This window comes from Saccostrea echinata, unplaced genomic scaffold, assembly GCF_033153115.1.
Source record: "Saccostrea echinata isolate AGI-Se365-2 ecotype Australia unplaced genomic scaffold, CSIRO_AGI_Sech_v1 ptg000028l, whole genome shotgun sequence".
NCBI classification, from domain to species: Eukaryota; Metazoa; Mollusca; class Bivalvia; order Ostreida; family Ostreidae; genus Saccostrea; species Saccostrea echinata.
The window spans coordinates 12,686,053-12,758,141 of NW_026889777.1; the positions used below are offsets into that span (position 1 = coordinate 12,686,053).

Genomic DNA, 72,089 nt, shown 5'->3' on the forward strand with positions numbered 1-72,089 from the left:
TACAAACAAAGATACATAGCGGGTTCCAGTAAATGTTCAACCAATCCTCTATCTTTACTCCTCACTAAGATATTAACAGTGGTGAAGGAGAAACTTCAAGAGTACTGTGCAATGATATATTCGAGAAGTGGTGTAAATCAGATGTGGATACTTAAAAATTCCATGAAACTTTTGGAAAATTTGAAATCACAAGATTTTACCAAAATCAACAGCTTAAAAACTTACGACTTTTCAACTTTATACACAACCATTCCCCACGATAAATTAAAGTCCAGGCTTTTTGATATCATTGACAGCTGCTTTTTCAATAAAAATGGAACTCGTAAATATACTTACCTTGTCATTGGTCATTTGAAAAATTATTTTGTTAAAAAACATTCTGATTGTACACACAAGTACTCTGAAGTTGACATTAAAAAGATGCTTGAGTTTCTGATTGACAATATCAATGTGGTTTTTGGAGACCAGGTCTTCCAACAATCTATTGGAATTCCTATGCGTACCAATTGCGCCCCGTTGTTAGCAGACCTTTTTTTGTATTCATATGAAGCAGAATTTGTCCAAAATCTTGTACGTGAAAAGAAGAAAACACTTGCTGTGGCGTTCAACTCGACATTTAGATATATCGACAACGTATTGTCAATTAACAATCATAATGGCTATTTTCATTCTTATGTCGATACGATATATCCTGATGAACTTGAGATAAAAGATACCACAGAGTCTGACACATCTGTTTCATATTTGGATATTTTACTTGAAAAAGACGTTAATGGTAATCTAACAACCAAGCTTTATGATAAACGTGATGAATTCAACTTTTCAATCGTCAACTTCCCTTACTTATGCAGCAATATACCTTCATCACCTGCATACGGGGTATATATCTCTCAGTTGATTCAATACGCAAGAGCATGCTCTACGTATGTACAATTTCTAAAACGAGGTAAATTATTGACAAAGAAGTTGATGAAACAAGAATATCAGCTGTCTCGTTTAAAGTCATCATTTCGTAAGTTCTATGGTCGATACAATGACCTTGTCAGCAAATACAATTTATCATTGAGTCAAATGCTGACTGACGTTTTTCATACTAATTGTTAGGCCATTATTTACACACTGAATTGTCGACGGATTTTTCCGTTATTTCCCGATCATGACAAGGAGCACACGGCGGGTGTGACCGGTCGGCAAGGGATACTCACTCCTCCATGGCACCTGATCCCACCTCTGATGTTTGGAGGTCCGTGTTTGCTCTGCTCCTATTTTGTATTGTATAATGGACTTTTGAGCTTGAATACTGTTCGTTATGTCCATATATTTCATGTTGGAGTTTGCATTTTTTTTTTACACACCATGAATTAGGTACCCTTTGACTTAAATTTGCGTGTTTTGCTTGAGTTAACTGTCATAAGTTTACCAGTTCTATATATGTAGATTAATTTGCCAATCGTTGATTGTTAAAACTCCAGTTGTCAAACGATCGTTCGGCCACTCCTGACATCCATTGCTTGAGAGAGAAACAACGCGGTGCATATCGATTCAGAGTGAATAGGTAACTGGGGCACAAAAGCTATTTCGATTTCAATATTGATAGGCTAAAAACCTCACATTTCAGCGAAGTATGCAGTTACTATTTATGCAAAAAAATACATCAATCGCAGAATCAAACATTCATTGAATGTAATAAAAAAGTAGAAAACCATATGTCTAGCAAAGTATAGATGAGAAATATAAATCCACATTTGTAACACATGGATCTTTATACCATAATCTAGTGTCTACGGAATACAGTACAATGACTTTATTTAAACTTTTATGAAAATGTTCGTCCTCATTTAATGCAGTCATAGACCTGAATCATTTTAAAAGTCCCATACTACCTGCTAAAGTCAATATTATATTCTCAAACATTCATATATATGATATATTTGAATGCCAAAATTATTTTTCCTCCATCGTGTATAGTTCTAGTTCAAACGCATTATCCACTCTAAATGCATGCACAAATTCTTCCTTTTCCTAAGGTGTAGTGAGGTTGTACATTATATTTTGTTCCGCAGTATTACGTAAATTCGACAGGTTCTTTTTATTCATACATGTGTATGTCGAAATGCATAGTGAAAATCGTTATGGAACTCTTCATTTTCTTAAAGAAGATATATGCGTACTTGTTCATGAAAGTAATTAAATCTGCTTACCGTCATTAAAATGTGTTATTCCAGGAAGGACATTTCTCAACATTTTTTTAAAAATGGTTACTTTGTGTATAATTTATTAAGTTTATAAATTAGGGTCACAATTACAGAAAATTTAAATGAGACATGGTGCTTTCAATTCTATTCACAAAATGTAATTAGGACAACTGATCATTATATTACTTTTTACCATCAGAAAGTAAAAAAAAATATGGTATTTAGTTATGGTATAAGTTTAATTTCGTAGATTACAAATAACATCGGTACTATTTAATGCAGCACTGTTAATACGCAGTATGAAGAACTCAACGGAATGTAGATGTGCACAAATAGATACCTTTTGCAACTGAATTTATTTATGTAAAGCTGTCATATTATCACATGACTTTAATATTAAATGAAATAACATATAATACCCCACTTTGTACTGAATTTAGCTTACCTTATTTTGACAGTCACGTAATAAATGCAGATAATGTATACTGCATACAGGTCATAAACAAATTTCAACAGCTCATAAGGGCATACCCTAATTAAAATTTAAAATCTAAGCGATGAATTGTTTCTACATATTTTGTAGTTTCTGTAAAGTAATGCTGCTTCAGAATCCAAATTTGTTAGATTAAATTTTAAGGAGGCTGGGGGTCAACAAATTAACCACAAATTAACCACCAGATTTAACTTAATTTTTTTTAGATATGATATCTTCAGCTGTCAACTATCATTTGGCAAAGAAAAATTTCAAAAATTTTAGTTTTAAAATTTGATCATTTTCTATATCTTCATATGGAGCTCTTCTTCTAAAGGAGATCAATATAGTCTAAAAATGGCCACAACCCCCCAGCCCTCTTAAGTTATTATGCTTAAGTAAAAACATTTGAGGCCTTTACCAAGTATTTTATGTATTAAGTAATGCTCTGTTGCAACCATATTTGGAATAACGTTCACTGCTGAAATAATTATTTTTAATAGTGGTTGAAAGTGTATTTCAAGACCCAACACAGGTTGCAACCACTATTGAAATAACGTTCACTATTGAAATTATAGTTATTTCAATAGTGGATGAAAGTGCATTTCAAAACCCAAATCAGGTTGCAACCACTAACCGTTATTGAAATAACGATCACTAATGAAAGAATTATTTCAATAGCAGACATTATTTCAACAGCGGTTTTATATGTGAGACCATTATTGAAATAACACCTACTATAATTGTAATACACGTAACGCTTATACTAACTTCCCTTTAAATTTTGTTTTTTAATGGCTTGACGAGTAGACGTTGGATTTACTATGTTTGTACACATAGATATCAGTTTTCTAATTTTTACAACTACCTGTATTTATGATCCTTTCTTTTCCAAATCAATTGCAAAGATGAACATTTTATATATACATACAAAAATTACTTAAATCTTGCATATATTGATTGATTGTCTGTTGCTTTTCGCTGAGTCGGCCAGATTCAGGGGAAGCTTGCATATAATATTTGCATGCCTGTTTGAATTTAAGGTACGTCAGTGAAATGCACTTTCAACCACTATTGAAATACTATATAAATAGTGCACGTTTTTGAGGGTAACAGTTGAAATTGACACCCCAAGGAAAACCATTGTCAACCGACGCGTCAGCGGAGGTTGACAATGGTTTTCCTTGGGGTGTCAATTTCAACTGTTACCCTCAAAAACGTGCACTATTTATTTTATTATACTGAATGTCTTATTGATTTCGGGTGTCATAAAAAAATTCGGAGATCGTCGTTAAGTTCTTGTTTAGAAAGCTTTCAAACTGCCCGCTTCTATTTTTCTCAATAAGAAAGCTTCGGAAAAGATTTACCAACCTCTTTATTGTTTGTTTGCTACTCAAAAAGTCCTTTATCATCTAAAGTGTGCACTCGCAAGGATGTTTCGTCTGTCGTTTGTTGTTTTCAGGTAAGCTACATCGGACGGAAGCTTTTATTGACGTAGTTTATTCGGCTTCTTTCAAACGCACAACCGACGTTTTGAGAATTCTGCGGTGAACCGTACGCGCATGATTTGAACGCATGTAATATTTTCGTAATGTTACCCGTTGTCAAGTGTGTTGCTAACTCTGAGGGTAACATTACGGATTGTTAAATGCGTCTAAACCAATCAGATTTTAGTATTTAACATGAAAGTATAATAAATGTAATTATTTCAATAGTGAACGTTATTTTAATAGTACACTGTAGTTACATCCTGTGTTTGGTTTTGAAATGCACTTTCAACCACTATTGAAATAATTATATCGATAGTGGTTGCTCTCTATTTCAAGAAAGAAGCTGCACTTTTCAACAGGTAGGGGACTAATAATGAAGAAGTCTTCTACATTAACCTTGAAGTTCTACTAAAACAAATCAGATAATACCGGTAGTCAAATAACGTTCACCATAAAATTAGCACCATCTCTTGTAACAAATTAAATGTATGAAGCATACATTCGTTCAAAACACTGTTTGCCCTATTCACAAATAATTCTATAGTTTTGTATAACTAATTGAAGTATGTCCTGTCCAAACATTAGCTTCATTTTTCGATATTGCAGCTTTATGTTTTCATTGTTATTGTAAATTATATAGGGAAACCCCTTTCCGAAAATATATTATTCTGTCTTATTATTTGAAAATTCTTGATAAAAGCTTCTCCATTTAATAGTTCTTATTAGTCCCCTACCGGTGAAACCTGAGGGGACTATAGGTTTCCTCTGAGTCTGTCCGTCCGTCTGTCTGTCTGTCCCTCTGTCTGTCTGTCAGTCTGTCCCAGTTGGTTTTCCGCACTTTTTTTCTAAACGCTTGCAGATATTGAGCTGATTTTTGATATGTGACTTTGCCTTGATGAGTTATAGACCAAGTTTGCATTTCGTTCCACTGCATTGATTTTTGACGGAATTATAGCATTTTCAATTTTTATCGGGAAACAGATAACACTTGCAGGTAAGGGACTGCAGTATTGCTAATGCAATACTCTCAGAATGCTTGTTTTCATTGTATATAGTTTTCATAAGTTGTTACTGTTAAAAGAAGATCACTTTCATACAGTCGTGGGGAATTTGTAATGACAAAATCTGCAATAGGGAATTCACCAGTAAGATAGAAGAAAGTACACTGCATCAAATATCAACCAGACTCCTCTTCCTCTCTTTTTTAACATTTAACATAAAAGGTGGATATCAGTTAGTTGGAAAACAACCTTTTCGTGGTTGGAAATTTTGGTAAAGGAAGGGCTTATGCGATGGCAAGGTGTCCATCCGTCTGTCTGTAATAAAGACAGAGGTGAGAACGAACAGTGAAAGATGAAATATGGAGAAAGCGAGCAGTAATTAAGCTCAAAAGTCTATTGAAACAATCCAAATCGGAAGCAGAGCAAACACGGACCTCTAAAAACCATCAGAGGTGGGATTAGGTGCCATGAAGGAGTGAACATCCCCTGTCGACCGATCACACCCGCTGTCAAGGTCGGGTAGATGAAAGAATCAATAGATATTCAGTGTTTAATAATTGCTTAACAATAAGTATGAAAAGGTCAGTCAGCATTCGACTTAATGATAGATTGTATTTGTTGTCAAGGTCATTGTATCGGTCATAGAACTTGCAAAATGATGTCTTTTATCGAGGCTGTTGATATTCTTGTTTTATCAATTTGTTTATCATTAGCTTGTGTCGTTTTGAAAACTGTTTGTACGTGGAGCATGCTCTTGCGTATCAAATCATCTTGGAGATATAATCCCCATTTGCAGGTGATAAGGGTATATTGAATCCTTTAAGCAATGCAATTGCTTAAAAGGGGCCGAAGAGCGCTGAAACATGGGATGTGATTCCATTTTTATTTATTTTACTTGCATTATTTTTACTAAGATAGGACAAAGGCTACAAAACACATAGAATCAAAAATTATTTAAACAATACTTAAAGGATTACCGTAATATTTGTCTGGCGAATTTTTTTCTTTTTAAGGATTATTGACCTGGTGGAAGAACTGCATTCAAATATGAATAATCTTTTTATATATCATCTTTAAAACATTAAAATTGTTTTTGAAAAGAAATTAGCTTTGTACATGTTTATGAACGAAAGTTAACTAAAGAAATACAGTCTTTTGAATAAAAATCGTAACGTTAAACTCTGAAATACTGAAAAACTATAAATTTTAGCATTCCAAACAATTATCTAGGGAAAATAAATTTACTAGTCAGTTCTTCTCTATCGCAATAATCTAGCGAAAATGAAAGTGCTATCGAGTAATTCTCTATCGTAATAATCTAGGGAAGATAAATGTTTTAGTTAGTACTTCTATTTCCTCAATAACGTTACTTTCTAGCTTAAAAAGATAAAATTTCATTCGTGACTGTGTTTCAAATTAATTTTTAAAAATATTTTCATGTAACTAGAAAAAGGTATATAAAGCTTACGTATGAAAGACCTTTAAACTTTACTGGCTTCTGTTGAACTTTGAAGTGTTCCACCATGAAGGTAAAATTTATTATCTCATTCTTTTCCTGTTAACATACATCTTTTAATCATTAGAATTATCAATGAAAAGAAATTGACAGTCTACAAATTTATTAACTAAATTTAGCTAAAATAATGCAGCTTGTTAAATCGAAATTGTAACATTCAACTAGTACCCTGAAAGTAAAAAAACAGTTACAAACTTACTTTCATAATTTGTATGTTTATCATCTTAGGATGTATCAAATTCAAAAACGTCATTTTTTTTCTTTGAGAAATGATAAATAAAGGTTCTTTCTGTCATCGTAAGTGCGTTATATACATGTAGTCGATCGTTTCTGTTGTACAAAATCCCATTATGAGGTCCAATATGTATCCATACATTTAAGTTTTGTGTTTAAGTTTTCTGTCAAATCAGACACTCACTTCGGTTTAAGTATTTTTGTCTACGTTGTCTCTATTTTTTTTTCGTCAATTTGTTCTTGAATGTTATCTTGAAGTCTCAATTTCAGTGCGCTTGGTTATTTTTCGCAACATTCTTCCTTGGAGCCTGTCTCACTGACGCCTCTAAGAAGAAATGTGATGAAATAAGATTTGGATATGGGAAATATGACGCTAAGTATAAATGCTGGAAGACTGCGCCTACAAAGCCAAATTTGAAGGTCTATTCTTATGATCAATCTTTGTCAATAAGGTTAGAATTCACTTTATTTTCTACAATTTTTCACATCCAGAAAAAAATTGTGAGTACAAAATAACATGCGATCTGCATTAATGGTACTCAAATCTGAAGCACAGGTTTCAGATTAAATTTTGAATGAAATGTATCGAGATAACGAACAGTATTCAAGCTCAAAAGTCCATTTAACAATACAAATTTTGGAGCAGAGCGAACACGGACCTCTAAAACACCAGAGGTGGGATCAGGTGCCTTGGAGGAGTGAACATCCCCTGCCGACCGGTAACACCCGCGGTGTGCTTCTTGTCATGATCGGGAAATAACGGAAAATCCGTCGACAATTCAATGTGTAAATAATGGCCTAACAGTTAGTATGAAAAACGTCAGACAGCATTTGACTTAATAATAAATTGTATTTGCTGACAACTAAATCTGATGTGTAAGACAATGTTGTCAATTATTCTGATAAGAAGTATTTTATTATACCAAGTAATTTCATAAACATGTATATGTATAGTAAAAATTACGCTGAATGAACACAAATACATGTATTACGTATACAAGTTCACTAAAAAAAAATAAGTAGACTTTTGTCATAACCTTTTTTTTAATTTAACGTCCTATTAACCAAATTTGGTAAAAATATTTCAACAATAAATCAGAATTATTTGAATTTAAAAATTTAAATATATCATAATAAATTACAAAATAATCTGAAATATTTAACTGCAAACCAACAAAATTAATTGCAGAGGACAAGTAGTCCTCATTGAAAAGGGGGGGAGGTGACGTTGGATGACGCCAGAAAACAGCGAAAGATATAATTTAATGTTGCGCCATTACTAGCTCCAAATAAAAAAAGCTGGTGGAAGCAGAAATTATTTCAAAAGTTAGAGAAACATGTATAAAAATGTCATGGATTTTTTCAATATTTTAAAGGGGCCTGGACACAGATTTAAAGTTAATATTTTCTCCAATTTTCTGTATAATATAATGACATATGTTGCTATAGTAAAACAACATAGTATTTTACACGGAAATATAATAAAAACGTGTTCAGAAACTTCTTTTATCTGGAAATTATTGAAACTTCGAATTTTGGGATCCGTTTGATTGACACATCCTTGCACTTTCTCAAAGTAAATTTTATCCTAAATATTTAAGAAAAGTATAAATTTTGTTGTACAATAACGAAAAATATTAAAACTATCATCCAGAAAATTTAGAGTAGAAATATTAGAGAGCAATTCCAACTCACCAGTATTGTCAGTCTGTGCTCAATGATGTATTCAGAGTTTAACAAATTTTGCAAATCTGGTAAATATTAACAATAACAGAGATTGTGCCCTGTTTACAAAAAAAGATGTTTGACATGATATAAAGAATATACATGTAAATTCAATTCATATAACTTGTTTTATTTTAGAATAAGCATAGAAATTTGAAATGTAAACAATGCAAATGTGTCCAGGCCCCTTTAAGAGACTCTGAATTCGATGATAAACAACGTCCAATAAAATAAATTACCAGTATCAGTAAAAAAAAATCTTCACATGCGTTACTCATGAACAGGGGTTACGGAACTAGTGAAACCATAGATACACGTTTAAAAAAAGACGAATTATCTTGATATCCGAATAATTGTAGTAAATATAGTATATAGTAGTACATGTATAGAGACTTATTTAATAAATGGGCAAGGCGCTATTTTCTACGTTTATTTAATGACCTTCATATATACTTAATTTATATATTAAGCCTGAGACATTTTTTTTCTTGACTTTTTAAAAATTAAATGGTACTTCTTGTTTGGCGAAATTCTTGATCGTGAATATTTTCCTCTAAAATTTTTCGGCATTAGATTGTATGATTAATATGTTTATGATAATAGACATACGCAACGTAGTTTTTTTTAAACTTTATTTTCTTAATCCCTGTAAATGTAAAAAGTTTAGAATTTGAAAGACCTTTGTGTGACCTTTATAATTCTATTGATGCTGTACACCTCTTCTAAAACAATTTTTGAATTGACAATTTTGAATTTTTGAACAAATACTAGCTACTAGCTAAAAACTTATGTTTGGTATTTTTTCTTTGAATAGCAAAGGATTTGATATGTATTAAAACCTGATAATTTATGCTGATTATTTGTCTATAATAGTTCCTTTAAAGGACATTTTAAAGTTTGGATTTTATTGTATTTCAGGAGAAAAATTCTTCGTGCTTTAAAGTGCAGACCAGGAATAAAGAAGTTTCTTGATCAAACTTCGTGCGACTGCGAACCAAGGTTAATATGCAGACTAATTTCCTTGATGTTACTTTGTATTATAATACTTTACAATGCATTCAGTAACTGAAAGTGTATGAAAATCTTTCAGCACAGTTTCAAATATTGGACTGACAAATCTTTGCCCACACAAATTCAAGTACGTTACAAAGATTATTAAACACAGGAGATCATGTTATGTTGTATTTCCACACCGGCAATGTATAACATACGCTGACTGTGGCAGGAAACTGTAAGTACATGATGTAGTAATATTATTAATATTTCTGTACTTTTGTTTTCCATTTTTCTTATATTTTATGCACTTTTATTAACATCTCACAGGGGTTGCTCGAATGGTAGAGGCGTAACAAGTGCTTGTTTGCCTGATCGACACCGTTACTTCAATGTCTGGGTATTCTGTGATGACTATCATAGATTTGAACTGGAAACCCTGGAGTTACCTCAATGCTGTACCTGCAGAGAATACAAACTCTGTGGTATTGTATTGTAGATGCAGAAATATGATGTTTGTAGTGGAAATGACAACAGCGTAAGATGGAATACAATTTTTGTAACACCACTGAGAAAGTTCAACAGAGAATATCGTGTTAGATTGTGTTAGGAGGATCCATAATTGCACAATCTTTATTATTTTACTCAACGTCTTACGCTGTGTAGTTGTCAATAAAAGCATCTGAACATTTTGTTAGACAGTTTTTATTTTTATTTTGAATACTCGTAAAATCCCCATGTTTAAAGTGTAAAAGCTGAGAAAACCGAATATATGGTGATCAATCTCATAGATTCGAATCGTAAACAGGGTAGGGCAAAAACACGGATCCATATCCTTCGAAACACCAGAGGTGGGATCAGGTGCCTACGAGGAATATGCAACCCTCTGTCCACTAGCCACACCTGCCGTGAGCCTCATGTATTAATCAGGTTGACGAAGTACTCAATAGTCAAATTTAGTATAAATACAATAGCCTAATACGACCCAATAAAAGGTTGTATTCACAAAGGTGGTAATAACAACGGCCGCAGTATTCTCGAAAATCTTACTTTAAGTTGTTGAAATCATTGCAACATCAACTTATTCTCGGTTTAATAAATGATCGTATTTAGAGCATGACCTAGCGTATCGAATAAGTGGGGAGACATAAGAACTATATGCAGGTGATGTTGAAATTGACAATGGAAAAGCTGAAGTCATCTTGTTTGTCATAAATTATTTGTTTGCCTTTCTCGTCTATAACCAGTAAAACATCCAAATATGAAACAGATGAGGCAGACTCTGTTGTGTCTTTATTTCTAGTTCACTGGGATATATCTAATCGACATATGATTCAAAGTAATTAAAGAGCAGGCTTTTTGACATCATGAACAACAGCTTCCTCAATAAAAATTTTCATATCTTGTGATAGGTCATCTATATCATTTGTTAAAACAAGAGGCCCAAGGGCCTTAACGGTCACCTGAGTATAATACAACAATTTAGAGGATCCATAGAGTATAAAATGAACTGAAAGGTGAATCTTTGTTGCCCAAAAGCAAGAAAAATAGGGTGATCAGGATCAACAAAATAATTAGTCTAGTGTTCATTAACAGTACATAAATTAGGTTCTAATCTGTTCCCCATTTATCACTCTCACCAGACAGTATATAAACAAACTTATAATCAGTGCTTCTGTACTCTTTTAATTCCTTGTTGAAATCTCTTACATTGGCCTCTCTTGGTCTTTGATGAACATTTAATAAGACAAGTTATTTTTGTCTCATTTTTATTTATCTGTTACTTACAAGTCTACCTGATCATTAAAATTATGAAAGTACTTTTTGTATTTTACAATAAAAATTCTTGCATAATTCTCTTATTCTATTAACCTCTCAAGGTAAGTACTTTTTGTATTTTACAATAAAAATTCTTGCATAATTCTCTTATTCTATTAACCTCTCAAGTACATTATTTACAGTGATTAATTAACATAAGTAAATGGCAAAGGGGAATAACTCCTCTCAATAGAATACAAATTAACAGAGCCCTGGCCTGGATCAGAACACTTGATCAAATGGTTCTGATGTTCAAAAATCTGGTAAAAATACCCTTCCTTATTAAACTTTTACTATTTTTGCCTCTGATATGCCCAGGTGCAGAGAAGATTTTTAAAGCATTAATGCATTTTCACTATATAATAAATAGAGCCCCGCCCTAATATCAGAACCTCTGATCCAGGGGTCATGAAATTCACAATTTTGGAAGAGGCATCCTTGCTTATCATAACCATGTATTTGTTTAAATAATATCCAGGAGAAGAGAAGAAGATTTTCAAAGAAATAAGGCACTTTCACTATATGATCTATATAGCCCCGCCCTAGCACCAGAACCCCTGACCCTGGGGTCATGAATTTCAAAATTTTGGTAGAGTCACCCTTGCTTATCATAACTATGTATTCAATTTGTTTCAATAATACCCAGGAGTACAGAAGAAGATTTTTAAGAAATAATGCATTTACACTATATGATCTATATAGCCCCGCCCTAGCACCAGAACCCCTGACTCTGGGGCCATGAATTTCACAATTTTGGTAGAGTCACCCTTGCTTATCATAACTATGTATTCAATTTGTTTCAATAATACCCAGGAGTAGAGAAGAAGATTTTTTAAAGAAATAATGCATTTACACTATATGATCTATATAGCCCCGCCCTAGCACCAGAACCCCTGACCCTGGGGCCATGAATTTCACAATTTTGGTAGAGTCACCCTTGCTTATCATAACTATGTATTCAATTTGTTTCAATAATACCCAGGAGTACAGAAGAAGATTTTCAAAGAAATAATGCACTTTCACTATATGATCTATATAGCCCCGCCCTAACACCAGAACCCCTGACCCTTGGGCTATGAATTTCACAATTTTGGTAGAGTCACCCTTGCTTATCATAACTATGTATTCAATTTGTTTCAATAATACCCAGGAGTAGAGAAGAAGATTTTCAAAGAAATAATGCACTTTCACTATATGATCTATATAGCCCCGCCCTAACACCAGAACCCCTGACCCTGGGGCCATGAATTTCACAATTTTGGTAGAGTCACCCTTGCTCATCATAACTATGTATTCAATTTGTTTCAATAATACCCAGGAGTAGAGAAGAAGATTTTCAAAGAAATAATGCACTTTCACTATATGATCTATATAGCCCCGCCCTAGCACCAGAACCCCTGACCCTGGGGCCATGAATTTCACAATTTTGGTAGAGGGCTCAATGCTTATTACAATCATGCCAACAGTTTGACTGCTTGATGTCCAGGAGTAAAGAAGAAGATTTTTAAAGATTGCATTAATTTTAATGGTTTTGGCCCCACCCCTCAGGCCCCAGGGGGGCAGGGGCCACGAATTTCACAATTTTTGTTCCCCTTTACCCATAGATGCTATATGCCAAATTTGGTTGAAATTGGTTCACTGGTTCCAGAGAAGAAGCTGAAAATGTTCAAAAGTTTACGACCGACGGACGACGCACGACGACGGACGAAAAGTGATAGCAATAGGTCACCTGAGTGACTCAGGTGACCTCAAAATCATTCAGATTCAACATACAAGTAGAGTCTGAGTAGATATCAAAAAGATGCTGGAGATCCTCATTGACAATACGAGTCTTTGGAGATACTATAGGTCCTCCAACAATCTGTAGGAATGTTACGGTTCCCTATTTATTCCCTTTACTTTGTGAAACACTTCTGTGGAAACACAATACAAGTTAAACAATACTCCCTGTAACATATTGGACTATAAAACGACGAATAATATGTTTAAATAATTGTATGTTTTATTTTATCATCCAATGTATATTTACCATGTTCATCATTGGGACGAGGTCGGTAATTAGCGTTACCCCGAAATTCCTCGACATCTTACATTCCCAAGTCACGCTCTAACTGTTTACGATTGCTTTTGTTTATGTTTACGAAGTTCATCAGCACAAGTCCCAAATGTACCAAACAGTAATTATCCGCGCTCTAGGGTGCGTGATTCCTTTCGTCGATCCGATCGGCATGGCAGCATATCAAAGCCTCTTTGCTATGACAAAGATGGCGGGTATTTTCACTTTGTCGTGACGTCAAGACAATCGAGCCCGATTCCTATATAAGCCAGCGCAGATCGATCGACTAGTCAGTTTGTAAGTTGACTTTTACAGCTCACATCTCCAGAATATCTGGGAGTGAAAGTCAATGGATAACTCATATTGAAAAATAATTCATTTATGGGAGCTGATGAATTTTGGGATAATATTTTATTTTTACTTTTAATAATTATATTGAATTGTTCTGTGGGAGAAAATTATTGGGAGGTGAAATAACTCTCCCATAACTATCAATTGTATTGTGATGGGACTCCCAGTATTTTGGGAAATACTTTTATACGTTTGTAAATTTATTTATAATTCCCTAAAACTTAATTCTCCCATTTGAGAATATTTTATTCCCATTTCTAATTGGGAGAGAAATAATATTTCTACGGGAGCAAGAAATAGGGATAATCATTCAAATAGATTATGCAAATTAAATACAACAACCAATAATAAATTTTTATACATTTTAATCCTGACTTAGAGTTCTTTTGTCCAATATACAGACTTGGGAGACCCACAAGTTACATAAGGGAGAAAACCCCTGAACGGCAACATTGGTGTCAGAAGTGGGATTCTTCAATTTTTATTCCCATTTATCTGATTGGACAAAAGACAATAATTATACAAATAATTTTTTTACATCATAAAGTAAAATAATACTCCCAAAAGAAATTCTTAAAAATGTCACGGGAGGATAGTCATTTAGATGATTCGGGAGAGATTATTTTTGATCCAAGATCCCAAGCAGAAGTAGAAAATTCATCCCATGAAGAACTCTTTCAAAATGAATCTTCACCAAAACAAACATCAGCTCCCAAGGGTTCTGAAAATATAAACGAACTATTGTTAAAAGCAGTTGAAAATATAAATAGGGAGGTTCTTTGCATGAAGCAAAATTTTGAAGAACAATTATCACAAATGAGACAAGAGTCCCATCAATTACAAGGGAGGTTATCATCGCTTGAAAATCATGGGAAAGCTATTGGTCTACATAAATATGGGAATCATTCTAGAAGTCCCAGTCAATCACCATTTCTAGGGGTTGCCAGGGAGAGATTTGAATCTTTCAGAAACCCAATGTCCCCAAATTCAAGGGTGAACAGAAATGACAATAGCCTACATTCTCCCAGTCAAGTGAAACCAACAGTCTCAATCAAACCACAAACATATGATGGGGTAGAAGATTTTGAAGATTACTTAGCTCAATTTCAAGTTTTGGTAGAGTTACATGGTTGGGATTACAGAACCAAGTCTTTGTATCTCGCCAGTAGTTTAACTGGGAATGCTAGGGCAATTCTAGGGGAGCTTAATGAAGCTCAGATTAGGGATTTTGACTCCCTTGTTAAGTTCTCAGTATGCGTTTTGGATCAGTGGAAAGGTCAGAGATGTATCGGGCAAGACTGAAAAATAAGATTAAGGGAGAAAATGAGTCCCTATCAAAATTAGCTCAGTCAATTAAGAAATTAATCAGACAATCCTACCCGACTGCTGATCCTAACCTTACAAACATTTTAGCTCTAGATCATTTTATAGATGCTCTCCCAGACCCAGATATGCGCCTTAGAATTCAGGAGGCAAGGCCTAAAGATATTGGGGAGGCTGAAATTTTAGCAATTAGATTAGAGACGCATAAAATGGCAGATGCCCACAGAGGAAAGCCAGTAAATGCTGTAACTTCAAACATAGACTCTCAAAACCCTTCCAACAATAAAAATGAAGATTTAATTATTTCTTTGCTAAAAGACATAAAAGACTCTTTGTCAGGTTTGAAAAATTCTGATCGGAAGTCCCAAAATTATGGGAGATCACGGGAAAACAGATTTTCAAACAATAGGCCCAGACAGTTCAACAACTGGGAACATGACAAATATGGGTCAAGAAATAGTTATGGAAATAGAACTAATCAGGGGAATCAATACTCCCAGAAGCCATCCCCTCATAGAAATGACTTTGGTTTTCAAAGACAGGGAAACCATCAAACGTCGAATTCATGGGGCAGAAATCGGCGAGAGTTGGGAACAAGCCCCAGAATAAACCATTAAGTAATTGTACAGGGGATGATCCGGTATAAAATAAGACTAGGAAAAATCAGAATTTAGAGATAGGGAGTAAACCTCAAAATGAACAAAGTCCCAAAAGTATTTTAGTGGGAGATGTTCAAGGAAATGAGGGAATTTTTATAGCTGGGAAAATAGAAAATATTCAAACAACAATATTGGTAGATACCAGATCAAGTGTGACTATTACAAGCCCCAAACTGTTTGATAAGATACAATTAGTAGAAAAATCAAGTGTTAAACCTTGTAGTGTGAAATTAAGATCAGCAAATGGAGATGACATCCCAGTTGTGGGAGAGTGTCTCCTTAAATTTAGCCTTAGAGATATTGATGTTTCCCACACAGTTATCATTGCAAATATTGAAAACAAATGTATTTTGGGAGTTGATTTTATGAAAAAGTTTTCGTGTAAGATTTGTTTGAAGAAAATGAGAATTGAAATTCAGGGAGAAGAAATCCCTTGTTTTAGTGATGAAAATAGTGTAGTTGATTCTTGTAGGGTTCGTTTGACAGAAGATTTAGTGATTCCCCCAAATCGTGAATTTATTGCCCCTGCTAGGATAGAAAGTCCCAATTTTCAGCGGGGTACTGCCATAGTGGAACCCTCAGAAAAATTTATGGGAAAACATGAAGTATTGATTTCAAAAACTTTGGTAGAAGTAGATGGGGAAAATGTCCCAGTATGTTATTTGAATTTAGGTGACAAAAGTTTAAAATTACACAAGGGTAGTGTAGTAGCCTCAATAGAAAGGGTTGAAGATATTGAGAATGGGGAAGTTGTGAAAAATGTAAGGGCTTATTGTAATGGGAATGACTCCCATATGCCCGATCATTTACAACAAATTTTAGATAGGGTTCATCCTAGTATTAGCTCTGAAGAGAAACAGAGACTAGCGAATCTTTTAAGGGAATTTGAAACAAGTTTCTCCCTTTCATCATCCGATATGGGTTCAACAGATTTAATAGAGCATAGAATAAATACGGGAAATGCACTCCTGATTAAGCAACCTCCTAGACGTATTCCTTTAGCTAAAATGACTGAAGCTAAGAAGGAAATAAATGATATGTTAGATAGGGGGGTAATAGAAACATCAGACAGTCCATGGAGTTCTCCCATAGTCCTTGTTAAGAAAAAGGATGGGACAATCCGGTTCTGTATAGACTATACAAAGTTAAATGATGTCACTATTAAGCATAGTTATCCCATTCCAAGAATTGATACAACATTAGATGCCTTGTCAGGTTCAAAATTGTTTTCTACCATAGATCTTAATAGTGGGTATTGGCAGGTTAAAATGTCACCTGAAGATAAACCCAAAACAGCTTTTTCTATACCAGGGGGAGGACATTGGCAGTTTTTAAACATGCCATTTGGTTTATGCAATGCGGGAGCAACTTTTGAAAGACTAATGGAAAGGGTCTTATCAAATCTTTCATGGAAAATATGTCTTGTTTATTTAGATGACATAATAATATTGTCTAAAACTATTGAAGAACATATTGACAATTTAAGACAAGTTTTTGGGCGACTGAGGGAGGCTAATTTAAAAATGAACCGAAAGAAATGTGTTCTCTTGCAAAAAGAAGTTCCCTTTCTGGGACATATTGTGAGTGAAAATGGGATAGCCACTGATCCCTCAAAGATTGACTCAGTCAACAATTGGCCCCTCCCTAGAAATGTTAAGGAAGTTAGAAGCTTCTTAGGTCTTTGTTCATACTATAGAAAATTTATATACAAGTTCTCAGATATGGCTAGGCCATTACATAAACTTACAGAAGCAAATAAGAAGTTTGTATGGGATAATGATTGCCGTGTAGCATTTGACAAGCTAAGGCGAGCATTAACTAGTTCTCCCATTCTTTCCTATCCTAATGAAGAAGGCTTATTTACTTTAGATACAGATGCCTCTAACATAGGTTTGGGAGCCGTTCTTTCCCAAGAGCAGGGGGGAGTAGAGAAAGTCATAAGTTATTACAGTAAGACATTTAGTGCAGCGGAACGCCGCTATTGCATCACTAGAAGGGAGCTATTAGCTATAGTGAATTCAATAAAGCACTTTCACCACTATTTATATGGGAAAACATTCAAAGTAAGAACAGATCATGGGTCCCTAACTTGGTTGTTGAATTTCAAAAATCCAGAGGGACAAATAGCACGTTGGTTTGAATTTTTGTCTTCATACAATTTCAAAATTGAATATCGAGCAGGTCGCACTCATAATAATGCGGACGCTTTGTCCCGCAGACCTTGTCTCAAGGGAGATCTAGACTGTAAGCATCGCAGTAAGGCAGAAGACAAATTTTCTTTCAATCAACATTTGCTAAATGAAACTCCCAAAGAAAACCAATGCCAAGTAGAAAGGGATATAATATCTGAAACTGAACATAATGATGTAAGTGATAGTCCCAACATTAATAGTGGTGTACCTGAAAACTGTGCTGTTACCACAAGGTCTAAGGGAACTCCCTCTGGGATAAGCCCTACACAACTTGAACAAACTAAAATACATCTGGGAAATGAAGAACCAGAAAATAGTATAAAAGTTTTACAAAGTAAAGACCCAGATCTAAGGGAAGTAATAAAATGGGTCAAAGCTAAACAGAAACCTCTCTGGGAAGACATATCCCATATGAGTGAAACATGTAAATATTACCGGGCAAGATTTGATTCTTTTCATTATATAGATGAAATATTGTATCATAAATGGGAAAGTGTGCAACCAAAATTTCAAACTGTTCTCCAAAAATTTATCATTGGGAAAGTTATGAAAGAAATACATTGTAATGTAACGGGCGGACATTTGGGTTTCAATAAAACTCTATCAAAGGCCCAAGATAAATATTTCTGGCACAAAATGTCCCAAGATATAAAGCATTTTTGTAAAAGCTGTGACAAATGCACAGCTAGAAAATCTCCTAATAAAATCCCAAAGGCCCAGTTACAAAAATACCTGGTTGGTGCTCCAATGGAAGGATGGGCAGTGGATATATTAGGTCCTTTACCAATGACTCACAGGAAAAATTCTTATCTTCTAGTTGTGGGAGACTACTTCACCAAATGGGTTGATGCTATCCCTATTAGAAATAAGAAATCAGTTACAGTAGCTCAGAAGTTAATCAATCATGTGGTCTCCATTTTTGGAGTCCCAATGCAAATTCACTCAGATCAAGGACAAACATTTGAATCTGATGTTTTCAAAGAAATGTGTAAAATACTGGCTATAGATAAAACCCGTACCACTCCCTACAGACCTCAGTCTGATGGGATGATAGAAAGGGCAAATAGAACAATTGAAAATATGCTTTCAGCATTTGTTAGCAAAAATCAAAAAGATTGGGATGACCTGATACCCTTACTCATGTTGGCATATCGATCATCTTCCCATGAAGCCACAGGGATAAGCCCATGTGAAATGGTGTTTGGGCGATCGGTCACACTCCCAGTAGATTTAGTGCTTGGTCGAGTTGATCCTGAAAAATATGAATCAAAATTAAGTTCTGAATATGCCCAAAATCTATCAGAAAAATTAAATAAAATACATGAATTTGCCCGAAATAAACAAAGCATATCTTTTGATGCTATGTTATGGGATTACAATGCAAAAATTCACCAAAATCAATATGACCCAGGAGATGCTGTATGGGTCTTTTTCCCAAATCAAAATATGGGACTCCATAAAAAGTTATCCCTTAAATGGAAGGGACCATACATTGTTTTACAAAGAATAAATGATGTTCTTTACAGAATAGGGAAAAATGCAAAACATAAGGGGGATATTATCCACCATAATAGATTAAAACCATATCTGGGAACAAATAAGCCCATGTGGTTTGAATCTAATGCATAGACTCCCTCCATCAAATTATCAATGGGATATTTGTACTACACAAATATATATTTCCCACGCTAAATATTTCTTACGGATAAAGCCATCCTTAGATGAATCCAGGAATGTATACCATATAAGAAGAAAAACCAAACTCTGACGTACAAAGCCTCCTATGGATAGTTTGTTCCAATATTCTGAAATAGACAATGCCGAGAAGTTTGTGAAGGAAGTGATATTACATATGATGAGGACATTAACTTCTGTATTATATTTATGTACATATCTAATACTTGTATTATTCTGTGATGCTATTGTTGTGAATGTTTCATATATTGATAACTTATCTGTTTGATCAAATATCTTGTTAACTGTTGAATGTTATGATGTACATATACTTATCAATTTATTGTCAATTATAGTATGCATTTTTAATGTAAGTCGTTTTTGTGCCAACAACTTAGGGAAACATAAAACTTGTACCCACCTTTTAATTTCCTGAACTGAAGTATAAAACCATTCGAGGACGAATGTTCTTCACATGGGAGGGGGCCGTGTTACGGTTCCCTATTTATTCCCTTTACTTTCAGTTTGGGAAACACTTCTGTGGAAATATAGTATAAGTTAAACAATACTCCCTGTAACATATTGGACTATAAAACGACGAATAATATGTTTAATTAATTGTATGTTTTATTTTATCATCCATTGTATATTTACCAGCATATCAAAGCCTCTTTGCTATGACAAAGATGGCGGGTATTTTCACTTTGTCGTGACGTCAAGACAATCGAGCCCGATGCCTATATAAGCCAGCGCAGATCGATCGACTAGTCAGTTTGTAAGTTGACTTTTACAGCTCACATCTCCAGAATATCTGGGAGTGAAAGTCAATGGATAACTCATATTGAAAAATAATTCATTTATGGGAGCTGATGAATTTTGGGATAATATTTTATTTTTACTTTTAATAATTATATTGAATTGTTCTGTGGGAGAAAATTATTGGGAGGTGAAATAACTCTCCCATAACTATCAATTGTATTGTGAAGGGACTCCCAGTATTTTGGGAAATACTTTTATACGTTTGTAAATTTATTTATAATTCCCTAAAACTTAATTCTCCCATTTGAGAATATTTTATTCCCATTTCTAATTGGGAGAGAAATAATATTTCTACGGGAGCAAGAAATAGGGATAATCATTCAAATAGATTATGCAAATTAAATACAACAACCAATAATAAATTTTTATACATTTTAATCCTGACTTAGAGTTCTTTTGTCCAATATACAGACTTGGGAGACCCACAAGTTGCATAAGGGAGAAAACCCCTGAACGGCAACAGGAACTCCGATGGAAACTAAATGTGTCCCTTTGAAAGTTTACCTGTTTTATATTCATATGAAGCAGTATATATTCAATAACTCCTTTCTGAGAAGAATAAAATTCTTTTTGTGGTCTTTAACTCAACATTTAGATATATCGACGATGTTTCATAAATTTACAATAGCTTGGCGTTAGGATTGGTCGTATAGAGCGTAGAAATGTCACATGTTTTGATGGTATTGATGTTTGAAAAGTTTTGAGATTTTACATTGTCGAAAAGTTCTTTTGAGTATTCTAAGGATCAAAATTTTATTTGCACCACTTCTTGAACATTTTATAAAACAAGCAACTGAAGTTTCTCCTTCACAAGTTTATATTTTGATGAGAAGGGATAGGGGCTTGGTTGAACATTTACGGGACAATATTTCAGATCATCATTTTTATTAGATTTAAGATTACTAAGAACCTCTCTATCTGTTGGCGTAGAAATGTCCATGTGTCAAAAAAGCCACTAAAAACTATTTAATTTTTTAAAGGGAACGAAGGATTCTATTTCAATTTCATTTCAACCTGTATTTCACTATTCTACAAATTAAGCTCATATTACCCTATATAATATCCCATCTTGCACAAAGAGGACAAAAGATTAATCTATACGTTTATTCAATCTTTTTTTTTTAAAATGTTCATAAACTAAATTATGTTTATATACTTCTGTGGTATATCTTTGTTGCAAAAGCACACAGAGAGCAAACATATCATTTTTGTTTGGATTCTTCCAAAGGTCATAAGTCATCAAGTGACCCAATCATATGGTGCAAATATCTACATATAAATGATACTAATTTTGTCAGTACTTTTACTTTTCCTTGCGATAATTTGCAAGTCTGCCAGAAAATATCAATGCATACATGCCACAAACATTTCGGTAACATATTACGAAGTCTATCAACGAAAATATTGGCACTCTCTACCATCGACTCATATATTATTCTCTGCCATTGGCTTGGGTATATCACAGTCATTAGCACGAAAAATAGTGATTACAATTGAATATCTGCTTGTCCATATACTTAAAGGTAGATATTTACCAAGTAGATCTATAACTATCACTAAAATTTGAAATAATCCTTGGAATGTCATGTACGAGGGCTGTTCGGAAATTATCGAGACATTGTGGATATTCCTCTTTCTAATGAACGTCTTTCGGTAAAAATTTGCATATATGTTTGACAGACACTTAGAATTAATAAAAGCAAGAAATATATTACAAACATTTTATTTCTTCTTTTTAATGGTATATTAATGTGTCACTGGTAGAGGTACCCGGCGCAGTCACGAAATCAGTTATTGAAAATATGCAACACCAACGTTAAAACTCCCGGTGGACCCATAGTAAGAGCGAAGATAATTCAAATTATGTATATAATTTTTCAATTTAATTTTGTCTTCATTTTGTGCAAATTTGTTAGAATTTCGATCAGAAATACGGAGACCATTAAAAAATTTCAGCACGGTATAGAAATCTGACAACGACGACAAACTGGATTTTGACGTCAAGGCGGCGCAGCAAGCATACCTAAAATTTTGTGTCGCGCTGTGGAGAACTCTTGTCCAGACTAAACAACCTGCTAAAACAATAACAATGCCATAAAACATGTCTAAAGGTTTGTTTTTTCATTGGTGTGTATTTTTTTCTTACAAATAATTCAACCAGAGTAAAAACAAAAGCTCCGTACGACCATCGATTATTACGGACTAAATAACGTTGACCCGCGTTGCATAAATCGGTACTGCGTGAGGCTAAGTCAACCTGTATATGACACTTCATTTATATTTTACACTGGGATATCAACAGCACACGTTTTATTTTATGTTTTTGAAGAATCGTTTAAGAAAGAGACAGTTCGATTTTTGGAATGTTATATGTGATAACATAGAAGGAAAGGATAAACACTTCCCGGTCGTTTCACATGCGAAAACATCTCCGGCTGACGTGACGTTAAAATGACGTAGCGTTGCTGCTCCAGGTCAATAGACATATGCATGTTTATAACTTCACCAAACCTTATTTAAATATCCTATAAATTAGAAATTTTGCACATTTGTTTCATTTGTTCTTTATAAAATGTTGACGAATTTTCATAAATTTATCTCTGTCCTTTGTGGAGTAAAAGTAAATGTCTCAATAATTTTCGAACAGCCCTCGTATTTTGATTACTTTACTTTGTTAACAAGGTCGTTATAACACAGATAAAATTTAGGTAATGCTGACTTAAAATGAGATTTTTGAAATCCCTGTATTATCAACTTATCTGTCAGTAGCCTGTCTTATTTTAAAAAATTATCGTATTCAGGACACTGCTTGTGTATTAAATAATTTGGGAGACATAAGTACCATATGTAGATGAAAGCGATATATTACTACATAAATAAGGGAAGTTAAAGATGGAAAAATAGAAGTAATCTAGCTTGTCATACAGTTTAGTTTTAGTTGTTCCTTATTGTCTCTAGTCAGTAGAACATTCAAATATGAAACATGTGGCAAAACTCTTGTAGTGCCTCATATTTCAATTTCACTAAACAATCTAATTAGGGAATTTGTGTCCCCCGCTAAAGGAAAAAAAAATAGTGGAAGACCTGAAAAAATAAAGATGGAGAAAGAAAAGTAACAAAGGTTACTTGTGTCTATAGATTTTCAGGTTCAATTTGACATGTATAGTTAATAAACATTAAAATAATTTTTTTACCCATGAAAGTTTTATTGCTTAAGGCTCAATGAAATGTAACTACATTGTTTCAAGTTCTTTAATGGCAAGAGAATTTGACATTGTAGAAACCCATAACTTCTTATGTAACTTTTCAAATACATGTATGTGATTGTGCCTTGTACAAGGTATACGTCTGGTTTGTGGTTGAATATGGAGAACAATTAACGTGTTCAACTACATGTACATGCATACATCAATATAACTTCTTTATTAAAGCATCATCCAAGATGCCAGATCATCTAATAGAATTAAATAAAAAAGTATGTCATTGAGAAATTCATATGGTCAATTCCATAAGATAAAAAATTGAACATTTTTATAAATTATGTTTCAATTTGTTTATCAATTAAACATGTTTAAGCAAGACATGAATTCAAGAAATTCAAATAAAAATAAATTACTGAAGCAGAAACAGTATATTGTGGTCATATATGTGAATCAGTTGTTTTCCCACTTTATGGAGCTATCAAGACCACTGGCTTTGTATGTTAAAAGCTTCTGGCAATAATCTGTCGATTTTTCCAGCTTTTTCAGTCGTACTTGAAGACAGTGGACTCCATGTCCCTCCTGGGAGGTTGTGGTGGGGGTACGGCCGCCATCACCTGTCTGGCATACGGGGAGTCGTGAAGGCCAGCTTCTCTCAATTTTGCCTCCAGTCGCATCCGAGGATCCTTAGTGATCTGATTTAAAAGAATCCGTACTTATGAAGAAATTAAGTGATAATTACTGGGCAATTCCAAGCATTAAAAATTAAAAGTGCATTAATTGATTTGAATTTTTCTTTGAGAACCTGTCTCTTCAAAAATAACATGGAATATGAAGTCATTAATAGGCCGTTTTTACATTATTTTTTTTTTAAACAATCTACCTGAAATCTTAAATTCTAGCACCTTCTAACCCTCAAAACAAATTTCATTGAACTTGCATAATTTTTCAATAACATGGAAATATCTTGTAAAAAAACAGATTTCGTTATTTTTGTTCAGTGCCGTAAAGTTCCCATTAAGATTTCGGGCATTTTTTTCATTCATTATATGTTTCAGACCAAAAATATTTTTCTATTTTTAAATCATTCTCCAATCCCAATGCTTTTTTAATCTAATGAAATTGTATCGACTGGCCATTGACCATAAGATGGTCTGTTACAACTTTACACAAGTTTCACTGCACCTCAGAAAATATAGCACACATATATATAACCATGCAGTTTCTGCATATCTCTCAATACCCTTTAAGCTATATACATATTCATTTGCATACTATGCATATTGTAAAAGGTAAGGAGCATATTAATTTATTATTATATGCAAATCTGTAAAATTATGTAACCTACCTGTTTAGAATGAAATGTGTTGATAGCAAACAATGGCTTATTGATGTTTACTTCTTCATCCTCCTCATTCTTAGCTTGCCATGCCTGCAAAGAACAATAACAGCAGGAACGTCATGTGTATTTTATTTTTTTTTTTCATTTTTTTCTCCTACAATTTATGACTGAAGAAAAGCACAAACAATAAGAGCAATTTACAGTTTATATAGACCTTTATGTTTTTACCTTAGTATCTGCCATCATTCTAACTGGGTCACTTTCAGCAATCACTCTGACCTACATGGATATGAAATACATCGATTGGATTAGTTTATATACAATTGAACTGTACAGCTGGAAACTATGATGACTACCAATCATCAAAGTATTTACTAGTCAACCTCCTTGTCCTTTTTAATTAGCAATGTTTAATGCCAGTAAACAGTGAGTTTCCACTCATTAAACTTTCCTTCAGTATAACACAGTTAATAGTTCTCATTGCAAAGGATACACAAAGAAAAATTCCACTGTTTACATTAATTGATCCCACGATATCAATTCAACTTTTTACTGATATGTCATTTTATACTTACATGTAATATTCAAAATATATGTAAATACAAAACACATGATCCACACATTATTTAGTATGGATTTGAAAAATAGATTTATGAATGATTTATCAGAATTTTTAATTATTGATTAAAAATTTAATTTATGATGAGATACTGAGATTAGTTTCATTGCTTTTAGTTTCTATTTAGTTGAGCATGGATCTAAGTGCTTACTTATATTGCAAAATCCCATATCAAAAAATAATACATTAAAGTATATTTTTAATATATTTTTAATACAATCATTTTCGTATTGTTTAAAATTAATACAGAAAAAATATATTATTTTTGTATCACCAACAAATAGGTAGATTATTTTTGTATTAAAATCTGACTTTGATTTTTTACAGGGTATTATTTTTGTATTTTTTGGGACTTAGATTATTTTCAGTATATCATTTTTGTATTTTTGTGGACTTAGTTTTTTTCAAGTGTATTTTTTCTGTATTAAAATTGAACTTAGTAATTTTACAGAAAATTACATACAGTTAATCTGTATTATTTTTGTATTAAAATTGAACTTAGTAATTTTACAGAAAATTACATACAGTTAGTTTGTATTATTTTTGTATTAAATTTGGACTTAATAATTTTTCAAAAAATACTATACAGTCAGTATGTATTTTTTTTATATTTATTTTGGACTTTAAGTGTTTTCTTTTACTGAAATTTGTATTTCTTTGAACTTAGGAAAATTTACAGAATGTCCTTGCAATAAGTCTGTTGGAATTAATATTTATAAAGGTTGCTTTTATACTATTTACATTTTTAATTGCTATTTAGAACAGAAAACTTCAGTAGTTTAAATTTGTTAACTAAACAATTTCATTTTTAAAACATGTCTTTACTAGGTGTGAAATTGTCATTTGGAAAGAGATAGATACGTCTGAGGGGACACCTGTGCTGTACATGATACTTGTAAACACGCGGTAAATTTTGAAGTTTCAGAGTTTCAGACTTTCTTTTTGTGTTGAAAAATTTACAGCGTGTTTACAACCGAGTGTTTACAACTATCGCCAACAGCACAGGTGGCCACCTGCAGGCTAACAATAGACGAGTACATGTTATACTACTCAAAGAAATAACATGATTTACCCGTGAAAACACATCCCAACCAAAACAAAAACAAACAACATGGAGAGTTCCACTAATTACAGTACCTACGATGTTTTCTTGACTATACAACTCAATTTAGTATACATTATATTTAATTCATTACGTATTACAATTACATGGAATAGAACTATTTAATTATCCGCTTTTAAAAAAAAAAATTAAATAAGAAATTATTACGAAAGAATTTCGTAAAATAATATAGAAAATGTTGTGAAATTGGTGTAAAGGATAGTTGTTAAACATTATTTCAATCTCTGGTACCGTATGTATGAGTTAAGTTGTCCGTCAAAAAGGCTATATATTATGTATCTCCCGCTCGTTTTGATCATTATATTTGAACTTTATGGTCTACTTCACAGGTCAACTTGAATATAAAAATGGCTGCTCTCAGCGGAAATGATGACCGGAAATAACGATGTTTCGTAATCGGTAAATTTCGTAAGGAATAAAAAATGATTCTGATGATTAAATTGAACATCGTTTTTTCTAACATAATTTTAGGTTTATTCAATTGATTCAAGATATTTAAAACCATGTAAATATGTTTTCTCTAACTGTTCCGATCTCAACATCGGTAATTTTCGTATATATGACACAATATGATTGGTCAGATTTTAAAACTCTTCCGTGCTGTTCTCTGATTGGTCAACAATATTTCACCCACTCCATTTTGAAAATTCTTCCCGGGACGTGTTGAGAAAGCTGGAGGTGATTTTGAATAAACTCTCATTTGCTCGCGAGTAAAATGGATCGAAAAACAGAAGTTCAGCATAATCATGGTACACAGGATCATATATATGAACCAAGGAAAGCAAATACATAAGGAGACTGACGTTTTTAAGGCATCATATCCGGACTTTTCTGGTGTAAACAACGACAGTTGCGGTAAGATTATGTATATTTTAGCACATTAAAGTTTCAGTTTTTTAAATAATAACTTAGTACAAAGATAGAGGAACAAAGACTGACTTTTTTACCCATTTTGTAGTATTGTAGAAAGATAAAATAGTACGGTTATTGGCCATGTGGGGAACAAGGGTTTTTGTGATAAATTCTGATTGGGGAGGGAGGGGTGGAAGATGGGGGTAATTTTCAAGCCTTTGGCTTCCTAGTTCTAATTCATTCCAATTTTTTCAAGTTAACCAGAGACGAATTATTTATTTTCCCTTCAAAAACTATTCTGTAATTTGTATAAACTCAAATTTTTTCGGGGGGGGGGGGTAGGTTGGGTTCGGGGGGGGGGGGGGGCAGTTTATTTAAATAACATTGGGGCACACATTTTGTTTACTCTTTCAACATTTTCAAGGACAGATTGTTTATTACAAATATTTTTTTAAAAATATTTTATAAATCAGCCCCCCCCCCCCTTTTCTCCAGATTGTCAAATCAATCGGTTGTCCCCTAAGAAACCCCAGATTAAAGAAAAGTAATTTCAATGGTACAATTGTATGGAATTTGGTGAACTCCGCTGGATCTTTTGGAATTTCAATTTATAATTATTGTTAATTTCAGTCAGCCGAACATTGAAGAAAAGCTGACAAGTCATGGAGGAGAAGATCCCTCTCAAGAAAGTATTGCAGGTGTGTGAACTAAACAAAATCTATATAGAATTATTTTGAATGTTAAAATGTGTGTTTTGTTGAGGTAATGGTTCATTAAATTTTATTATTATATCATTCTGTTCTATATTTCAAAGTGATGAAGTCAGATGAGATGACAGGTTGTGTGATTTGAAGATGGACTTCTGCAACAAAGTAAACACTCCTCTACCTTTTCCATACAAAAGAAACAGCAAAGCAGAGAGATCGAAACATTTGGTAAAAGTACAAAGAAAACAGGATTAGTTAAACTTGTGAAAAATATCAAGACTATTGAAGAGCAGATTATATGTAAAAAGAAAGATCAAGACTACAATTGGTAGCTGAATCAGTAGCCTAGCCACATTAATTACTTTTTAATTAGCTATTTGTACATTTAAGGTAATCTGACTGAGTTACTAAAATTGTTATTTAACAAATATTTCAAATAAATAAAAGATTTTTGAATAACAATCAGTAGATGCTATTAAGAACCTCAATCTCCAACCCCTTTTCTTCAAATAACAATTTTTGCCCATGATCATTTTAGTAGTTTTTAAAACTCTGTTTTGTATTATTTTAAGCATTTAAATGTATTTTTTGTCTATCATTCTTGTACTTTTTTGATATTTTTGAAATACAATCCTTCATGCTGATAAAAATACAAAAACAATACATATTAATACAAAATTAATACATTCTATATTTTTTTCATACTTTTTCGTGTACTGTATTATTTTCATATTTTATATCTTTTTTGTATTTTTAATTGTTCCAGATGAAAAAATACAAAAATAATATATATGATACAAAATTAATATATTCTATATTTTTTTTGTATTTTAATTCTTAAAGGTGAAAAAATACAAAAATAATATATGCTAATACAAAATTAATACATTCTGTATTTTTTCTATACTTTTCTATGGACTGTATTATTTTTATACTTTGGAGAGGAAAATAGAGAAATAATACAAAAGTACAAAAACAATACGTTTTTACAGGTCAAGTGTATCATTTCTGTATTATTTCGAAAAAATAAAGTATATTAAAAATATATTTTTCTGTGTTTGGCTTTTAAAAAGTCTATTATTTTTGACCTAAATTGGAACCAAGATTTAGAGGGTTCCAAATTTGGTCATTAAAAATATACTTTTTTTGTATTATTTTAGTATTTTTTTCTTGTATTATTTTTGTATTCATTTTCGATATGGGATGTCATAGATTAATGCACTTGTTTGCTTTTTCTGTGGCATGCACATATATATGCTTCATCAAAATGAACATAAACCCTCTCCTTATTCAATATAAACCCTCTCCTTATTCAGTAAAACTCATGGTGCATGTTTTCATCTATCATGCCTACCTGTTCCCTCAGGGCTTCCAGTCTTCTTTCTTTCTCTATCTCTTCTTCTGCTTTTTGTTCTTCTTTTATCTTTCTTTCCTCTATCTTTTTGTCCAACTGCTCTTTACGATACTCTATTCTGGAAAAAAAGTCACATTTCAAGATAAGTGTATAGACAATCAAAGAAAGCTTCATAGGTTTTAAGACAGTTATATAAAAAATTGATATTGTCTTTTGAATGAATATGATTATTGAAAATGACAAAATTTGACAGGTGTTCGAAATTACTCATGCAGATTACAATGGGGAAATATTTTGAATATCTCTTGTACACAGGAATACTTTAATTACCTCTCTTTGTACACAGGAATACTTTGATTACCTCTCTTTGCACACAGGAATACTTTAATTACCTCTCTTTGTACTCATGAATACTTTGATTACCTCTCTTTGTATACAGGAATATTTTGATTACCTCTCTTTGTACACAGGAATACTTTAATTATCTCTCTTTGTACACAGGAATACTTTAATTACCTCTCTTTGTACACAGGAATACTTTAATTACCTCTCTTTGTCAATTACAGCTTGTTCCTCCATTCGTCTCCTCAGCTCTTCCATCCTCTCCTGGTCTCGTAAATCTTGTTGTCTTCTTTTCTCCAATTTTTCAGTAGCAAACTTTTGAATCTGTAATGAAATAAAGAAGTGTAAGTTTTTCCATGGAATAAAAACATTTTCATTCAGAGGCCATGAATACAAGCATTTTAAAAGAGTACTGCATAAGCAATACTAGTCCCCTACTACACTGTAGCAAGTGTAATCTGGTTCCCAATATAAATTAAAAAGGCCATAATTCCATTAAAAAAATCATCAATTTTTGATCTGAAACCCAGACTGACAGACAGAGGGAAAGAAAGACAGACAGCTAGACAGACAGACAGACATAGAGGAAATTTTAACCTATAGTCCCTTCAGTTATGCCGATAGGGGACTAATAACAAGGAAAACAATTGAAGAAATTTACATTATCACCATAACATGTGTAGAGGCATTATAACTCATTCTTTTTACGAAGTATCTTATCTAAAAACCTCTATATGAGTCTCTGCTGATTGAGAATCCCTTCCCTACCCCTTGAACCCTTTATAACAGACCTGATCTTTTTCATGAGCTCGTCTTTTCTTCTCTCTTTCCATCTCAAGTCTGAGTTCCTCCTGAACTTCTTCTCTCTTTCTCTCATCAATCTTCTGTTGTAACATCATGGCTTCCATTTTCTGTTCTCTCCACTGTCTGATCTGATGAAAAAATCAATCAATCATTGATTAATTGTTCAGTTTTTATCAGGTACATTTATAATGTTAAAGATTTTTTGCTTTTCCTTTAATATTAAGCAGTACTCATATTTCCTCATTTTTTTCTTTTACTGATATCATGAAAGATAAGATTTCCTATTTCCAAATAAAAACATTTTCATCATCCATTTACCTTCTCGTAAAGTTCGTCTCGGATCTTTTTCTGCTGTCGGTTGTACTCGGCTTTTACTTCCGCCAGCTCTTTAGCAATCTCCACCTCAATAAATGTACTGCGAGCTTTATTAAGGAGCTCGGCTCGACCCTTCCTCCATGCTACCACCAGTGCTCGCTTACGCTCATGAAAATACTTGTTTGCCTCACACCATTCCTCATGTGCAACCTATAATTATCATATAAATACACAGGGAATGGTTCATGCTGATTGAATGTTTTATTGAGTTTGTGTAATAGCAGTCTTTTCTACCAAAACTTATGTCATATAACATAAATTTATGAGTACATTACTATATTACAAATAATTTCTTGGTAAATTAAAAATAATTTAACGAGGAATGTCACATAAGAAGAAAGTCTCTTTTTTAAATAAAAATTTTTGTGATCATTTCTACTGTTTAGTAAAGAATTTATTAAATACATGTTAGTTCTAACGTTACTAATGAATGAAGTGTACGTTTCTAGTACATTTTTACTAAGGTTTCTAGTACAACTGTAATTGAGACAACCTACGAGCTCATGCCTGGCTTTGTGTGGTAGGTGGCGCCTCAGTCTGTCTAGGATCAGCTTTCTCCTGTTATTGAGTTCCCTAGGATATTGTTCGTAATTTGCCAAAAAACAGAAATGATCCTCATCACTCCAGCCCCCATGTAGACCTTTACTGTAGACAACAAAATTCATTTCAGGAATATATGGAAAGTGAAAGTAATCATGAAAATAACTGTGTTTCCCCCCTTTTTTTACATCCTGAAGCATTATCCTTTGTCACATAAAAATACTGTATGGGGGGAAATAACTCTAACTTGAAGATAATTTTCAATAAATTAGCATACATGTAGGTCAGGAATTCAAGAAACAGTTAATAATATGTATTCTTTAAAACTTCATTCATATACAGTAAGCATTCAAAGACTGAATTCTTAATTTAAACCTTATGTCAAAGAAAAATAAGTAAAATTGTTCACCTGCATATTTAAAAGTTATATAGCATTTCTATCTATCAAGCTTTTACTTAATGAAATGAACAGCCTAGTAATAATGGTTATGTTTTGTCTATCTAAAATAATATCCTAATACCTTAATATCTTGGAATGTTCATCTTCTAGGAAGTGAAGTCTCTCTCTGAATTTCTGATCAATAATAATGAATTCTTGTAACACTGTGACCTTGAGTTCATCATCTGAACATTCAAGGTCAAATGCTTCTTCAGGAATCCCCTCTGCAAAGTCAATGTGAGGTGTCTCTGATCCACCATGAGTTATTTCCCACAGAAATCCTTAAAGGAAAAGAAGTACTACATTTAATAAATTAATATAGAATCTCCAAACATAACACAGATCATCTCCAAAACTTTAATTGTTTTAGCTGATTTAAGGTCTCAATGATTTTACTGAGTTGATCTAAATTAGAACAATTTTGTATCTGATTGTACCTTTCCTCAACACACTCCTACCACTACCAAACAATGTAAACTAAATTAGGTCTGTTTCTGATTATAAAAGTCGTTTTAACCCCCCACCCCACCCCTAATCTGAACCCCCACCTTCCAAAAGGTGAGTTGAACATGGTCTACTGTATTTGTACATGTACCTGACTGTTGCTTCATTCAATCCCAAGAGATTAACATAAAGTGGTAACTATCCCACCCAGTCTAGAACAGCATGAGCTAAAAGTTGCCCCAAATCTTCAGAAAAGGTGCACTTACACTGACTCAAATGTCCCTTACCCTTCCTGTAAGACAAGTTGATCTAATTCTGGATTACTTCATACCTGTTTGTAGTTCCCCCTCCAGACATTTTTGTTCATTGTACAGCTGCTGTAGGACACTGTTCTGTTGACCTTTGACATGGTTTATCGTTTGGCGGATCTCAGCATGCTTCTCCACCACTTCTGGATCCCCCAACCTGATTCCTTCGTGGTTGTCCTGTATCCAAAACTGTAAGTCTTCCCTGTTGTACAGGTTACACTTGATTTCAGTAGGTATTTAAAGTCAGGAATCCAATCATCAAAAGTGTTATCATAAGAATTAGGCTCATTATAGAAATAATACACTTATAAGTCTTCATAAAGAACCCCACCTCCCATCCCCTTCAAAACTCTGTGATAAATGTTGATTCTCTAAAAATATAGTTTTAGGATTCATTATACTTTAAGTTACATATTTCCTTTTTCAATTCAAATACCAATAAAATTAAGTATTGTGTACAGTTATCACTTTTTGTGTAATTATTGACGTCCAACAAAACAAAACTTTTGGGGCTTGTTATCCCCCCCCCCCCCCCCCCCCCACCACCACCACAATTTGAATATACATATGTAGTCTTTCATCAGACATTGATTTTCTGATCCCACCCCTAGAGTGTCAAAGAATGTGATACTTCTTTCTAAATTCACTGAAAATCTCATTTCACAGTTGATTTTATGTGTATTTTACATTGTTTTTCACTGCCTGTTTGTATTATAAAGGGGTATTGACATCAATGTCATTTTACTTGACACTTTTAAAAGATATTACTTTTTTCAAGAAGATGGCACCTCCACACTCATACAACAAGCATTACTGATATTATACCTTAAATTCCACACTGGTTCACAGGTATTCTGCTTAAACTTAACAAACTCCTCATCTAAAGATGATTCAAAGAGATCAAAGTGTTCAAAAATTCGGCAGCAACCACTTCCTTCTGTGGCGTTCTGTCGGCGGTGACTCTCAACTTCTGATTGAATCCGCTTACGTAAGTTGTTCAGCCTCATAAATTCCTTCTGCCAGACTAGTTTGTGTTGTTTTAAGAGAAGGTTTTCTTTACTCTGTTTAGACATTTGTTCAATTTTCTTCACTTTAAGTAGACTCTTCTGTGCTGCAAATTTTTTCTCTGTTGCCATAAGTTTGAGTTTTTCATAATCTACAGGTAGGTACTTGTTACTCCGGATTCCATTGTTTGCTCTTAGTTGTAATTTATCTGCGGAAACCAAGAACGATAAACATATGTACATACATATTGCATGTTCTACAAGACAGACATCAAATCTAATTGTGATACATGTATTCAGTACTCTCTTATAACGTAAAATGAAAAATTATTATCATTATTATTTTTTGACATACTGTAGAATCATCAATGTTTGAGGGGACCAATGTTCGTGGATTTCGTGGGTCACCCTTATCCACGAATTTACATCCCCACGAACAATTATTTTGTCAACATATTTATACATAGAATCTTCTGTTTATACGAGTGACCCCAAAAAACTACATTCCCACAAACCAATAAAATTGCTTGGCTATGAACCTTGACCCCCACAAATTAAAATGATTCCACAGTATTAATTTCATTAACTTAAATATGCTAAATATATACACACTCTCCCAGTAGGCAATAAAGAATCATCTATAAATAATTAAAGCTCTGACCTGAATCATCAGATGTGTACTTGGTCATAAATGGTTTGATGTCCATAGTTCTGTTTGGCCAGCTTGGATTGCTCATGTTTTAAATATAAATAATTTCAACCCTAAAACAAAGAAAACATTTATAAGAAGTCATAGCACAAATGCAGCATTTCATTTACTGAAGTTAAACATATTGCTTATATTTTACTCTGGGCCATAAAAATCTAAATCCTGTGCCTCTCTTAATAATTGAAAGTGGTTTTTTTTTCCTTTTTACATTAAATTTAGTTTCTTAAGTTGTGTTCCTTTAAAGTACAAATAAAAAGTACCTGCTTCAGTTAACGTTATTTAAAAATTCCTCCAAGAACAAGCCAGTATGAAAAATGACTGCAAGTTCACTGCATTTTGTAACTTAAATGATGCACAAACAATATTTCAATTTTAATTTGACTGAAAGATTTACACATGAATTTATCCAAAAATGTGGTTATAGGATGAAAATCTTTACGAGGGTGCCAGATATAAAAGGTGTCTTTATTTCCAGGAAAAAGTGTTGGTTATTTTTTTTTACTTTTTATCATCTCAAATTATTATATGAGTAACAGGAAAGGAGAGAATGTTTGACTGGACTGAGAATTGAAATGGGGGTCCTTGCATCACAAGTCAGATGCTCTACCAACTGAGCTACCCAGGCCAGTATCCATGTCCTAAACCATTGTATTCTTCCCTCCTTAATTTGCCTTCACCTCCAAAAACACAACCCATGTTCTTTTTGCCCCTGGTAGGACTTTCACCTACAAGACCAGGGGTTTCAACAGCACCAATTATGTAACAGGAAAGGAGAAAATGTATGGCTGGAACGGGAATCGAACCCGGGAGTGGACCCCAGCATAACTAGTCCTAGGCCGATATCCACGCTTCAAATCATTACATACATTGTATTAATCTCGGTGGAGATTCGGCTGGGCTAGATATTTGGTCTGACGCCCACCGGTGGGCGTCAGACCAAATATCTAGCCCAGCCAAATCTCCACCGAGATTAACATTGTATGTACATGTACATGGGTAGGGCTTGATTAATAAACAGCGTAATGGGGTGGTGGAGAGCAGTAAATCCGGGGTATTTCCTTTGAATATTTGTTGACGTAACTAAGATCAGATATAGCTAAAATCTTTAGTAGGAAAAATGGCTTGATTTAGAAATGCATAACCATGATAACTGCAAATATGTTACTTGAATGCAATACAATTTACTTTAACCATGTTAACCCGAAAACATACATCGATAAGAAATACTTTTAACGCATATAAATGTAGTACACTCATTGAACTGACTTACGGTCATCGTAAAATGATGAAATACTAACTGATTTATACAGTAAAATGACAAAATTCCTCAGATCTTTTGTTGATGTTTACCCTCTCAACGTCATTTTATATATTGTGAATCTCGATCCCGACCTTTATTACGCAGTCATTTGTAGGCCGTCTAAAAACAAATTTATAATATATACTGTAAAGAAATAAACGTTTGATGTTACATAAATCATGATCATCCTAAAAATCCTTTTCCTTTTTGGTTATAGTTTTAAGGATCTTTTACATGTATGAATTCGTTTATTCCTTTTTAATTAAATCCTTTTTCTAACACAAATGTTACATGTATAAGTCTTAGCCTACGGGCTATTGTAACTGTGTAATGTCAATTAATACTAAAGGAATAAATAAACACCCAAATAATAACAGTATATACGAAAATTGGAAGGTTTTGTGGGGTGGGGGTAGGGGGGATGGGGGGTTAATTTTAAATTATATGATCCAATGAAGTTTGAAGTCATTTATTTGAAACGGACATGAAAATAGGTAAAAAGTACAAAACTGAACAAGATAATTTTAAGAGATATCAATTAAATTTTCTCTAAACTCGCTTGTGTGCAAATTATTCATAATTATGAAATTAAACTGGCAACGATCTGGGATCTCTCGCAATGGTATTGCATGCTACTTACACATAAGAACTAAAGTTAATAGAAGAATTAAAGTACAACATAAGTATGAAAAAATATGTATTTTTTCTCAGATACTTGGATAAACCTTAATTATTTTTATTGTGGATCTGTCATCAATAGCCAACTAGAAAATTCACAAGGATGTTTCATTCATATGCCTGATAACATGTTTTAAGTTTTGTAATGTTTCCTATACATAAACATGTAATAAGAAACTTCAAGATTTTTAGCGAATACATTTTTATAAATAAAACAAATTCAGATGATAACGTAAACTCAATTTTTACAGGACGAAAAAGGGAACAGCTGGTAACACTACTTTTCATGCGAAGTTCACAAGCCAGACTGAGCAATCTCCGCGATGTATCTTGTAATCACAGGTATATACCTTCGTAAAATGATATCCGCCACTTGCGTGGTTTTCAAATGGATTTTTTAAAAATAATAATAATAATAATAATTTAATATCTAACAGAAAAATTAAAAAATAAAACCTTCCACTATCAACTTTAGTTATTTTGATGACCCCCAAAAAATGCATGCAAGATGAGAATTTCAACTGTACATTATGTCCGTTGTGCTTCATTCCCCCGGATATTATCTGACACATCGCCACTGTCAGCACCAGAAGTTTGACAGTTGCAAAATTTTTTCTAATTTATGTTTCGTTATGGTGGGAATGGAAATAACAATTAGCATACCTAGTGATGTCCATTAATGGTTTACACACGTTCAGCGCGATTTTGACACCTGCTAAATGTGCATTAACATTAGTGTCGTCTAATTCAGTGTACATTTATTTCTTGAATAAATTTATCTGTCAGCATCACCGGTCATTTTTCTTTAAAATTGGTCATATAAAATGTACTCATATGAATTTAGGGAATTTAAACTACATATTAATTGTTTAACTACACATTCTCTTTAAAACATGACAAATTAAAAAATAATATATATGATTTCTCTGGGCGCGAAAGTCCTACAGTGAATAAAGGAATAAACCTTTATCCTATTATTATTAAAAATAGACGGAGGTACGTGAAAACAGGGTTACTTCGCTTTATTCTTTCTAATATACCTAAGGCATAATATGAAGCGTCTGTTTCATTTCTCTTTGATTAAAAGATATTTGAGGGTAAGTTTTGCTGATTTTAACGAAGAAACTCTGGAATGAATAAATCCGGAATTGATCAAAGTTATCACAGAAGATGGGCCTATAGACATAGAAAAAGTTTAATTTTGTAGAAGAGAGAAAAATGAAAGAAACGCATGCTCCTGGCAATACAGTCGACTTAACGGGAATTAATAAATAAAAATCGATCTGAGTTACGTCACCTCAAATTTCACCGGTACAATAACGCGCCTTGCATTGATATCTTTTTAATTGGGAATATACTACGCTAGTTGTGAAAGCCATAAATCACGAAAATTTCACTTCGTTTCGGGGGATTTTGTTTGAACATTTCTTGAAATTATTGACTGGGTATTAAAGAAGTTAACTGACTTTTGGATTTCCTTCTCTTCCTCGGCTCGCACCTGTCTTTTCCGGTCAAGGGAGACGGTGGCCCGCTCATGTTTCTGCCAAAAACTGCAGGCGAAATAATTAATTTTTCTCCTGGAACAGAAAATTGTTAAAATTGATTTATGTTTTTGAATCCACAAATGGCAGGATAATCCTCAAGAAAAACTATTTTTTTAAAAAATGTTTTGTCTTCTCTTATGCCTGCTTGTAATTTTCAATTCTCTCTTTTGGTCACGTTTTCAAAATATCAGCCTGTTTCCTTCACATTTTAAGAGAGAGAGAGAGATAGAGAGAGAGAGAGTCTCTCCCCTTAAGGCGGGGATAAATTTTACCAATCGTGCATGGAGTCTGATGATGTTCTGTTATAGGGTAGTTTTGTTTTGGAATATAACACTTATTAGTGTGAGTTTCTTTTGGAGAGTTACATGTAGGAATGCTGAATGCATTTACGTGTATGTTTAAAAAAAACTACATTTAAAATTTTGCAATAAATGACAGATAAAAATAGATGAAACGGTAGCAAAAATGACACAAATAATGTAAAAATCTGCAATAAATTTATTAACTATTAAACTTCAGAATTTTCTCAAATGAAATATTCATAAGTATATCAGAATTATTTAGGCTAATGGTAATTTAAAGATTTTGCACGAGAAAATCCTTTCTGAGTATTTGCATTTCTTTTCTGGTTGAAATCACGTTATTTTGAGAGTGCAATTCGACCACACCACGGAACTAGGGAAAAATTAACCCCTCTAATGCCCTATTGAGTGCCAAACTAAGCGTATATAACGCGGGGGAACCTACAAGAGGATTACGCTTTAATCCCCAAGGTTCAAAGATTGAAAGTCAGCCATTTCAATCACTTCGAACGCTAGTTCAACTTTCTTATTGTGTTCTATGATTTTCTGTACTTGTCAAAATTTCACAATTTCCCTTGTGAATAAAGTTTATTTTTCGTAAGTTACAAGGATTTTTTTCTCTCTAAATTTTTGCAATAACTGTTCAATGTGTTTCCTAATTCGACACGCTCTTGACACACAAATTCAATTATCTGCAGAAAATACATACAAATGTGAAAAAGACTCAATTTTACAGCAACGGAAATGTAAAAATTAAGTTTAAAAACCGTTATTAAAGTGCCCTGTCCCAGGTGTACATGTAAATAATTATCAGAATACGAGAGAGAGAGAGAGAGAGAGAGAGTTGATGGTGGTTAATTTTGCTTTGATTGATGCACACGATGCATATGCAAAAATAATATCAATCTTCTTTAAACGAAATTGAATGTATTTTTATTAAATATTTCCACATTTCACGGGAGATGACTGGTTTCTTTTTAATGAAAGGGTCTACGAACTTGTGAAATTACATATACATGTATCTAAGAACATGCATGTGTGCATCAGTTTTGCATAAGCGAATTCAATACATGTACACGCAAAAAAGATAAGCAACTATTCGAAATGATTTGAGAAAATTGCATTATATGTGTACAGTACTGAGTATATGGCCACAAGTGAGCCATAATTTTATTTTTAACACTGCATAGTTCAATGGAGACCTTTTTTTTTTTATATATATATAAAACTTATTGTGAGGTCAATATATAGCTAAATATCCAAGATTTTTTTCACTCTATTATGCAGTTTTGTTCATTTTTTTTAAAGATGCTAATCAGAATGACACACTTTTCATTGAGAATAATTTATGTATATATATTTAAGAAAAAAAAAGTTAGACAAAATTTCTCTAATTACGTTATGATTTCTTAAACAAATTTTACTAGTATTTACTAAAATAAAATAACGCTACGCTTATGGCAAGTTGCGAGATTCATTTTAATAATTATATTTACATCTATGTGGTAAAACTAATTTGATTTGAACACTTTTATCGTAAAATAATTTCAAAAATGAAAGAAAGCACTAGTCTAGATTAAAAAGAGAAGAAATAATTTTTTTAAAAACATCAAACGGGAAAAATTCAATGCTTAATATACAAACACCTTGGTTTAAAAATATGAATTTGATTGCCAGTCTGTATTTCTCCACTGTATAATACTAGTCAATGAAGGATCATTAAGGATTACAAAGTGACTCTCAGTAGTCAATTAGCTTAGTTCTGCTTCATTAAAGTGCAAATAAAAAGCCACCAATATTTGACACACCAAAGACACACCGCGGGCTCCCTTTTCTTCATCTAATTACGCTGTTATAACTGCGGATCTTTTTCTCGCGGACTTCGCTAAAAAGACACACAACTCGCCATTGTGTTCTTTGCACCGCAGTGGAGTAATAGAATATTACGTGGGGATTAAAAGGTTAGGCTTGAATCGTCTCGTCTTCCGGATGTATCGATTCTAGTTCTCTTCGACTTTGCGGGAGGTGTTGACTTTCATGTAATAATAAATAAAAAAAATTTCAAAGCTGTCTATCAACGAGTTTTTCTGTCGCATTCTGCGCATTAGCCACGCCTCCGAGTGCGTGTTGTACACTATGCTCAACCCCTTGCACGCGCGGCTGTCTCGAATCCGTTCTCTACTATTTTAAGCCAATAAAAATGGCCTTGTCTGTTGCCAACTTCAAAAGGGGACTATGGTGTCGCTCCTCAGGTAACCCTAGCGCTAAGGATATAAATTTGACCAACATCTTAGTCCTGGTAGCATTCCCCCATCCTTTATCGTACTACAAGGTTTGGGGGATTCCTTTTATAGCCCAGTTACAACATCCAAAATATATAAGATAATTTAAGGAATAATGGAGTTTGCAGATGCTGACCTAGCAAACCAGAGCGGATACGAAGAATCTTTCTATCCAGTGTCTGCACCATCCATTCACTTCCAAGATGGAACGTATCCAATGTATCCCGAGTGGCAGCAAGGTCCGATTGTTACAGAGGATATTGTACAACATCCTGCATTCATGGGAATTTCTCCGCTTTCACAAAATGAGTATTTACAATCTGGAACGACTTGGACTAGTGAATTGTCTACTGACTTCACAATCAGTGATTTTAACCAATGTAGTGGGATAGGAGAAGTTAATGCACACGGGCTTCATCTTGCAACTTCCAGTCAACAACCCGTAGGTAAAGATGGGAAACCGAAAAGAAAGCGAGTACAGTCCAAATCTCAGCGAAAAGCAGCGAACGTCAGAGAGAGGAAACGGATGTTCCACCTGAACACCGCCTTCGATGATTTGCGAAAACGGCTTCCTGCATTTAATTACGAAAAAAGACTTTCCAGAATAGAGACACTAAAGCTGGCCATGACGTATATTTCATTCATGAAAGAAATCTCTGAGGGGGAAGATCCAAAAAATGTTAAACTAAAACCGTACAAAACAGAGACATGTGACGTTATTAACCAACAAGAACAGTTACTAGGCAGATACAGTGACGATTCCATCCTCAGTGTTTGATGCATGTTCTCGCTGACCAATGGTAAAGTATAGAAAAAAATACAGCAAAACTTTCCCGACATTGACATTTTTTGTGCATTAAAGTGAAATACAATAAGCGAGGGAGGATTAATTGTCAAACAACACATTTCTAAGCAAGATTTAAATGACTTCACAGTCCAGCAGTGTAATACCTATGTACATTAAAGAATGTTCCTTATACAATATGTTGAAATTTTCTGAAAGATTTCATGCATTTATGAAATGTCAAACATTGAAAAAATGTTGTCACGGACGAGAGAAATCCAAACTGTGTTCATATCAAGTGTTCAAATATTTATGTGTTAATTACATTTACATATATATTTTTTAATTATTTCTAAATATTTTATGTATTCTAATACATTTTATGTTGTGTTCAGACTTTTTTTTCAGTTATGCAATAGTATACAGTTTTTACTTCTATTTAGTCTGAATACGGTTTTTAGATATTTTATTTTACACCGAATACACGTGTACATGTAAAAGGCTTGTTATTTTTGGCAATAATATTGAATGCATTTGTACACACAAAATGGTTACTTGGAGATAGGTATAGATTTCGATTCAAGGTTTTATAAGTTCGATCATTTGAAATTAAACGAAAAATTTGGAAAAAGTACGTCTTGCTTGAAGAAAATTGCTGATGACATATGCTCGGGCTCCTTGTATGTAACCCGGAAGTACTTTTAAAAAAAATGAACCCACATTCTATATGGATTGTGGCAATTAAGTCTTGAATTTGTGGCTGTACATAATTAAAAACCTTGATATCAGGATCATATATCTTCTTCCTTTTGTTATATATACATTGTATACATATGAAATGACGATTTTTACGAAGGTTGAAATAAAAATACTGAGAAAAAATTGTTTCTTTGTGATTTATTCTGCACTTAGTGCTAAAGGTTCTTTTGTTTGAAAGGTAGAAATTAACAATAGTTTAAGTTATTGGGATAGAAGTCTATCAATATTGAAAAAGCATTTCCAAGCTTTCTTACTCCCTGTATGAGACAACCTTTATTTGGCTGCAATGATCTGAAGATGTGAATAAGTCATTGCGCATTGCAGATTTGTAAAAGCCAGCTGGAACTAGGAAGAAAAAAAGGGGGGGGGGCATCGTTGGTGTTATATACATGTATAAGCATAATGGAATACGGTGTGTATATAATAAATATCGTACGTAAGATGATAATTAAAAGACGATATACTCTTAATGGTAACCTGAATGCCCTGTCCTTACCCTCTCCCATTCTGTAAAGAAAAGCTGAGACCTTGTTTAACTATGCACTAATTTTAAGATATTAAAATCAAATAAATAAATACATGTATACAAAAAATTATTTCATTTTTTATTCATTAATGAAAGGCAAAAGTAAAATCTCACTACCTAAGCTGACTGAAGTGGAAAAAAAAACTGGATCGTTACAAAAGTTGAAAAACAGATAAATCTTTACCATTCTGAATGTCATTAATGTGCTTTTTTTTTCTTTTACCTGTGTGGTATTTCATTCATACTCAGGTGTCTGTCTCCGCCTACCTCTGTGAACGAGATCACGCCCAGCTCTCGTTCCGCACGCGACTGACTGCATGCCGTATAATTTATGTACATAAACCAATAAAAAGCTCCCGGTCTGTTGCGTGTCTGTTTATAGGAAGAAATTTGACTGAAAAATAGAAATTATATAAATCACCACTAATGTTTCTTTTTTTTTCTAGAACACAAATTTGAAGTTGTAGAAGAGAGATATTTAACTTAAATGAATAAATTTTCCTTATCATTTTCAAAAAATATGTAAATAGGAAAATAAATGTACATTCTTCTCAAAACGATGAATAGCAAGAGATTCAAATAAATTCTTTGACCGACTTTTTCCCAGCTTTTGAATAGAAGTGATCATTTTTAAAGACCTACAACCTAATTTGTCATAGCCACCAAATAACACCTTGCAACGCGTTTCATAAAAAAGTTATTACTTTCCCGAAGATTTGTGTCCCAGAGTACTCTTTCTGTCCCGTCTGTTCTTCCTGTGAGCCTGCAAACACTTGAATAGTTCGTCTTTTTACTTTTGAACCGTACATGTACATGTAGTAGGTGAAGTCTTCAATTTTGGCAAGCATATCTAACTTTAATGCCCTTTCAAATAATAAATGTATTCAGATTAAAGCCCCTGTGTTTATCTGGGTTTCTTGGGGGGGGGGGGGGTGAGCTTTGTCTATGATTAGAATGCACCCGACAATCTGTAAAATCCAGATAAATACGGTGATGATACAACACCACACTTGTAAGTCAAAAATCACTGTCGATGATTAGTATTTCTAATGTAGCAACATAATATCATAAATTAAAATTAGTCATTATTGTGAATATTAAATACCACAGTAACCATCTTGCTTACCATTTGATGTACCATAGCCTCATACGAACGACAGCTCTGCATGGCAGATTGCTCAAGCTTGCTGACAGTTGCAGAACTAAATAAAAAGTACAAGTAGCTCACAAGGTGATGTGTTTGACTAATAAAATGCAAATTCAAATTTTAATCTCAAACATCTCACTGTTTTCTAAAATTTACAATCGTTTATAATCAATAAATATAATACCTAGGAACTACCTATCTTTACTTGCATGTCAACATAATTATTTTGCACGTTGACATAAATAAGTCGCATGTCTACATAATTATGTTGCATGTTCACATAATTTATCTTGCATGTAGGGGGCAGAAATATGCCACCATACTAACCAGCTATGATTGTTCACATTAAAATTTGGTCACCTTTGGGGGAATTTCTATCTAACATATATCGGGATTAGGCAGTGACCTTCAAATGTCCTTGAAAAAAATCGATATAACTTAATTCAGTGTACATCTTGAGTTGAATGTTAAGAGCCACTCTCTATCATCAAGTCATACATTTACCTATGGCATTGGCTCGCGTATATCAAAGTGATTAGCACGATAAATAGTGTGTTTTGTTACGTTGTAATTCATTATTATCAAATGCTTGCTTTAATGTTTGTTCTTTAATGAGGACATTTATTAAGTAGATCTAGAACTCTTGGTTTAATTTGAAACAATCCATGGATTTTCATCTTTTGTACTCTCTATCAAAAGTCTTGACGCGAGCGCATTGCCGGGGGAGGGGGGGGGGGGAGAGGAACGAACGCCAACTCTGCAAGGGAGATTGGTTAAGAGCCATTCTCTGTTATCACTTAATACTTTTATAGGAGAAACTTTAATCACAGAAAATTGGTGCGTTATGGTACCATGGCAACATGCTCTTAAGTTTGAAAAATAGCATTTTTGAACATGTTCATAGTCCCGACCATTATGATTTCTAACGTTTGCAATAATGTACTACTTAAAGTGACATTGACTGTTTCCAAAAGTTTAAGACTTGATGGCTTTTTCAAATGATAAAAATATTAAGGAAAACAGCTGTTATATACACGTATGCAACCTTAGAAACGAATTATTGTAAAACAATAATTTTATTCATATATTTCGATTACTTATTAAAAAAATAAAAGCAAAAATAAGTTGAAAAGTGACCAAATGATAGAATAAAATCCTTGTAACATAGCTTAAGCTAGAAATGTGATATTAATTGGTTGTTATAGCAATAAAACCTAAAAGGATTTCCAAAATATTCTCTATGTTTTTACCTGTTTCTATCTATTTTACTGAGCACATTTCTGTATAGGTACATTTAATAGAAAATAATATTAAAAGGCGATGGTGTCGTCTAGAAATCTAAATTTCAAAAAGTTCGAAACTTATTTAAAATCGGACCCGTAGCAACGGTTTCAAAAGTGAGGGGGGGGGGGGCAACCTCCCAAAAATATCTGACAAGCAAAAAGAAAAAAAAACACTGTCCAAAAAGTCGGGGACGTCAGGCCCAAAATAATCCGACAAGCCAAAAAAGCCTCCCCTTAACTGCCAATCCTGGAACTTTAAAAGCTATTTTAAAAAATTACACCCAAAACAAAGAAAGGTATTGATGAAAATGCGTACTTCAAATCATCATCTACCTGTAGAAACAGGGAGATGGTGTGGCACCCCACTAAATGAAAGAATATGTTTACTATGTAACAATGGAAAAATAGGTGCTGAATACCACTACATTTTAGGATGTACAGCTTTTTCAGAAATTAGGAAAGAATTTTTATATAGTAGTTACTGCAGTAGACTAAATGTTGTAAAGTTCTATGAACTCATGGCAAATTCAAATGATAAATCTTTAAGAAAACTTTGTACATTTATTTCAAAAATCTTCGAGACTGTCTGCTCCTCTTAATTGCCCTCCTGGCGTTTTTCTTTGCATTGAATACATACATACTGTTAATACTATATGTCTATTCTTTTACATGCAGTTGTAAAATATTTATTTATGTATATATGTGTTGTATGTACCTCTGACGATTTAATAGATATGATTTATACTTTATGTACCTCATGTACCATTTTGTATGGTTTGAGTGAATAAACTGATTGATTGATTGGAACTTGACAGTGCGCGACCTTACAGCAACAAGCATCTAAATGAAAATTTCCTATTCATAAAACCAGTGTACTCAGAAAAAAGCCCCCCTCCCGTGTTCTACGGGACTGAAAATAGAGTGTTGTTATAGAAAATTAAAATATATATATATATATATATATATATATATATATATATATATATATATATATATATGGTATCAAGCTAAAATAATGAACCAAGTTTCATTATAAATCAGAGATCAAGTGTTCCAAAAGTAGTTGCAGAAATTAAATTGCTCAACTTTTTTTTTATCGATGAAAGTCATTGTGTTTCATTTAGATAACAAAAGAAATGCGAAACTTTATGTCCCATCCTTTAATAGGTGTCCAAAAAGAGTTACAATAAACTGCCAAAAAATGACGAAGGAATCACGAACTTTAAATTGTAACTGATAAAAAAGTATAAATGTTACATAAAACACGATATTTTTTTTTTTATTTCACATTGATTAATAAATTGAAAACGCTTCAAAGAAACACCTAACACCGTTTCCTCTCCTCGAGGCCATGTTAATATCAGTTTCTGTAACAGTATGCAAACTGAAATCCCTTTCTTGTATCTAAACGTTCTGCAACTTGCCCATGCTCATATTCCACGTTTTACAATACCTGATTTGAATAAATTCGTTAAAAACCAGCTTGATTTATGCTAATAAGTAGGATAAAAATGTATGTGAATCCGGTGAAATGGTGGTAGATTTTACAAAAGAGCTCAAAACGCATAAAAAACTAGACTTTCCCCCTTATTTTTCCTGACAATGCATGAAATTGAACATGATCCCTTTAACGTAGTCCGTGGTGCAATGTGGATAGGTTTAGCCAGAGTAGACATATCCCAGTGGAAAACGTTAAAACAACAATTTACTAGTAATTCACCACAGTATTGCAAATCTATGTGATCTTCAAATACATGTATTTTGTATCAAAATATTAGTTTCTTCAATCATATGATAACTAATTATATCGATTCTGGATTAGACATGGGCTTTACACCAATTTCCTTGACTTTGACCTTATCGAAATGACTTGTTTAGAGACCTGACAAACTCTTTTGTGATAAGAAGCAAATGTATCTAATATATTGTGGAGCAGACACATCTTTGTGAACTTCATCTTTTGTGACCTAGATATTGCCTAATATTCTTTGGTTCAGACTCAGTCATACTCTGGGGTTTATATAGATCTCTTTAAAGAATAACGTTAGAAAATGTTTTCACTTCCAAACCCTATGACGTTGTACTTTTTGCAAATGAAACAGGAACATAATCAGACAAGTCTTCTAATCACAAGCTATATTTTTGGCAATGTCCTTCCTGATATACTTTATTTTGACAAATAAAATATAGTCATGTTATATATTTTATTTGTCAAAATAAAGTATATCAGGAAGGACAGCAAGAATGAGCTTCTAATATCTCCACATGACAAAGCTATGAACTGGACAAAAATGGCGTACTTCCGCTTACTGGAAGCTGTAATAGCTCTGATTACTTAACTTATTTTACCATCTGACAAAAGTATAATGTATCCAGATTGTGACCAAAGATAATACTGTAATCTACCATGTTTTTTTTTATCTTAGAAGCATGAAGTTTCTCTTATTAAGCATCACAAGCTTTTAAAACCTTTCGTTAATTTTTTTTTTCTGTATCAGAATTGCAATGATTAGCAAGTATTAAGAAAACAGCGTTAGAAATCTCAAAATTTATCTGAAATAAAGGTTATACATATATACATGGTTGCAGAGACTATAAATGTATATGTATGCATTAATTTTCAGAATTAATATGTCAAATTAGTATTGTTATTGTTCGGAGGAGCATGCCGACTGGTCTGACACGGCGGTGATTTGTTACCGTAACGGCTTAAATTTAATAGTCGACGTCAAATGTGACAAACAATCAGTGTTCTTCACGGATTGTTTAATTCCTCACGTCGCTGAGTCTCTGATTTATCGCAGGTGGACATTATCGTATTGGACAGCTTGTGTAGTCCTGGTATACATGCTTATATCAGTTACAATAGAAGAATTCAATTCCACGATTCAAGACATAATTCAAAACATTAATATGACGTACTGTTTATGTGATATATTTTAACATGTATCATAAAAGAATAATTTTGTGTTTTCTGAAAAGTTTCGTGTAAACCTTTTTTTTAAATACAAAGTGTTCGGAAGCTTTTACCCAATAAGTTCCAGCACAAACAGTGATGAATAAAGTATACGGAAAATGGAAACCTGACATGGAAGTTAAAAAATGCATAAAAAGCACACGTTTGTTCCAAAATTAAGTTTTAAAAAATAATGCCGTGAGGTATTTTAGACTGTGTGTGTAATGCATACATTCTTCATCTTTGACACTTCATTGCTAGCAGACAGGAAGGTCACGTGCTGTTAAAGGAAACCTTCCTGGAATCAGCATCAAGCATGCGCAGTTCCTATAATGATGGAGGACGCTCCTCGTTTAGAGCTATTTTGTATCTAATTAAGGATTATTCATTAATCAGACACGTTTGCATTTGTCGATGCACGTTGTTAGTATATCGGACCCTTCCTTTACGGTATATTGGCAGTTTCCCGTAAATGACGCTTGACATTTCATCGTACAAAGGATTATAGGGTATATTTAAATCCTGACGCGTGACAACAAGGACGCGGAAATCTAACTCATTAATAGGCGATTAATTATTAATCAATCTATCGTTATTATTAGGCTATCGTCCATAATTGATAATGAATGCAATGCTCATGCATACACGCGTTTTTTCATCATTCCTATCAAACTTTAATTTGCACATACGCAGGCATCAAAAAGCCATCTGGAAAATAAATAATGGTTGAACTTAAGTTAAAATATTGTTTTTCCCTCTTTAAACAAATTGTTTGAATTGAATTCTAACAAATATTCAACCGTACAATTTATAAATTATCCCAAATATCTGTATATGAATCTTATGACAAATTCCACATTTCCTTTTCATGAATTTCTCTGTAATCTCCGAAAAACTTTATGTTGTCCAGAAATATGCCCAGAACAATTATCAGCATTGACATCATTTTATGATCAGGAGACCCGCGGGTTCGATGCTCGTTCGCCGCGCCGCGTCAAACCTAAGACATAGGTAATGACTGTTCCTTCGCCAAGCGCACGGTACCAGAAATGAAAGTCATGGGTCTTTTGGATGAGACCTTAGAAAACGAGGTTCTGTATCGCTGTAGGCCTTAGCACGATAAAGAAATCTCGTTGCTCAATGACCCCGAGTGCCGACTAAAGGTCTAAATTTGAATCCCTTCACCGGTACATGGTGACGTCTCTATATGAGTGAAAAATTCTCGAATGTGACGTAAAACAGCATACAAACAAACAAACAATCAATCAATCATATGTATAAATTAACACAAGGGTTTCATAAAGTGATACAAGTTTACAATGCTAACAAGTTAAATAGTGTAATTATTAGACACAAAGAATAATATATAACTTTTTCTTCCAAATCTAAACGCTGCCACAGAATACTATAGTGCAACCGTCTATTTATTCTGTCCTTTAAGTTGTTTACTATGGAGTATACATAAAATGGCCGGATAATGAAATAATTTCTGTTGCTACTTCAAACCTCCACGTAACCGAAAATTCCATCTCTCATATAGCTTTAACATAACTGTCGATAATGTTAATATTGCTGTTGCTAAAATAAATTTGCTAATGGATGAAATGTACAAGTAAATTTGTCCATCTATATATTTTTTTGATACCTTCAATTTAAATTCCAGTATTTCAAGGCTAATACGCTTTATTGCCCAGTTATATGTAATCTAGTACATGTAAAAAGTAATATTTAGTTTTGATAAGAAAACTCGATTGATGACAAACACCAATCACAAAAGCTCTGTAGAACTTAAGCTAGCTATAGGCCAGACACCGTTCTAGTGTAACAAAAATCTCATTTCTCATAATTGTAAATAAATAATTATAAAAACTCCACGCCCCATTGAACTAGCCGTCTGGTTTTAAATCCGTTAGAGATGATAAATTTATTTCCAGTTTTTCTATTGAACTTCGCACGCTTTTAAACTCCTCACGTATTTCTTTACAGCTGCAATAAAATGGCGGACAAAAGATGTAGTGGTTTTATATTATTCCTTTCTGTTGCTTTTCTTCAGTTTTATTCAATAGGCTAAATAATCGTCCCCACAACTTCTGAAAAGACATGTCGTATAAAATAATTCCTAGCATAAAAAGCCAGATTTTCCCTATTTCTTGATATTCCTTCGTCTTCGCTTCAGTTACCATAGTAGAATAATAACGACGCAATCGTATCACTTCCGGTTGAATTGTTCCCCGCATATTACAGCGCCTGATTATGTCTGCTTTTAAAAGACGGAATTGTAAAACTATTTTATTCCATGTATGATTTTTTCACATCTGTATTTTTGTGAAATATTCGTGCATTTGTATTTCTGAAAAAAAAAAATATAAAAGGTTATAGATTAAAAAAAAGAAAGAAATATAATACATGTATATCCCTACCTTAAAGCGATAGAGACTGATATAATTAAATAATGCGTACTACGTATAAAATAAAAAAATCTATTCTCAAGTAAGAGAGAACGTACGTGAATATCTATATGAGATTGTTCCACTGTCAAAATCAGACCCATGGCTTAATTAAGTAGTCAGAGAAATGAGTGGTAGTCGATAGATGTTTTTTTTTTTTTTTTTTTTTTTTTTTTTTTTTTTTTTTATAGAAAAAATCAGGATGCGACTTATACGACAGATTATACATTTGATGTCAACAGGATGACTTCTAACTGAAACTCTACAGACACAGAATTAAAAATCATCTTGACATTTTAAACACGACTATAAATTCAAAGTTTGTTTACTTCAATCTATCTTTAAAAGACATTTCTGGGGGTTTTTTTTTTTATGTTGAAATTTGATTATTTAACCGTATCATGCATGTCTAAATCAGGGTAAACATATACTTGTGTCCGTTATCAAACAGGGTATTCGTTATGCATGCAGGAGCTACCATCGACGTTCATTTTTACATCTTAAAGAAAATGTCATCAGTTTTCGTTGTTAGGAAGTAGTCTTGTCAAATAAGACGGATTTTAGTAACAGATTTGTTCGCTTACTAAATTTCCGATAAAATACTCAGTTTTATTTATTACAACTCTTAACATCTTTGCTAACTTAAAGTATGTGCAATTTCTATATTTTTCTTTCATACATGTAAACTGGTCTTATAGAGTAGGACTTCCTCCATATAGACTTCCGGAATCTGTACTCCAGAGAGAGATTTCGCCTCGGAGGGGGGGGGGGGGTCCTACAGAAGAAGCACTGCTTTTGCAAGACTACGCACAAATATGATATGTTCCCTGGATCCCAGCGGTATAGTATTGGATTTGAAAGCAAAGAGCAAATACTCTCTTAAAAAGTTTTCTAACATTTCAGTTTTTTTTAGAAATAAATGAAACATTTCTAGTTCCATGGTAAAGGCAGTTATTTTGGATATTTAAACACCAGAATCTTGGAGAAACATTTACACAACAATATTATGTACATGTAGTTTGAAATACAATTGGAGAAAAAATCCATTTCAAATAAAATTCCATTTTGTTTCCATGAATGCAGTTCAAAATTTGTCCAACCGATTACATTGTACCATTTTTTTCCCAGTATGACCAGATGAAACGAATAAGATTTTAATCGTTCAAAAAAATTGGTTGGACGGTTCCTAGAAAAATGAGATTTAAAATTTTCAATTTTCATACTTCGTATCGAACTCAGTCCTTTTTTGAACCAGGTATCATTTTAAAGTTCTTAAGAATATTAATCCTTTAACTATTTTTAAATTTTCATTTCAAAAAAAGGAGCATATTCACCCATTTTATACATTGTCCATTCTAAAGAAAAATAAGGTACTTAAATGTCAAACAGAAACTATATCCCTGCAAGATGTGCTCGTTTTAATGAATTTTTAGAAACCCCTAAATTTTCTTGAAACTTTACGACTTTATTTTAGTTGTATCTGTAACATCTGTCCGTGTTCTGTGTACTAATTAAAGCCGAAGGGTCACAAAAACGTCACACAAAACGCCAGATTAAAAGATATACCTTGTAGCCTTATTATGAAATGAATTGCATAGTTCTAAAATGCATTTTTTTAATAAGCGGGACACAACTGACTAAAGATATAGAAAACGTACATGAAGAGAGCAAGCTTCATGATACAAAGCTCACATGCAAAATCGTCCCGGAAGATTGGTTAAAATGCTGTCAGTTGACACAGTTAAGTTCTATAGAGCGTCGACTTTTATGATGTACAATGTTTCAAGCTATATATGGCGTATCTAAGCTAAAAATAAAAATACGAGATTGGGTGTAGATAAACATGATATATATTATTTCCGTTCAAATAAAAATTTTCACCGATTTTGAATTGAATAACCTCATGTTTCTATAGTTATATTGACTTTAAACTGTGTCTGTTATTTAAATGCGGAGTCGGTAAATAAATCGGTTATTGTTTTAAATTTCTAATATCTTTGAAACGTAATTGATTTAAACTGTGTAATTTACAGGAAAGTCAGGTATCTTTATATGAGGTAATAAAACAAATAGAAAGATCTTTTTAATTTTAGTTAGTCTGAACTTACAAAAAATTCGACATATATCATTTTCACATTTGTTTCCTGAAATAAAAGTCTTTTTTTTTTTTACAACATGCATGTTGTTTGTTATGGAAACTCAAATGTGATCTGAAAGTGTGAATAATAATAAAAAGCAAATGCTAAAATACCTGTGTTAATAGGTTAAAGAAGTTATTTTTTATCTTTCAAAGCTTAAGATTGATAGGGTTTTTGAACATATCAATTCCATTTTTTTTTTATTTATGAAATTTACTTTTTAATTAATTTTTTAAATCACGATTTTATTGTATAAAACCTTTGTTTTAGACTTTGAATTCAATATTTTAATATATATATATATATATCTTTTACTGTTACTGTTAATTATGACACTTTAGAATAATTTTCCTTTTGGCTTTAAGATGAACCTTGTTGGAAAGGAAAAAAAGAAAATGGAAAGCATTTCAATGTTGAAATGATCATGAGTGGGTTTTTACCGAGCCAACACAGGTAAGAAATGTTTAAATTTTTATCCATAACATCTTTACAAAATCTTCAACGTTATAATCCCCTATTTAGTTGACTTTTCAATGCTCTGAATGACATTGATATAGGAAGGTAGCAAAGTCGAGAGATGTCTACCTGAGCGCTATCGATCCTGTATCTCCTCAGGTAAACACGACTCTATCACCAGGTAACATTTGGTGAAATACTGATCTCCCCAAGTAATAATACCCCCCTCCAGTTTCAATTCAAGGGGACTTGAAAAAAGTACGCATAATTCACTCTTTTCAACCATTATAAATAAAGATATAATTGGATTTGTCCTTAGAAATCGAGGCAATTTTTAAAAGAATACTCTCTTTGGAAATGAACATGCTGACTAATGATTTAGGATTAGAGGGAAAAAAGTCTTGTACTCAATGATAAATAAGAAAAATGAAATTTTTTTTTTGACATTACACATTGGCACAAATGTTAGAGATTTTATTCAAATAATTACAAAGGAAAAGAATCTCTATTACGAATAATTAAGAGACCGAAAGGCATAAAGGGATCACTCGTCATAAATGCGTATTTTCAATAAATAAATAAATAAATAAGTAAACAAATAAATAAATAAGTAAACAAATAAATAAAGATAAACTCCTCTGGTGTAGGGATTCTGGATACCAATAGAACACCGTATTTTGCCATAGGAGTTAACCTTAATTATGTTCTTCAACATATGTTGTACGACGAAGTGTCACGCAAAACAGCGAAAGTGATATAAGTGGGCCACAAAGTTCGGTCTATTTTTTCACTGATGTTTATTCATTGTTTGCAGCTTTTAAAGTAAATCCAAAACGAGTAGGGTGTAATCCTCAAAAAAGATTCTCTTTCTCCTGTCAAATAAATTTGTTAAACAATAGCAGTTTTATCCATTTGAATACTATAAATGTTATAAAAAAGATTAAGATTAATTTGAATTTACGTTGATTTGGAGCTTGACTCATGATTTATTTGGCATTGGAGAGAAATAGAAGAGGCTGCAATTAGTGGTAAATCGAATATACTTTACAGTATTCAAACAGCATTTTGAAATAACCATTTGAAATTGTTACAGAAAATAAGGCAATATTCGGAAGTGATTTGCCTTTTTAGATTATAAGCTGGAGATACCGATAAATTTTGAGATCTTGAATTTAAGACATCCTGATGTATAAAGATATTTTTTGACGATTTATGAAATATTTTTTATTTATTTAGGAACAAGATTTAAGGGTTTTTTCCCCCTGTTTTTCCCCTCTAATATCATTAAATAATCTGTTAAAAGGGAATTTTTTTCAGGAATTTATTTTTTTTAGAAGGAAGTTATGGTTAGATCATGCAAAATGTTATTGCAGTTACATGTATAAGTCCAAAGTTTAAAACTTGAGTTGAACAGAGTGAGATTTGAAATACTTGTGGCCAAGAGTGCGTAGCAAGATCTTCTTGCAGCATAATAAAATTGCAGGTTTTCAACTAAAACATTAATATTCAAAAAAGCTTACCATGTAATGCAGAAAGGACACAAAGGAATTCACAGTCAGACTCTATCATGTAAATTACTGTATATTAGATTCCTCCCCCCGCCCCCCCCCCCCCCCCTCTCTGAGAAATTACATATTCTATTTAAAAGGAAATATAAAAACTGTGGCTGTTTAAAATTTTTATCGAATGGAGAAGAGAATTCAGAAGTATTCTGGAAGAAGATGGTATTGCCGCTGTGCACGAAGTCCATTCGATGAGTGCATTAATAGCTTGTTATGCAAGACAAAACTTCAACGTATACCACCATCTCCAAGACTTCAGCTAGTGTCTGCGTTTTTTTTTTTTTTGTTTTTTTGTTTTGTTTTGTTTTGTTTTTGTTTTCTTTTTTTTTTTGTTTTCAGAATTATTAGTAACAGATCAAGAACAAACGTCCTACTTCCGGATAGGTAATAGATCTTGACGTATAAGTTAATCATTTAAAGAGGCTGGGGGGTCGTGGCCATTTTTAGACTATATTGATCTCCTTTAGAAGAAGAGCTCCATATGAAGACATAGAAAATGATCAAATTTTAAAACTAAAATTTTTGAAATTTTTCTTTGCCAAATGATAGTTGACAGCTTAAGATATCATATCTAAAAAATTAAGTTAAATCTGGTGGTTAATTTGTGGTTAATTTGTTTATCCCCCAGCCTCCTTAAACAGTTTGCAACGTATCCCAACTACATGTACTCTGAGAAACGTCTTTTGAGTTCATTTTATTGCAGGTTATTAAACTTAAAGTAAATTAAATAAAAAAAGGACATTAAAATATTCTTACTGCCTTGGATTTCATTGTTGTTTACTTATTCTCAGAAAAACACGTACGTTTGATTAAGAAAAGAAGTCAAGTATTCTAAGCTTCCGTATATAACTTACATTGTTTTCTTTATTATTCTTTTTTTCTATACATTGCTTTGTTTATCCAGTATCAAAACTTATGACCTTGATAAAGGGAAAGCGCCATGCGTGTCATCTACATGTATGTAACATTTATCAGTTTTTCCAGATCGGTACTTCATTGAATTTTTTTCTCTTCTTTTTCCTTGCATTTTTTAAATGTTTGTTTAATTAATGTTATGCAGTGCATTTACCTTGACCTTGCTGTAGGGAGGGGGCTAAAATAGGCTATGCCTGCTGCCCAATCCCACGCATTCACTTCATGTGAATAAAATTATTTATAAATAAAAAAGTGCTAAAATAGGAACTGTCTGCTGCCCATTTTCATTCATTTTTGTGAAAAAATGTTGTCTTTATGAATATTGTTTTAAAAATGCTATCTCTTCTTTAAAGACCAGTCTAATCAGCAGAATTTTTCACACATCTAATGTAATGATATGACTCTCTTAGTTTAGTATATTTACAAAGGTAGCTCTTTCTCCCTTTTATCTTTAACAGTCACTTCATGACATATTTACCTATATATAATTATATATACTGTACATATATGTTGTGTGTGAGATTGTGTTTGTGTGTGCATGTTATTATATTTATAACTACTTTTTTAAACATAAGTTTGGATTATTTGAAACAGTACAATGCTTCCGCGGAAAAGCAATGTCAAATACTTGTGGAAAAAACCATACTAAAAATCTTCTAAAAATTGCAGAAAAGCAGGATAGGCGTAAAAACATTAGAGTACAAGCATAAAGTGCACACATCTGATGTATGTTTCATTTCGGTGAGTAGAGTGCAAGAAGTTCCAAGTGATGTCAGTATCAATAGGTTTGGGTTTCAAGGATCATTATTTAAATTTCCTTTTTATCTTCTTCGGATAGTATGATTTCAAGTGATACTAGAATAGTAATACAATATAGGGATTTGATAATTTTAGATTTGCTAATTTAATGCAAATAAAATTTCTTTTATGACATATCACTTGTACCTTCAATTTCTAGCAACAATTCAATTTTCACAACAGTTCTTCTAAATTTACTGTTAATTGATAAAAATTGAAAATGAAAGACAGTTCTTTTCAACTCGAGGATGCATTGCCAAATATTTATTAACCGTATTGATTAGTGGCTTAACTCATTCAGGACTTTTTGCCAATAAACTCAGGTGAACATGTTATATAACAGATAACCCGGTGTCTTTTAAGTACAAACCCCTCCGTGTTTGCCGAAAAAACAAATCCAGGGGATTTAAAAATTGGTACACAGATTAAGAAATCGATCTTGAGAATTTCAAATAAAATGCCCGATTCTTTTTATCAGTTTTATCAGAATTTTGACATATAATTGTAAGAAACATTGATGAAAGAATATCAACGAATTCAAACAGTGTCGCTTTGTTATTGCATCAGATGTCGACTTTTAATCACGTTCATGTAAATGTTTGGGACGTATTAATGGATGCATATTTTCAAGAAACGGATCACTTTGATACCGTCGATGCATACGCTTATTTGCTTCAAAAAGAGAGTTCACAATATATCATTGTTAAAGCTGCGAGTTTACGTTTGTCTTCCACACAGGTGATACAGCCTAATGCAGAAAAAGATTTTTTTCAAAAATTGCTCTTGTAGAACATTTTTATTTGAAATAAATGGAGCTTTTTGTTCATTCCTATTAATGAATTTGATATTGAAATCCAATTTGCGAAATCAGACTGAAAGAAACCATCGGTGTCTATGAATCCTCAGACGAAAACTCAGTGGATTGTGGCTAATTTTCAATCGTGAGCGGATAATGACCTTGTATTGCTATCTTTTGGTAGAAAACACATGATTGAGAAACCATATTTTGTGGTGAAGATTATTAATATTAAAGAACACAATTTTACAGAGTAAAAGAATAAAGAGCCAAATAACCAGAATAAAACATAATGCTTATATTATATTTATATACATGTGAAAGATACATACATGTACATATCATTTGATATATCAATGAAAATGGCGGAGATCGATCTCGTAAAGCCTTTAAACAATACAAATTGTAAAAAAGGCCAAAAACATGAACCCGTGGTTGTGTAGATCAGGTGTCTAGGAGGAGGTAAGCATCCCTTGTGGACTGGCCACACCCGCAGGGAGCTCTCTGTATTGACGAGGTAAATGTAAGTAATACGCAGTCAAAGTAAGTTTAAAGATAATGGCCTAACAACTCGTAGGAAACGTGTCAATCGTTATACTTCTTTCTTCTTTACTGTTATTTCAGTATATACAAAATAATACAATCAGATACAGTACAGAAGTGGATAATTTAAAGGAGAACAATGTGTACGTACATAAATAATAGTGAAATATACAGACCAACGGTAGGTTGTACTATGCAAGCGAGGTCATTGTAACGACCATAGACTTTTCTGACATTGAATGAGATTGTTAAAGAACCCTGTAATGTTAATTTAATTGTCAGTTGCCTATTTCTGTCTAAAATTGATGGTACTATGAGAGACATTAACAAAGTATGCAGTGATAGTGAAATGTTACTATGCATAAATGTATAAGGGAAAGTGACGTTTGAAATTTGAAACTTTAAGGAAATTTTGAAAGCTGAAGTCTTCCCATTATTGATTACTATACTGTTCGAGACATAAAGGGAATGAATTTATAATATATATTTTTGCTAATAAAGGATCAGTTCAAAAATATGTAATATTTTTATGATAGTATAACTTCCTTGACAGCCATGAAAGATAAGTCTCTTAGGATAACTAAAATCTGTCTTAAAAGTGGCACATTTTGCATGCAATTCCATAGGGTACAAAAACATCTCTTTTGAGCAATTACATATGAAAAAAAGAGTTTATCATTTTTGAAAATACCACATGCGTTCTTTTTAAGACACTTCAAATTAAAAATTAAAAATTTTAAAATTTCTTCAGCTGTTCAAAACCTGACGTCACGGAAACTCAGTAAACCGAAAGAGGGAAAATGTTTAAAGTGCATCTTCTTACGTCACCAACAGCCGGGACAAGCATATATTCAATGAAATTAGCAAAAACTAATTGGAATCGATAAACAGGTAAAAATCTCCACGTGTTACTTGTATAAATATCATAGGTCACTTATGTACCAGCTGCAGACATTTGCTGACAGAGATCGGAATACCACCGGCAATAGAAGAGGAGCATTCTGCTTCATATTTATGTCATCCCTGACAGTCCCGAGCACTGTATCTTTCCGTTCGTAATATTTACGGTTCCTGGTATTAGTTTACGATTTTGTCTGAAATCGATATTTTTTCCTTATTGATTTAACAGAAAAAATGGAAGTAATACCTGCCCAGAGATAATGTACACCTGGGGTACAAGGGCTAAAGAGATCTAATTCATAGAAAGAAGAGTTCACAATATATTTCTTAGAATTAAATGATTTAAAAAAAAAAACAAGAAATTAATATTATTCGTGATACACTGTATTTATATCATATACATGTACAAACAAAGACAAATACATCTTAGACCATAAATTTACTGAATAGCATTACCTACTTAACAATGAAAAGAATCATCATTAATTAAGAACTACATGTATACATTTTTGTCTATAATTCTTAAGATGCATACATTTAAGGTGCACTGTCAAGTCCAAACAAGTCCATCTAAAATGTATTAAAAACGTACTACAGGTGGCAGGGTTTCATCGCTGCATCAACAATATTTGAATTTTTTCCTTTGAGATTTTTCGTGTTGTAAATCAAATGTGTTCAATGAAATACAGTACTTACATGAAGCTACCTTAACATATTGTGATAAATGCCCAATGAGTATGATTTTAATTAGCATTTGGATTCAACATCTTCACAATGTATACAATCCGAACAAAAAAAAATTATATTATATACACTGTATATAATATCATAATTTATAATATCATATGAAGATAACGAACAATAATTAAAACTCAAAAGTCCATGGAAACACTACAAATTGGGAGCAGAGCAGACAGGGACCTTTGAAAAGGCAGAGTGGGTCAGGTGCCATGGAGGAGTAAGCATTCCCTGTAGACCGGTCACATCCGCCGTGTGCTCCTTGTCATGATCGGTAAACGGAAAAATTCGTACACAAAATCAGTGTGAAAATAATGGCTTTAGAATTTGTATGAATAAAGACAGTCAACATATCCCGTTTAACGAGATTGCATTTGCTGATAAGGTCATTGTATCGACTATAGAATTTGCGAAATGTTGACTTTAAACGAGACAGTTGATATCCTTGTACCATCAACTTACATGTACTTGTCAATAATGGCTTTCCTAGTTTTAGAATTTGTTCGTGCGTAAAACATACACTTGCGTATCGAATAATCTGGGTAACAATAACTCCATAAGCAGGTAAAAATGACATTGGTATACATAAATAAGGAAAGTTGACAATAGAAAAGGTGACGTCATTACTGTCGCAGGCAGGCCGAATGGTCGCCTCATAAAAGGAATACAAGGACTGTTCTTTGACTATAGGGTGAGTTAACCATGCATCGGACACATACCTTGCTTCGGACAACTTCAAGCAATAAACTTTCATTGAACCTGAGTCTCCCCATGTTTTTACTTGTTTCTGTCTTAAAGATGAAGAATTACACTTTTTAATGATGTCGATTTTTATTTTCATGTTGTGATAAAAATACCACAAGAATGGCCTTGAAATTACGTCATATTTTGCATCATCAAAGGGGAGTAACCAGAATTTTACGATTTTGCAATTTTTAGAGTTGTCGTTCTTTTAAATAGACGTCAACGGAATGGGTCGGACCTTGGTAAAATTTGCCAATGATTGATAATATTACAGAAATTTTTCAAAAATTTTACTTCAATGTTTGTATAATATATTTAAGAGTTGTTTTTAACTAGTATGTTTATTTTACCGAACATCGGACACAAATTAACCATGCATCGGACACTTTCCGATGCATGGGTAATCACTTCCATTTTCATGTAAAACCCAAATGACAGCTGTTTTTTACGGAAATAGAAAATAGAAACTCTAAATTTTCAGTGAAAATACAAATTATCGATATATGATGACAAGAAGTGGACTCAGTTTATTTGTTTAAACTAGATGATTATAACCCACGAGACAAAGGCGCGAGTTGCCATATTACTAGCATTGTAAAGCCTTTCTAAGGCGATTTGATGCAACTAAAAACTCTTCATATTTGAGGATCGAAATAGACATTCAAATTTAATTAAAAGGTTAATTTTTAAATAAAAGATAAAAATGTTTCGTATCACTGATTTTAATTAAAGCACCAAGATCAAGGTATGATATTTTTCTGGTTTAAATATCGTATGTCCGATGCATGGTGAATATTGTCCGATCCTTGGTAAATTCTGACTTATTTCGAAAAAATCGTTTTTTTATGATATTTTCTCAATAAATAGGGCACGATTGTGTCAAAAATTTATATTTTAACCACATACTACATGTTAAGTTCCATTTTGATAATATTCGGTCGGTAGCGATATCACTAGAACTTGTTGAAGTGCAAGGGTGTCCGATGCATAGTGAATTCACCCTATTACATTTATTGGCTTTGTACAAAATTTAAAATTTCAAGATGGTTCGTTGTTTGGGCTGAATGGCTTCCTGGACCATATGGGATCTACAAAATTATTGTAAATTACATACATTATAACATTTGTATCTAAAATATACTAACTGGATTCGTGCTCGTGCATATCATAACATTTACTGTATACTTTACATTTTCTGCATACTGCATTTTACTGCAAATACTATAGCATTTTACTGCATTTTACTGCAAATACTTTAGCATTTTACTGCATTTTACTGCAAATACTGTAGCATTTTACTGCATACTGCATTTTACTGCAAATACTCAGGCATTTTACTGCATACTCCGCAAAATATACGAAATATTTGCGTACTATACACACGTACTTTACACCATACATTGTAGCTACTACATACTTTAATATACTTGTATACTATCAGAATAATACTTGAAATGATATCAATGCACAAATTACTCAATCACATAATTTACATCTAAATTAAGAACTAAGGTCCTTGGCCATTTCAGGAAATTGTATAAGATAAATCCTTTAAATTAATAAAACAAACTTACCTCAGAAGAGATGTGAAATCTGGTCAAAACTATTGTCAATACTCGAACAAGTCAAGTGTGTCTGCTTTACTCAATTGCTACACCCAAACTGACTACAAAATCGCACCGGATTTAAACCCTCCAAGTAAATTCTACTGAACAAATAAAATATTATGGAACAAAGTTATGACATTTAAGTTAGTTATTTACATAGCGAAAAATTGTATGTTAAAATATATGGAATCATGTTTGGACGTTGATTATGACAATTACGTTTAACATAAAGTTTTGTTGTTGGGTTACCATTTACGTTTTCTCTTTCAAGTAAAATATCCAAGTATGAAACAGATGTGTCAAACTCATATCATAATCACCCACATGAAAATAAGAGAAGGAATAAATATAGACAATTAATAAATTAATAATTTCTGATTTAATAAGGCATTAAATCGGTTAAAGCTTTTTCTCTAAACATATGAGCTTCTGGACATACATACCGTATCATTGTTCAAAGGTCTCGATATTTACTATTACATTAACATTACTGTATATATAAATTAGTTTAATTGGATTTATTTTATTATTTCATTTCATTTATTATTTTATTTCATTTATGAAAAATAAAAAAAATAATGAAAACAGTCAGGACAGCTTGTAAAAATTCCCTCTTAGAAAAAAAATTAAGTGAATGTATATGTGTTTAAAAATTGTTTACATGATACAACTATGTAATAAATAAAATAAATGTAACTTACGACGAAGTCTGAATTGTAAAATTGCCAATAAATCTCTTCTTTACATCCATTTGAAAACGACATTAACCCTTTCTACAAAGAATCCTGATTGATATTATGCAAATTATATTTAACAGTAAATCTTGCAAGGTCATCTGATTATCTAATCAAATAAAATTTTTGGTCCTAACCATAAGTTCTTTTGTAAAATGGGACCCTGAACAGCAAGTTTGACATTCATACAATGTCATGTAGTCTGGTCACAGTCAGAAGAGAAGTACGACGCAAGATAATTTTTCCTGAAAAGAGCAATGAATTATTGTGAAGAAATTAAAAAAAATGTATACATCTTCATTTAAATCAGAGGGGAAATTACATTGTGCTTATATGTTATATTAAAATCTGAAAAGAACGATGTTTTTGTCAATACAATTGATACCCACTTCGGCTGTCCTCAGACGGTGTAAACTTGATCGTATTACATAGTGCAAATTCCTAGTGGTTTGTCCAAAACATACTCAAGTGTTGACAAAACATTTTGTCGTGCTACAGACTGGTTTTCATGTTATCACTGTATACAATGGCGTCTGTTTTGGCACGCGACAGGAAGAAGAACGTCATTGAATGAAATTTCGCACTGAATGACGCAACAGGCTGTGATCGGCCATCAAATTAGCCAATTCAGTGGTGTTAAAAGGTCTCTTTGTTGAGTAAGTGTAGTCAAATTTCTTTTTTATGAAATTATGAAAAATCGCTAAAATTGGTTCAATTTACCATGTACAATTTCTTAAGTGAATGTATCACAACTCATTAAGGTCTTTAAAATTCGAAAATTATAATAATTAAATACGAGTGTTAGCGATTACTCTTATAGATTTCATTGTTAAGAATAGGGGTTTAGGGTCTGAAGTGTGAGACATCTAAAAGGCTTTAAAATAACATATAAAGATTCTTTATCCGAGTTAGACAGTCGGTCTGTTGAATACAAAATTACTGTTAGTGGAGCTAGAGGCACACGAAGCCTTAACGACAGGGTAATAATAAAATTAGCACTTAAACGTGATAGATATACATGCACCATACAATACTATAGATTATATATTGGCACACAAAAATGTAATCTTTACACGCATAGTATGAAACTTTATGGAGTGCTCGTTTTGTTATTCATTATAGCATTTTTACAAGACAATGTCAATTTCCTTCATAAGCACCACACTTTTTAACATATTGAAACTAAATCACCCCCTTCCAGTACACTTTTGTTAAGATTAATATAAATATGTATATGTATTGGTATTAAGTCATATCCTGTTTTTATATCAATATCATGGCAAAAAGTTTACATTCTTAAGTATCTCCAAATATGGATCTAATTTTAATATTGTTTCTTATTCATGATCATGAACATTGAGCATTTTCTGCTTCAATGAGACAAATATAAAATTCAAGCGTGACATCTGTATGTGGATTGCAGTTTGACCAGTAAAAGGTAGAAAAACTCATTTCCCCCTGAAAGCAATAATTTCCATGTAATGCTTAAAGCGTTCAATACCACACGTGCGTGTTGATTGCAAATAGATCGTTCGCACGTGTATACCTGCGCACTTTAATTCTCGATTAGCCGGTTTTGGCGCATTGCAACTGTCGTACATAAAATGGCCGTTCGCTCAGCGTGGAGCTAGACGTACTTCCTGTATTGTTCTCCATACTTTTGTTTATTTCACTGCAAAAGGTTTCATTGACAATGACGTATTTTGGCGGCTGTGCCATAATAGGACTTCAGTTTTTACTTTTAGCTGCAAACCTTAATTTAAGGCACAATGTATTAGCACCAACGGCCAGTTTTCGTTTCATGTCACCGAACTCCGTAATTATTTCAGTGGTGAAATGAAGACAGTGTAAAAATTATAAAAGAAATTTTTCTCAGATGTCTTGAATCGTTGATTTAAAAAGAATTTCAGCATGCAAATATTTAATTTGGGTTTAGTCTGTATCAGGTCTTTATAAATACATAATACATTGCCAAAAATAGACTTCAAACAGAATTTAAATAGCATGTTATATACATTTATGTCTCTCTTAAAACTTAGAAAAAGTCCATGTATCAAATCATTCAATCTTATGCATTTACAGTTGATTGAAATCAGTGTCATAATCAAGATGGATTGTCTATTGCCACTACTTCTACAGAGCACACAATTTTCCCACTCGAAAGCTGCAATAGGATGTTGGTCTATTCAAAATGTGTCAAGTTTCATGGAGTGTGTATGTAAACAATTGTGTGTCATCCCTACAATAAAAATGTTAGTTCAGTTTTTTCATATGTTCCTCTTCAGGGACGAGTTCGTGCGAGACGTGCAGGGATATTTGCGCAACATTGTAACACTGCTTCGAAGCAATGGTATTGAAGCTCCGACAAAAAACAAAGTGGTGAATGTTCGATGAAACGTCTTGAAGTGAGATCGCGAAATATTGTCCTCAAAGCAGTTCAAACACTTCACAGTTGTAACAAAGATATACATTTCTTTCTAACCAGTCCCCAAGAACCGCTCTCTTGGCACGCGACAACAGTATGCTGTCATTGAATATGACAGGCGGTAACTGGTGAAAACTTTGTATAATTCATGAAATGAAACAAACCTGTGTTTGTATGCGTATCTTTCAAGAATCTTGCTGGGACGGATTCCTCATTGATTTTCTTAAATAAACCCTTTATTACTCTACTATTTCATTAAAATGTATAATTATGGAAATAAAAGAGTTCGCATTGAAATACCAAGGTTACTAGGAAATCAACTAATGTAAAGCTAGGACTTGTAAATAGATTCACATGTGAATTAATGAAACATATAATCATTCAGAGAACAGGTGGAAAAGTATCTTTTTTCGTACAAAGGTCATTATGATACATTTGAACCACTTGTAATATAGACTTTCAGAATCTTTGTAGGGTAAGTCAAAGAAAGAAAAGATGACATTTATAAAAAATTCCTTCGACTCGTATAAAAATTGGATGTTTACATTCACGATTGTTTGCTTTTAAAGGTTTAACTCGCTTGAAACCTTGTCTCCTAAGAACTACACATTCTTTCTATTGCTATAATTGAAATGACATAAGCATTTGAATTTTCTAAAAGACAAAATACAGATACAAATACATTATATTTTGTAGTATATTCTATTAAATTAGCATTCATAAAAAAAAATGATAGCAGAAACTCCATCAGCCTTCTTTATGATTATTTATTTTAAACTGATATATGGAACATGTTATTCTAAGTCAAGAAAAACTTAAAATTAGATGTAATCTTGATAACACACATACATAAAACATCTTAACTAATATTTAATAAAAGGATCTGGGAAAATTCCACCCGAATAGAAATTATTCTAAATAGAAAATAATACAAGTATTGTGTGAATATTATTATTGATAAAATACAGAACAAAAAGTATCCATTAACACTCGCTGGATTACCTTTCTTATAATCTTATAGAATGGTTTCATGCTATAATTCAGAGATAAAGGCACCCATATGATATAAGCATATTAACAATTGCAACTTCTAGGAGTTTTCTTTGGGAAAATCAAGGTTTGGAAATCTTTATTTTCCAAGCATCTCTATATTGGAATAAAATTTTATTTTTTAAAAAAATTCAGAAGTGAAGAACTAATTTGCAATAGATTAAAACTGTCAAATTGAGGAGAATTAAACTTAAGATTTGCAATATTAAAATGCTTTTTCATTGACATGTTAAATCTAATTGAGAAATAATTATAGTTTACTTTTCTCATCAAAAATAAATATCATTTTAAATACGTTCCATTCACAAACACGGAGCGGATGAGGGAAAATCAATAAAAGATTTTTTTTTTTCAAACCGGCATGTCGATTATGGGGCAATAGACCCGCCCACTTTTTAACACGCAACTGACAACGTTTCTTAAAAGTAAGGTTTAATTTCTCTTAAATACCGTTCACAGAAAAGGTGCTTTGTTTTTGGCAGTCGTCTTTTTAAACAAACAAATATCCCTGCTTCCAAACGTTTGTTTTACTCCTTATTAAACAGTTTTAATTTCATCTAGCTCTTTATAGCAAATTCAAAGTTTTTTTTTTTTTTTTTTTTTTTTGAGAAGAATAGAATTTTACTTTTTTCATAAAATATTTATAACTTTTTGTAGTCTGTCGACATGTAGCTTACATCCAGCATACCAAATGAAAATAAAACCCCGAATAACATCTAACTTTAAAAGATAATATCTAAGACTTGCTCAATGCCCTATCGTTATATTTCCCTTTCCCTATAATGATCTTCAATACATTCCATTTTACACTATAAATTTAGAAAATGAAATGTTACAAATGAAGGCATCGTTATTAAGACTTTGAACCAATTTGTATGTTTTATTCTTTAGCATATTTGCATTTTTCTTCCACGTCTCCAGTCACCAAAATACCACTTGTATTGCTACCTTTTTTACTGGATCAATTGAATTGTTCCTTCGTGCTTCAATAACTTGAAGTAATTCGTATATAGTTCATTATAGCTCTAACATATTTTTACAGATTCTAATAATATTAATGGAACTGCATGACTGCTTAAATAAGTATTAATATTAATTTTATTTTTGAGTATTGGAAGTTTATTGAACGAAAAAGATTGATCTTAAAGTCGTGATAAAATAATGACGTGAAATACACAGGATGGACCTGTACCATTTAGTCAACTGAATGGTCACCGAAAGGTCTGGAAAGTCTCTGAATGACAGAGTTTCATCCTGTGATAACTTTTCTTAAGAGTCGTTGATTTTATTATAAGTATACTCAATAGGCATGCTTTATTTTGTGATTGTACAGATATATATTACTATATATTTACCAAAGCGATTTCTACGCTCAAAAAATAATAAAAGCATTTCTTTTTAATTTTGTTATTTTAAGGTTCCAAATTCAACCTAGCTGAGGAATACTCGCGATATAGAATTAAAAAAATTGCTGAAGTTATCAGAGCTGATATCTCACTCATTTAAAGCCGATATCCAAACAGACCCGGAAGCATATGTAATCAACATGATATCATTTCAAAGGCAGAGACCTTGTTTTATAGTTCGTTATCAATACATAAAGGAGTGATACTTTACTGTAGAGAGGATAGTATATCAAATGACACATTTAAAACCACTTAATAACAGGTCTTAATGTATCAGAGATTTCATTTCATATCAGATACATTGAATAAAGTTGCACGCAAAGATGCAATAATCTTGCAGGAACGTGGACGTCGCACGCTGGCACACATTGAAAAAAAACTGTATGTGTTTGAGCAACTTTTTTCCTACTTTGTATTTTAATTTGTTCCTACATTATGTTTGTTTGTTTATATGTTGTTTAACGTCCCTCTCGAGAATTTTTCACTCATATGGAGACGCCACCATTTGCCGGTGGAGAGCTGCAAATTTTGTCCTATACTCGACACTTACGGCCATTGAGCAGTGAGGGATCTTTTTCGTGCCAGCACCCACTGCGGCACGGGACTTCGGTTTATTCGGTCTCATCCGAAGGACCGGTCTCCACGTCCCACAGTGGGATTCGAACCCGCGACGTAAGGATCAACTCCTTACTCCGCGACTCTAGAGCAGACGCTCTAACCACTACGCCACGCGGGCGACTCCTACATTGTGTTATATTAAACAGATAGGAGATAAATATTACTATATCTTAGAATGTACTACTAAAAATATTTGCGGAAAGAATTCTTCAGCTTGAATTTTTCTTGTTACCCAAACACTATGAAGTTCTGTGAAATAATGTGCTCAAAAGGTGTTGATGATAAAGCAGTCTTAGACTTGAGTCAAAATTGTTATCCTTCAAAAAATGAGTACACATATTAATTTAATAATTGTTAAGTCTGTTATCCCTCTAACAACAAATCTTTACTTGGTGATCGCTTAAACTTTTCAAGCGTCAGCTTCCCTTACTTATGTGTCAATATTTCTTTATAATCTGCAAACTGGGTTTATATTTCCCAGTTGATTCGATATGCAAGAGCATGCACCACTTACGAACAATTTCTAAAACGAGGAAAGCTATTGACGAACAAATTGATAAAAAAGGATATCAACAGACTCGCTTAATGTCATCATTTCGCAAGATCTAGGGTAGATACAATGACCTTGTCAGCAAATACAATCTATCATTAAGTCGAATGCTGACTGTTGTTTTTAATAAAAAAAAGTTTATGGATCAATTAAACACTGAATTGTCGACGGATTTTTCCGTTATTTCCCAATCATGCCAATAAGCACAATGACCGGTTGGTAGGAGAAGCTTACTCCTCCATGGCACCTGATCCCACCTCTGATGTTTTTGCTCTGCTACCGATTTGTATTGTTTCAATGGACTTTTCACCTTGACTACACTTCGATATCTCCAAATTTTCCTTCCACTAACATTTTAAATTTATTATTCTGTTAGAAAACAAAGTGATGTTTTGAAGTTTATTTAGTGCTCTTTTTATACTTCATCATTAGTAGTCGATCTATTTTTACCGTTTTCATTAATACCTAGATTTCTCATCTTTTGTATTGTGCTCATGTAGTGCAAATACAAATGTTGAAAACGGATTCAAACTGCTTTGTCACCGATTTCGCTATTCTTTTTTTAAAAATATAATGTACGTATACCACTAACTGATTAACTGTGTATAGTGAATAATTTGAGATAAGTGTTATTCAACACAATACAACATTGTTAATATAAAATATCAGTGCATATGTATTGTACAGCAAGATTTGGTTGAAGAAATATTCACTGTCATAACCATATGTCCGAAAAGGAAACCAAAAAAGTGTGTTGCTTAAAGTTATCCATATCTCAATCTCTATTTATCTTTTAGTAATGCGTGTGTTCATGTGCTTCCTAGAGAATCATTCAGAATCCGAGTAACCATCAAACACATTTTGTTATTTCCTGTGTAGATATAGTGCTAATCATTGTTTAGAAATTTAATGCGTGTTACTAGCTCTCCATACGTTTTAAGGGATATCACACTTTGATGCTTATCATATCATTTCAGATCAGATAACGATTAGATTTCAGTTGTATCACTTTCAGAGTAGGACCACCTAACTGAATTCTGTTAAGATGTATTATGTCATGATGCTTGTAACTAATTTAGATTTCTTAATTTCACATTTTCACTGGAAATGTCATTTATATTCCAATGTTTGTCAATAAAAATGGGTTTAAAGGCGCTAGGGAATCTGTTTTACTAACTGAATATGAATAAAGAGGTATTCAATAATGTCGTGAACATTTGAATTATATATATATATATATATATATATATATATATATATATACATATATATATATATATATATATATATATATATATATATATATATATATATATATATATATATATATATATATATATATATATATATATATATATATATATATAGTTGGGTCGTACAAGGGTAGTTCGAAAAGTAATGCAAAAGGTCATCAAAAAAGAAGAAAAGCACAAATAGTAGTTTCTTTATATTTCTAATCCTTCAAAGTATTCTCTGGTAACCTTTACACATGTCTCAAGTCTCTTGACCTATAACCCGAACGCCTCAGAACACTATTTTTGGGTGTTAATCAAAAGACACCGATGAATAGTAGTCCCCAGAACATACCTAAAAAGATAGCATCTTTCTTCGATGGTTTTCTTGTGTATTTGGAATAGAAAATATGTCAAAATGGATGAGATCTACCAAATACGGAGGATGGCTAAGCTCTGTAAACCTTCCTTTTTTCAATATTTCCTTTACATTTCTATGTATATTTGCAGCAGCGTTGTCAGCTAAAACAAAATCACCTTGTGTACCGGTATTTGACCTTCCCTTACAGAACACCTAGTTATTTTTCCTCAATACAATGTTAACAGAAGCTACTACTTATGGCCCTTCTTTTGAGTGTAGGAACATACATAACTTGACCTCTCGAGTAAAAAGAAAAAAAAAAAACCCGAATAAGACCTGTTTGGAGCTATGTTTTCTCTTTGCAACAAATAGGACGACAGCTTTTTCTATGATTTCCTGGTGAACTTGAGATAATTTCCTGGTGAACTTGAGATAAAAGATACCACAGAGTCTGACACATCTGTTTCATATTTGGATATTTTACTTGAAAAAGACGTTAATGGTAATCTAACAACCAAGCTTTATGATAAACGTGATGACTTTAACTTTTCAATCGTCAACTTCCCTTACTTATGCAGCAATATACCTTCATCACCTGCATACGGAGTATATATCTCTCAGTTGTTTCGATACGCAAGAGCATGCTCTACGTATGTACAATTTCTAAAACGAGGTAAATTATTGACGAACAAGTTGATGAAACAAGAATATCAGCAGTCTCGTTTAAAGTCATCATTTCGTAAGTTCTATGGTCGATACAATGACCTTGTCAGCAAATACAATTTATCATTGAGTCAAATGCTGACTGACGTTTTTCAGACTAATTGTTAGGCCATTATTTACACACTGAATTGTCGACGGATTTTTCCGTTATTTCCCGATCATGACAAGGAGCACACGGCGGGTGTGACCGGTCGGCAGGGGATGCTCACTCCTCCATGGCACCTGATCCCACCTCTGACGTTTGGAGGTCCAAGTTTGCTCTGCTCCTATTTTGTATTGTATAATGGACTTTTGAGCTTGAATACTGTTCGTTATCTCCATATATCTCATTCACATTTTATCACCGACCTTCCATTTGGGCTATAAACAGTGCACCCAAGTTTCATCACCCACCAAGCAGGTTTATCATACTTTCTTTTAAAATGTTCATATTTTAATAGACCTTTGGCACTTTTAACGCATGGTTTTTTTTTTTTTTTTTTTTTTTTTTTTTTAGGCATCATTAAGGAAATAATGCACTCATTTGACAAAAATATTTTATTAGATCCATTTCCTTTGTCGAAACTCAATCAACTATTGTGATAATGAAACGTTTAGTGTCTTACAAATTAAACGTCTCTCACTGAAAATCTGTCATTTTCAGACATCATGTCAATTGCTCACAGCATCAATATATTTGTGTCCTTACTGATCTCGATCGACTGTGATATCAAGTCCCCCTTTATATTTTTGAATTTTCTAATCCACCTAAACACCGTACTGTGTGAAATACTAGTCTTTCCAAATATCAAAATCCTATCTCTGTTTGGGTTCTTCAGCGAGTTTTGGAATGAACCGCAGTTTCATATAAGCCCCTATCCTCATCTGTTTGGCAGAGACCATTTTAAAACAGTTTTCGGTTCAGTAAAGTGATCTTGCTTACTTTATTAGTAATTTCTTTGCGAAGACAGTAGAAAGAGTTATGATTAAGAGTTCTGAAATAGAACTTTCCCAGTGAGAAAAAATAATATTAACTACTTCGACATTTATTATGATAAACCGTATGTTGCATTACTCATTGAACGGCCTTCGTATTTTGGCTGACCTGTTAGGTCATTGCTTTTAC

General features: G+C 32.8%; 2 protein-coding genes and 1 long non-coding RNA gene across 6 annotated transcripts; 1 reads left to right on the plus strand and 2 right to left on the minus strand.

Annotated features, from left to right (window-relative positions):
* Positions 1-14,227: 14,227 nt before the first annotated feature.
* On the minus strand, positions 14,228-20,201 carry LOC133193770 (uncharacterized). Of its 3 annotated transcripts, none has more exons than XR_009722007.1 (4): positions 20,121-20,201; positions 19,164-19,277; positions 18,758-18,881; positions 14,228-14,572 (listed from the first exon to the last, which is right to left on the minus strand). It is a non-coding gene; the product is annotated as an uncharacterized LOC133193770 (long non-coding RNA). The 3 variants fall into 3 exon arrangements; XR_009722006.1 differs by having other exon boundaries at positions 19,151-19,277; XR_009722008.1 differs by lacking the exon at positions 20,121-20,201 and adding an exon at positions 19,729-19,811 and having other exon boundaries at positions 19,151-19,277.
* A 3,847-nt stretch (positions 20,202-24,048) lies between these two features.
* Positions 24,049-36,018, minus strand: LOC133193771 (coiled-coil domain-containing protein 148-like). Of its 2 annotated transcripts, none has more exons than XM_061329701.1 (13): positions 35,951-36,018; positions 34,633-34,733; positions 33,793-34,180; positions 32,991-33,169; positions 32,298-32,496; positions 31,734-31,881; positions 31,180-31,386; positions 30,849-30,989; positions 30,263-30,381; positions 29,716-29,833; positions 25,289-25,339; positions 25,067-25,150; positions 24,049-24,413 (listed from the first exon to the last, which is right to left on the minus strand). In XM_061329701.1, exons 2-13 carry the CDS (start codon positions 34,706-34,708, stop codon positions 24,264-24,266), a joined length of 1,860 nt encoding a protein of 619 aa, XP_061185685.1. In that variant the 5' UTR covers positions 34,709-34,733; positions 35,951-36,018; the 3' UTR covers positions 24,049-24,263. The 2 variants fall into 2 exon arrangements, with proteins under 2 accessions (XP_061185685.1, XP_061185684.1); XM_061329700.1 differs by having other exon boundaries at positions 24,050-24,413; positions 35,979-36,018.
* Positions 36,019-40,843: 4,825 nt separating this feature from the next.
* Positions 40,844-42,422, plus strand: LOC133193772 (transcription factor ATOH1-like). Its single transcript, XM_061329703.1, has one exon. The coding sequence runs from the start codon at positions 40,902-40,904 to the stop codon at positions 41,562-41,564; it is 663 nt and encodes a 220-aa protein (XP_061185687.1). The 5' UTR covers positions 40,844-40,901; the 3' UTR covers positions 41,565-42,422.
* The last annotated feature ends 29,667 nt before the right edge of the window (positions 42,423-72,089 follow it).

Bases quoted from the DNA above. Each gene is read 5' to 3' on its own strand.
- LOC133193771 (XM_061329701.1), bottom strand. From the start codon at position 34,708: ATGAGCAATCCAAGCTGGCCAAACAGAACTATGGACATCAAACCATTT. The intron at 32,497-32,990 runs GTATGAAGTAAT...TTTTCCTTTAAG, and splicing joins GGAGGGGGAACTACAAACAG to GATTTCTGTGGGAAATAACT. The intron at 31,882-32,297 runs GTATTAGGATAT...TGTTGTCTACAG, and splicing joins GAACATTCCAAGATATTAAG to TAAAGGTCTACATGGGGGCT.
- LOC133193772 (XM_061329703.1), top strand. From the start codon at position 40,902: ATGGAGTTTGCAGATGCTGACCTAGCAAACCAGAGCGGATACGAAGAA.